General features: G+C 39.1%; 6 protein-coding genes across 15 annotated transcripts; 3 read left to right on the forward strand and 3 right to left on the reverse strand.

Moving 5' to 3' along the window:
• Positions 1 to 1,632: 1,632 nt before the first annotated feature.
• LOC108900297 (palmitoyltransferase ZDHHC18-B) lies at positions 1,633 to 13,218 on the reverse strand. 2 transcript variants are annotated; one of them, XM_018701287.2, is made up of 9 exons: positions 12,364 to 13,218; positions 11,588 to 11,748; positions 9,993 to 10,142; positions 9,632 to 9,769; positions 9,126 to 9,177; positions 8,918 to 9,020; positions 8,378 to 8,487; positions 7,415 to 7,517; positions 1,633 to 4,300 (listed from the first exon to the last, which is right to left on the reverse strand). In XM_018701287.2, the coding sequence occupies exons 1-9, from the start codon at positions 12,612 to 12,614 to the stop codon at positions 3,977 to 3,979; spliced, it is 1,392 nt and encodes a 463-aa protein (XP_018556803.1). In that variant the 5' UTR covers positions 12,615 to 13,218; the 3' UTR covers positions 1,633 to 3,976. The 2 variants fall into 2 exon arrangements, with proteins under 2 accessions (XP_018556803.1, XP_050934910.1); XM_051078953.1 differs by lacking the exon at positions 1,633 to 4,300 and adding an exon at positions 5,695 to 6,417 and having other exon boundaries at positions 12,364 to 13,216.
• Positions 13,219 to 13,762: 544 nt separating this feature from the next.
• On the forward strand, positions 13,763 to 21,252 carry LOC108900261 (keratinocyte differentiation factor 1-like). The gene is made up of 4 exons (XM_018701232.2): positions 13,763 to 13,938; positions 14,937 to 15,883; positions 16,534 to 16,620; positions 18,718 to 21,252. Exons 2-4 carry the CDS (start codon positions 14,956 to 14,958, stop codon positions 18,810 to 18,812), a joined length of 1,110 nt encoding a protein of 369 aa, XP_018556748.2. The 5' UTR covers positions 13,763 to 13,938; positions 14,937 to 14,955; the 3' UTR covers positions 18,813 to 21,252.
• Positions 21,253 to 21,411: 159 nt separating this feature from the next.
• Positions 21,412 to 22,649, reverse strand: LOC108900264 (nuclear receptor subfamily 0 group B member 2-like). The gene is made up of 2 exons (XM_018701234.2): positions 21,839 to 22,649; positions 21,412 to 21,736 (listed from the first exon to the last, which is right to left on the reverse strand). The coding sequence occupies exons 1-2, from the start codon at positions 22,383 to 22,385 to the stop codon at positions 21,498 to 21,500; spliced, it is 786 nt and encodes a 261-aa protein (XP_018556750.1). The 5' UTR covers positions 22,386 to 22,649; the 3' UTR covers positions 21,412 to 21,497.
• A 704-nt stretch (positions 22,650 to 23,353) lies between these two features.
• Positions 23,354 to 35,040, forward strand: LOC108900307 (uncharacterized). Of its 9 annotated transcripts, none has more exons than XM_051078958.1 (15): positions 23,354 to 23,371; positions 23,507 to 23,636; positions 23,804 to 23,965; positions 24,347 to 24,479; positions 25,523 to 25,670; positions 26,153 to 26,298; positions 27,023 to 27,141; positions 28,897 to 29,018; positions 29,159 to 29,256; positions 30,337 to 30,473; positions 30,951 to 31,087; positions 31,176 to 31,321; positions 32,838 to 32,940; positions 33,505 to 33,641; positions 34,532 to 35,040. In XM_051078958.1, the coding sequence occupies exons 5-15, from the start codon at positions 25,662 to 25,664 to the stop codon at positions 34,656 to 34,658; spliced, it is 1,281 nt and encodes a 426-aa protein (XP_050934915.1). In that variant the 5' UTR covers positions 23,354 to 23,371; positions 23,507 to 23,636; positions 23,804 to 23,965; positions 24,347 to 24,479; positions 25,523 to 25,661; the 3' UTR covers positions 34,659 to 35,040. The 9 variants fall into 9 exon arrangements, 8 of the variants coding, with proteins under 8 accessions (XP_050934915.1, XP_050934916.1, XP_050934927.1 ...); XR_007808848.1 differs by having other exon boundaries at positions 23,355 to 23,371; positions 32,838 to 32,939; positions 33,498 to 33,641; positions 34,532 to 34,544; XM_051078970.1 differs by lacking the exon at positions 26,153 to 26,298 and having other exon boundaries at positions 23,356 to 23,371.
• A 1,253-nt stretch (positions 35,041 to 36,293) lies between these two features.
• Positions 36,294 to 42,007, forward strand: LOC108900305 (nuclear migration protein nudC-like). Its single transcript, XM_018701299.2, is given in 10 exon segments — positions 36,294 to 36,502; positions 37,171 to 37,248; positions 37,363 to 37,572; positions 37,664 to 37,744; positions 37,829 to 37,942; positions 38,828 to 38,923; positions 38,925 to 39,023; positions 39,164 to 39,247; positions 39,372 to 39,490; positions 41,689 to 42,007. Coding segments are annotated over 10 exon segments (1,008 nt in total). The 5' UTR covers positions 36,294 to 36,427; the 3' UTR covers positions 41,741 to 42,007.
• Positions 42,008 to 49,970: 7,963 nt separating this feature from the next.
• tbxta (T-box transcription factor Ta) lies at positions 49,971 to 52,481 on the reverse strand. The gene is made up of 8 exons (XM_018701233.2): positions 52,297 to 52,481; positions 51,656 to 51,920; positions 51,219 to 51,353; positions 51,053 to 51,114; positions 50,902 to 50,963; positions 50,560 to 50,733; positions 50,339 to 50,462; positions 49,971 to 50,229 (listed from the first exon to the last, which is right to left on the reverse strand). Exons 1-8 carry the CDS (start codon positions 52,479 to 52,481, stop codon positions 49,971 to 49,973), a joined length of 1,266 nt encoding a protein of 421 aa, XP_018556749.1.
• Between the last annotated feature and the right edge of the window lie 8,467 nt (positions 52,482 to 60,948).

A 60,948-nucleotide genomic window follows, 5' to 3' on the forward strand; every position in this document is an offset into this window, starting at 1 on the left:
GCCACCATTTTTTCCCCCAACAGTGGGTATCAGGAATCCTGATGATAGCTGTTCATAGTTTTTTTTTTTTTTTTTTTTTTTTTTTTTTTTTCCAAACCCTCCTTCTTTCATGCACATGATTGCTACAGGTTTAAAAGAACCTATGAACTAACTTTAATCTGTGTTTCTCTCTGGTGAACACTTAGTGCTTGTCATTACACACAATCTTTTCCTGGTTTGCATGTCATCTCCACAGTAGGAATGTGGAATGGCTAAGACTATGACCTTTAAGCAGTTACATGAACACATATGTGAGCACAACACACATGACTTAAACCATTCCAACAAGATGTTATCATGCAGAGTGTGACATAAACCCCATGTAATACACCCTGACAAAAGACAGGGTGTGTGCCATTTCATAACCAGACACTAACAATGACACTGCTGGCACATTTTCATTCACAATACAGCACACAGCATAGACTCCGAACATTTGGTGGTCAAAGAGAGAGAACACCAAATGACAAGGTCTGCATAAGGTGTGGTATCCCATTGCTATCTGCTACAGTGAGAACAGGTGTGGTTGTTGCTTTGTGATAAGATAGATTGGTGGATTTGTATTTTTGTCTGAGCTTCTCTAACTAGTTTGAAGTGGGCGGGGCTTGTAAAAATCAAAAGATGACATCACAAATTTCTGTGAACCGGCCAGGATTTAGCAACAGAATCAGACTCAGGAGCTATGTCCTGACATGGAAGTTCATTACATTATTATTGTTTTATTCATTTTGTAATTGTATTGGTTATTGTTACCTATTACTTACTTATTATTGATAATAATAAAACACATATTTATTATTATATCACATTGAGAGATAACATTTGTTGGGTTTCCATTGTGTTGTCATGCAGTCAGTCAAGTCTGATCCAACCACACTTACACATTCCTAATGAAGTAAACTGACTCAATGTTTAATAATAATACTTATAAAGATCTCTCTTTTTTTAGGTTTACTTGACCATTGATTACTAATGCCTTACTATAAACAGAAATATACCTAATATTTGAAACCTGAAGATGTAAGGATTTCTAACACTGGAAACACTGACGATGTTAGTCAATGAAGGCTGCTGACGAAGGACAGAACACAATTCACTCACTTTGTCCAACTATAGTTTCACAGTCAGCTGTGGAATTCAGATGAAAAACGGTTGCATGTCCACCTCTCTCTCAAGTTTCAAGAGTACTACCGCACTCCACTTTAAACCACCTGTCTGCTCCCTGAGTTCAGTTCAGCTTTGCATTGTTTCACTGGGTTTCTCTACATGAGAGACTGAGTAAACCCAAGGAGACTTAATGATGATGGCACATAATGTTTGTTTTTTTACGATTACAATTACACAATCAAGAAAAGGATATTATACTGGATTCTCCTATTTTACATACTGTAGTTATAAAGGAGGAGAGGAGGACAAAGAAAGCCAAAGTAATTAGGAGACAGGAGATGTGCCTGGTGCTTAAAAGCACCTGAAACTGAGGATTTAGTGCACTGGTTGGCTGTGAGTAGATTATGTGGCTGCAGCTGCATGTTTATAGATCGTCACTGCCATCTAGTGGTGGATTGCAGAAGAATAAAAACAAATTCACCTCAGTAAGTTTTATTTTCCTTTGCCTTTATTTTGACAGTAGCATTGTCTTAAATAACCATACAATTTGTACAAATACAGTACAACTGTTTCTCCTCAGAAATGCATTGCTTGCATTCACTCTCACTGATATCCAGAAGATGCTGGGATGACTGTTGACACACTGAATACTGCACATGAAGTGACACTTCTCTACTCAGTGTAAACACTCTTTAGGTGAACTACAGACGAACAGTGTGTGTGTGTGTGTGTGCATGCCTACATTTTAGTGCACAGGGATGATTCAGATCATTGCATTTTTGTGCAGCTATTGCCATCAGGTTACAATGTGGATTAACATGGTGTATGTTACATAGAACTTGCATATTGAATACCTAACCCACACAGCTCTCCACCTGAGAACAAACTAACACATCCACCACTCACACACATCTTTTAGATTTGTCAGAGCGCACAAGGCAAAACAATTTTAAGGGGGAGAGAGCAGGTATTGCTGTTGCTGAGACAAAATGTGAGCAGGAAGTGAATTTGAAAGGGGGCTTTAAATTACTGTGTGATAATCGTGATAACACAAGCAGGAATGAATAATACTGCTTTAGTTCAGGTACACAACTATACTCATGAATCCAAAACACAGCTCTCCTCTATGAAGATGGTGGAGGACCTCTGCGGTGTGTGATGTGATGTTTGAATGGATTTAAATAAACAAAAAATACCATAAAGTACATCTGTAGTCGTTATCATGCAGGTTCATTCACTGCCATTTTTACAGCACAGAAATCTGAACAACTGTACACACCAATACAACTACACACTGAATCCACCGTGCTGTTTGTGCAAATTCAAAGGAAAACTCCACACAAAAACAAGATTCACACTGTTTGAAAATCAAGTAAATCATATGCTATGGCCTTTACAGTCACCAGATCTCAAATCAACTGAACATCTATGAGAGATTTTGGAACAAGATGTGAGACAGTGCTCTTCGCCCAGGCCCAGATTAATCTGCTAGAAGTCCAGGGGGCAGAAATTAGCTGTGGTCCTCCCCAGTCCCCTTACTGTCTGTGTTTTGCATGTATGTTGTTTTTAAATGCACTTCAAGTGCTCCAGTGCCAAACTCCTATCTGTCTTCAGATTTGCTGTGTGTTAATTAGTTTACAGTGTTTTGATTTATAAATACTTAATTGCTTGTCAGATTGTTGGTTTTGGAAAGTTGCTGTTACTGTTGGCTGTAACCCCAACCTGATTCCTACGTCAGTAAGGTGCAGGGGAAGTGGGTTTCAGACATGGTTCAACAATCTGACAAGCATTTCGCATAGTGGATCCTACAATGCCCAAATCATGCCTGTTGATATCATGCTCTAGTGCAAACAAAGTTGCAGCTAATCAAATCACCACAAACTAGTTACAATGCAGTAAATAAAGGGTTCCTGGAAGTTAGCGATTCTCCACAAGAATCATCAAAACATTAGATGAGGGAATATCTTTTGGAAGAATGGTGTTCACCACCACAGTAGGGTTCCACAGAGTTGGAGCACCTATATCAAGGAATACTGAACATGTTCTTTTTTTAAAACAATTCATGTTGGTTTTCCTTTAATTTGTCACCCATCTGTACATCAATAGGGGCTGGACTGAACTCCAGAGCATTCAGATATGAAATTAATAAAGGGCCTGAAAATGCTCCATGGCTTCTGTCCGAACCTCATGACTTGTTCCATTATTCACCTCCTCTATATCTCAACATGATATCATCGGTCCTGTCTCTCTGCTGTTTAACTTAAGGAGAAACTGGCTCAAATTCACACCATAAACTGAGCTGCACAATAATGTGGAAATCACATCTGTGAATTCTGTATTTGGGGTGGACTTTCCCTTTAAGAACAACTTTTCTCTTTACAGATACATACAGATTCTGAGCTTTAACCCTCCGTACAAAGCTTTTCAAGCTCCCACAGTTTGTACGCCTGATACATCAAAGCCACTGTTTCACAAAATTTAGTGGGTTTGACATGCTGGTAAAGTTCATGTTTTACATGAGAATCATTTGAAAGACATATGGCTCCATCAGTACACCAGTGCCTCCATCTTGAACATTTCATCTTTTTATGTGCTTTCCATTCTATACTACAGGCTGATTTGCAATCTTTACAGCCAGAGTAATCTCCACTAGATTGATCACACAAAATAACACTTCTTTGTGACTGTCATCCCCTTATTCAAAGACTTTACCAAGGACTTTGAGAGAACAAGCAGACAATAAAAGAAAAAAGTGAATTCATACTTTGTTTTACAGCATGCAAGCTTCAAACAATGTGTTTTCACTTGAGAAAGTCATCACTGAGGTCAGTCAGTGCAAAGGGGCGAAGCTGGCAGCATCTGGAGAGGTAGGGGAAACGGGGATGTCAAAGGCGGTATTAGGAATATGTAAAGCCGCTCGTTTACTTTTCTTTGAGCAGGCCTTGGTGTGACGTGAAGGAGAAGCATCACCTTGGGAGCTGGCGGCATGGCGGGCTCCGCAGCCCATGGAGAGCTCTGGCGAGGGGTCAGAGTTCACAGCGGGGCTGCTGTCAGGGCAGGTATGAGCTGTCTGAGGTTTCCCCTGAGGGCACGAGGTGGACAGGAGTGGAGGGAGAGTGGCTGACTCCAGCAGACCTTTAGTTCCCTGTGTGCACTGGGGAGGCACAAGAAAGGGGAGAGCAGAAAAAAAAATACAAGTACTGATGAGACGAGCCAGTGAAATTAACAGGGCGAATAGCAGGGTGTTGAATCACTTCAGTGAATGCAGCAACAGCTGTGCAAGATGAATAAAAGACAAGCTGGGAGTGAAAGCAGGCCACACGAGTGATCTGAAGCAGCAGTTCCCAAACGTTTCAAGCCATAGATTTGTATATGGATGCACATTAGACCTCAGGGATCATATCTGATAGATTTTTAGCCCAATGAACAGCCAAGAGCATTGTCTAGTAGAGCTTGGTTCAAAGTTGTACACATTTAAAATGTCTTCAGGCCTGGAGCTATAATACACTGTAATGGACGTAATACAGCCCTGGGAGTCCATTTTTATTCAAATTTGAAACAATAGCTTTTAATCAAAGTTAAAGGCTTTGTAACACCTCAGATCAGAGGGCAAATGTGATTTAATTCTAAGTCAAGCTTGCTGTCAGCTTGTGGACATTTCAGCGATGGCTTCCAATCTGTCCCTAAGTAGCTGCCCTCCCTAAACTTAAAAAAAATTAATAAAAAATACATCGATATCATCCTGTATATTAAATTCATTTAATATATGGGAGGTTATCATGAATTAAATGGCTGTAATTTCTGTATCATCTGGCTCTGAAATGAGCTTCCATTTATATTGTTTGTCATTTTTATCTCTCTGACTAAAATAATAATAATAATAATAGTGCAACATATCTAACCCATGTGATTAATTTGCAGGGCTTACAGCTTTTATGTCCCATGATGATCTAATGTTGTTTTAAATGTGTTTGACAAAACCACTCTTGGCAAATCTGTGGCATGAAAATGGTCAAAGATAATACAGACATTGTATGGATATAGTGGAACTGTTTGAGCCATAAACTACACCTACACCTGTACACCTGTGCACTGTAAATTGGTTTTAAAGAAAGTATTCCCTTTTTGTTAAATTATGCACTCTGCAGTGCATTCAACATAAAACAATGCATGAGTACAGAAGCCAGGCAAAAGGACATGCAGGCACAGCGGTGACAGAGACTCTGCTTCCAACTTTCCCTTTCTCTAAACACGCTTACCAAGCTCAAGCCTTGCTTTTCCTGCTCTAAATGTGGCTTATCAGCCAGTACAGGACACAGCAAAGTCCAGACATTTCTCCTCCTAGTGTTGGTGGCAGGACAGGCACAGAGACAGACCACATACAGAACAGGAAGTTAGGACTGGGTGAAAGGACACACAGCAAACATACTGACACTGGGACAGATTGTTCTGAGCTTCTCTCCTCTTGGAAAACAGAATTATACTCACATATAGAAATTGGGAGGGTGGGCAAATAAAACAATGAAAAGTGAACACACACAGATGATGAACTGCATGGACAAATGTGCATATTTTATTACATTTTCACTTTTTCCATTTGTGATACATGAGAAAATAGAAATACGTATAAAATAAAAACAGGATGGACAACCCAAAAAAAAGAAAACAAACATGGTAAAAGCATGGGGGGAAAAAAGTGGAAAATGATGTAGACTGATTTGATTTGTCACAGATAATTTGGCACTTTAACCTTTTAAATGTAGAGAAATATGACTGTTAACATGAGACAGGAGAAGAGGAACCAACACAGAATAAAAACAAGGTACTGCAGGTGCACGAAAAGCTTCCCTTATAGCTTCAGTGTGTCAACTGAACTCAAAGACTATTTTTACATCCTCACCAAACCCCAAAAAACTACTCAAAAACAAAATCAGTTTAAAACTAGAGACACTACAGCTTCAACTGGCTTTCACTTTATTCCATATACTTGAATAAATCTTTTGGTGTAAACAAAAAAGAGCGGTTTGTCATTCTAAATGCCAAACAACAGCTACTCTACTACTTGATATGAGAGTATTGTGGCTCACACTGCAACTCCATCCGAGACACAGTTACGTCTTGTAAACAAAAGTTGCTGTACAACTCTCCAGGTCTCCTTTTATACAACACGAGAGCAGCTCTGTGAGGAGGAGGAGCTCAAAACAGCATCCGAGTCTTCACTCTTTACAACTCCTGCTCTCATCCTCCCAGAGTCAACATACTGCACGGGAACTACAAAATAGATAGCATGAAAAAAACATATGGTGAATATTATTTCTGATCAAAAGAACAACAGCAGTTAACCTGATTTGTTCATTTCCATGAGGTAAACATGACTGAGCTGTTCAGCAGTGCATTAACTGCCTGCAGCAGGTGTCTGAAGTCATTAGGCTGACAAAGCCAACAGCAAACCACACCTTACTGATTCTGCATTTAAAACAACAGTTTTTGTAAAATTTAGTAATAATTAGCTTTTTTCCCCTCTGAGTGAGATGGGAAGATTGATAGCGATCTGATGTCTGTGTACGTTACGGTCCTGTCCGGGATAAAAATATACACCAACCAACACCTCTAAAGTTGGCTTATTTATATGACTTATCTATTTTGTTTAAGCAGTCCCAAACCAGTTTAGGGGGAGATGAAGGTGAAGCTAATTTCTGACAAGTCAAACAAACAAACAAAAAAAAAAGTGGAACAAGAAAGATTGCCAGCTGTATAACAATCAACATAAATTCAGTCATAAGAACAAGACAAAACTTGTTAAAATTCATCACTTGCTGCTAAAGCTGTCACTGTTTAGCGAAAGTCATAAAAAGATGAGCTTTAATGCACAGACATAAGATTTATATTGCTCTTTTTCCTAAATGTTGAACTACTCCTTTAACCTGCAATCATGGAGCTTGGTTAAAACTGGTAAAACTAATAAAGTTATGTCAGCATACACTGCATTGTCAGTATATTTCAAAAATAACCTTAAGTCCTGTTTCCTCTGAGAGAAATAATAAATATTGTGTGTAAACTTCTGACTGTAGTGGAAATACAGTATATGGAGGGATTAGCCCCTACACAGCAGTCAACAACAGGCAGCAGACAGATGCTGGGTTTGGGGCTATGGCAGGCAACAAGGCTTCTGTCAGGCAGAGGAAGAGTTTTGGTGGGAGTTGGGGGGTGCAGGCACAGGAGAGAGGGGTTCCTGCAAGCCAAAAGCCAGCTGGGAAGATCCTCCTACCACATTTATCTCGCTTTTAGTGGCCAGAGTTGGCACCTCGATGTCCGTGCCGCCTGTCTGGGCAGAGTCATCTGTGGGCAGGAAACCTCGTCTGTCGATCAAGCTGTAGCAGGACAGAAACAAGGAAGTCCTCTTTTAGTCTCAATATCTACTTAGTAATGGACACTTGCAAATGATACAGTGCACTGGTGGTTGCAATGGCATTTTGAACAAAATGTGTCTTAATTTTTGTATTTAAAAAACTGCAGAACTACAAATAATTTTTTTTCTTGTAGATCCAATAGTCAAGCACATGCAACTCAGGAACATTAACCTTTCAAAATAAGACAGCATACTGGGGTTTGTTGGTCTTGGTCTTTAAAACAAGCAATACGATCATTAAATGTGTCGCTGATTATGAACCTTGCTTTTGGTTAAACCTTGTCATTTATAGGAGCAAAGAACTGTGGTGCAGGTGGCGATGCTAACAAAAAAAGTTAGTTATACCTTCATTAGAGCACTGTCCAATGCAGCCAGTTATGAATGAGTTATATTTGGAGTCTCAGGAAGTCAACACACGGAACCAATTCTTGCACCACATTAACAGGACATAGTGATTGAACGTGTCATAATATGTACTACAGCCTTATACTCACTGTCTGCCTGATGTATTTTATTCACTCTCACTCTGGGTTGGGGTTTAATAAGTGTTAAATCTGTTAGTCATAACAATAGTCAACAGATCAATAATAAAGTATCGAGACAAACATTATAATGCAACATGCGTGGCATCATGCTCCTGTCAGGGAAAACAGAGGTATATTTACATGCATATCTGAGACATCAGTTAAACCAACCAAACCCAGTCTGTATCTGTATGGATATGCAAATGAAAACTGTTAGGAATGAAGACTTCAGCTCGAGCATATAATCATGCATGGATTCCACCAGTAATTCATTTAGTATCTGAGATGTAAGACTAACCTGGGCGGCATGGGCCCACAGAGCACAGAGCAACAGTTGATAAAGATGTTTTTATGACTGTATGGGTTAGTGACATCTTCTCCACTCTTCCCTGACCAGGAGCCTTTAATCTGGAGATAAACAAAATATACACACTGATTAGAATTTTTAAAATGTTGTTTAGAAGTGTCTGTTCACTCCATGAAAACTGTGAATACTGCAGAGCTTCGTGTTTGTGGTTTTTTTTTTTTTTTTGTTACATTTATGCATTACTGAGTGAAAAGTAATCTTTTATGAATGATAACTGAAAGCATAAACAATAAGCTCCTGCACAATGTTGACAGTAAAAGTCATTATAAAGCTACTGAAACATAGCCACAAAAAAATACAATAAGTGCAAAAATGCAGTATGTTTTATATTCTAAATATTCTGTTATTTCAATGTTACTTTTTTACAGATTGCATTTCTTAAAACTCACATCTGATTGAAAATGACCTGTTTTTGTACGATGAGGCATCAAAACAAGTAAGGACACTTTCCAAACTCAATGCATTACTCACGTCTTCATTAGTGGTCAGGTTGGAAGCGACTAAGTATGTATGGAAGCCTGAGAGGCCCAAGATGGACCAGACTGAGAAGAAACATATCACCAGCTCCACTGCAGTGAAAGGTTGTGTTAAGGAGAACACTGGTAGATATGAAACCTGACCTCCCCGACAGTGTTCCATTACTCAGGAAATCTTAAACACATCTGTGAATAAAGGATATCTGCCCGGACTCTCCTGCAGAGCAAACACCAGGCCTTTCCCACCTTGAGCCCCTGAAAGAGAGGAAAAAATAACGGTGACGTATGGCCCCAAGTGAGTTTCTGAATCGATTAAAAGGTCAAAAATTATGTGTTGGACTTTAATTTTCCTGACTTGGAAGCAGTAATACCAGAGTTAATAAAATGTCTCCATTTTAATCTATTCCTTTAGTGACAGGGACTTTTGGATGAAATAAAACATGAGCACTCTGGCAAATGCTCAAATACAACCAAGTAAAGAAAAAAGGTATTTAGTACAGTCACATTCTGGATATTTTTCTTATCAGATACTTCAGTTGCCCTGGTGTAGTAAATCTCACCCATCTGGCGGTCCGAGTGAGACAAAACAAACACTGAACAGTTTGCTGCCGGCTGCTGTTTGAGGCAGGTGTGTTAGCTGTTACTATCAGTAAGATCCTGCATGTTTTTCAGCCATGAAACACCTGCGCACTAGAGTGCAAACACATACTCAGTGCTAGGTGTGTGGTCACACAGCCAAAAATGAACGCCGTCAGGAAAGAGAGCGACACGATGAAGGTGTAGAAGAAGCGGTAGTTGCGTTTCCCAACGCAGTTCCCCACCCAGGGGCAGTGATGGTCGAATCGCTCTGAAAGAGAAGTGCACCAAAGGAGAATTCACAGTGAACTCAAAGTATAAACCACTGACATTTTACTTTAGAGGAATGGTTCAACAGTTGCGCTGATATGTCATTCAAGTCAGTCCAGCCTGAACCAGAGTATAGAAATGATGTTCGCTGTACCCCTAGGGAGCCTTTATTTATTATTTATCATTGGTAAATGTCATGGTGCTGGTGTGTGTCCACAGCTCACCCACACAGTTGTCACACAGGCTGCAGTGGGAGGTGCGTGGAGGCCGGAACATCTTGCAGGTGAAGCAGTACTTGAGCTTGACCACCTGCTGGTTGATCAGGACTTCCTTTGTGCGTGGCGGAGGCCGATAGCTAGTGTTTCCAGTGTTGTCTACAGAGGAGAAGAAGAGATAGAGGAGGACAAAATTAGCAGTTGAATTGAGCACCTACAGCCTTGCCATTTATACTGAGTACCTGGTTGCAGTGAGTGAAATTCTGGTCTGATCACAACATGAGGGCATAACAACTAACACCTTTACCAATCTTACTGGTGTAGTGTGTGTGGTGACATCACATAATTCCCAACATAGCTCCACGCAATGTCAACCTGAGCATGGGTCTAATCAGCCTGAGTATGTGACAACTCCTTTGCGGTTTTGCAGCAGCCTGTAAGACTTGCTTTGATCTCTCCAGCTTGAAACTGTAACTTCTTCCGAGGGCTGAGATGTACACCTCTGAATATAATGCTGTCATGTGCAACACGACCATGACTTCAGTGTTAAACATATCACTTAATTAACACCTCTGTGACAGCTCATACACACACACACATGCTTTTTAGTGAAATTCATTCAGTCTACGAGACATTAGGAGAGAATACGGAGTTAAACAAAATATCCAAAACATTTCCTTAAAGACAGAGTGGTAGGTAAATATTCAATACTTATGCCAGAGTCTCAGTTTCAAAAATAGCTGGAACAACAGCAGCACAGTTGGGTAATACGAACATCTTACATCACCACTGCCTAAACTTTGGATCGTGAGTAGGAGTTTACAAGGTACAGATGAAGACAGCTTTAAACACTGAGGTCATTATACTGAAGCATGCCATATGGAAAGGAAAGATGATGTTGGCAAGACTTGAAACTGACAGTGAACATAACAGAACCTCGTCAGTGGGGACAGCAAATTTCTCAGTCCTGGAATAGTCCAGACGGAACTGAGAACTTAAGAAGTCAACAGGGCACCTTTCCACCAGGAAAATAGCCTTAATGGCTGCCAATGTAACATTTGTTACACTGAGTCAAAACAAATGAGTCTTTTCAAAATGTCTCCATTGGACCTTTGCTGTGTCAAAGGTTCATCATCATTAAAACTAAAATGGAAACAGTATGAGTGGTGACAGCACCATTAGAATATGGTGATTATGTGGTTATGTTTCAATGTACAGGTAAAATAGCAGAACAATGCCTTCAATTTCAACTGTGAATTGTGCTCTGAAGCCAAACAGACAGATGTGAAAGCTCTCATGACAGTGCTGAGAATAGTATGTCCTTGAAGTTTGACATAATTGAATGCTACTAAACAGACAAAGAAATGAGCTGAGCTTTAGCAGTTTGCGTTTAGGGATCAAATTCTCTTAAAAAGGCCTCGTGGAAAGCTCTGGTGCCAGTAGTGGGCTAAATTCAGCACCATAAACTGGCAGGAATACCACGCTATGGGAAAACAGTGAGCACTTTGACAACTGTAAAATTTTATGATGCTGGAAATCAAAGTCAGAAGCATTTAAGGCATTTATATATTTCTGACCGCACTTGTGCCAGGGTCGGCATTTACCAATCTGTTTCTCAATGTCTGCGGCCTCGTCTGGGGTCGCTCTGGGAAGGATGCCGGGGTCGGTGAAGCTGGTCTGGAGCAGGGTGATGACCACAAATACAAAGAGGACTCCTCCAATAACAGGTATGCAGCTGGTCAGGTGTTTGACCAGGAAGGGACAGCTGTGATTTGGGGGGAGGGGCACAGACAGAGAGGGAGAATTACAAAGACACACATTTCAAAGGATCGGACAAGATCAAAACCAAGTCCTGTCTCATGTAACTGGGTCTGCTTTTTCACCCACCATGGGATCTTGTTTTAATTAATACTCTGCACTTTTAATCACCATCTGAATCCCTAGAGACAGAACACACTTTTACTGCACAGTGATGAAAAGAATGCAGTTATCATATTCAGGCAGTATTCTTTATTACCATGCCACACTGCCAGCTGCAAGAATACAGCTCTGATATGTTCTTTTTTGGACAACCTTGCAAGACTACATTATGAAAGATGATATTTTGCGCTGAATTGGGGATTTAGTCAAGAAATTACAATTGTTTAACAAGAATATGGATTTTTAATAAAATAATTAGGACCTGCTCTACAGTTCGGCGTTCAATTCAATTCAATGAAATATCAATTTATAGAGATAGTGTGCACTTCTCGGCGTAATATGGTGGAGGGTGAGATGATCATATGATATGATCATGTATCATACCCTTACCACCAGCACGGCGACTGGACTCGCTGGTGTTACGTTAGAATAGAAGACCTAACTTGAGAAATGAACTCACTCAAATATAAAGAATAATCCACTTGTGACGAGAATAAGGCCCAGAGTGAGAGGCAGGACCCCACTCTGTCGGGCCACAATGATCCGTCCCTCGCAGTAGAAGCGATTCTTTCCGGGGAAAACTTCCCACTTTCTCCTCGGTCTCTTCGGCTCCTCTTTCTTGTCACTGTCGTTTCCATGATGAGGTGGGGGGGTCGGGGTGGGTGTCGGAAGTGCCTGCGGGTCGATTTGCTGATACTCACAGTTTTTCATGATTTATAATGAAGTTTGGTTGCTGTGTCCCAATTCCGACAATCGGGGCATTTGGCCAGCGACAGATAGCATCACCGACACCCGTGTTGTCTGTGGCAGCTGAACGCAGCAAATGTCGTCATTCCGCGGAGAAAACAAGCTAATCCTCTACTATGGGTATCCGGTTGTAAATAACCCAAAGATCCCGTGCTGGAAATTCCATGCCCGTTACTTCCCATGCCTCTTCATTCATTCATCTTTAAATCTTTCTCGAGAAATACTCATTACAAATTCAAACAATAACCCTATGGCCATCGTTAGCTTGGCTGCTGAGCCATTCAGACTATCCAGCTCAGCCAGATGCGGACTATTTAACATCAGTAAACCAAAATACCGTCACCACCGCTAGCTTGTTAGCTTGTTCTTCTCGCACATTTTAGCTAAACGTTATGCTAATATCCAGTTTTTTGTATGCACAAATTAAAAGGAGCACTAAAAGTTTGTATTATATGATGCATTTTGCTCTCTATCAGGAGTCCTGACACATTCGTGACTAGTATTGGTTATCTGCGTTACCAAAAAAAGCCATCGTCCGGGAAAATTGGTAATTGTCAAACTTAACACAAAGGAAAAGATGATTTTCCGGTTGTTTTTCTTTCGAAATAATGACGTATTAAAACTTAACAGTTTGGGTATGGTGATGACCCTCTTTAAAATATCCGTAGAATGTTTTGGAATATTTTTAGCTCTTTCATTATTATATTCTTCTCTAATGCCATTTGTAGACAAATTGTCAAATCTCAATTTAGTTACCAAATTGTACAGTATCCGGTACATCAACACCTCACTATGGCTAACTTGACAGAGGTTCATCAGTGAGGAGTTGTCAACAATATGACCGGAAATAAATTCAAAATAAAGGTGGGGAAATCATGACTTTTAATTTTGGGGGGTGAGGGAGGGGTTGTTGTGTTATGAAAATCTTGTATTTGATGGTGACCATCTTGACTAATTTATATGTGATTTTAATACGTTTACGCTGTGTTATTCAAATGATAAAGCCGTGAAATACGCAATTCTACGCTAAAATCACGGTGGCAATTTAACTTACATTTTATTTTTGAAGTCACAACCGGAAGTACAGTTTCTTTTTGTAGCTACCTGGTGCACTTCCTCCACCTTGACGGTCAGGTATACGGATTTGATCGAAAACTAATGAAACTGGAATTTCGCAGCGACTTCAAAATAGGGGACGTTCAAATGGACTATAAACAGAAATGTTTAATGTAAGGTGAAGAAGACAGCATTAATTTGGGAGTCAGTTGGTGGACGCACCGTGTATACTGTGAGTAATGTTTACTGAAAAAATAAGTCCTCTAATGGAGGAAAGAGCAGCAATGACAAGTCGCCAGGAAAGTGAAAATAATTTTATACTAGGCAGGGTATTGTCGAATGTCGGCCAAGCTTTAACTTGTCATTGATGTTGGTGGCCAAGTGCGGGAAAAATGCAAAAACAAAAATTCATTTCACTTGTTTGGTTATTAGCTAACTACCTGATATAACCACAGTAAACATTCGTCACCAACACGCAACCCCGTCATGACCCGAAATGCCAGACACTCTTTGAAAATCGTAACCGATCATAAGACAATTCAAGGTTTTTTCTTCACTTCGGCATTTTTGAAACCTACAACTACTACTTGCTTGCTTACTTAATTACAAATTGATGTTTTACACAAGTTTGCTGTATTAGTAGCTGTCAAATAACCACACTTTAAAGAGTTCTAGCTTAGCTATTTGCCTGAATCCATTTTAATTTAATTAAATTTATTTGTTTATTTATTTCTGTTACCCGTTGTTTGGTTCAAAAGGCGAGGAGTCCCAATGAGCACAATAGGACATTAAATTCCAAGAATTTTACATTTACTTTGGTGTGCTTTGACTTAGTGATGCACACACAGGATTTTGTTTTGAATTTGTATAATAGTTATTCACTGTATTTTACAATTAACCTTTAAGTCTAATTGTAAAATTACGTTTTAGAAATCCCCATGACATCGTACTGTGAGGCTGATACGTGAATAGTTAATTGTCTTTGACTGTGTGTTCACACATCCTCCATAGAACCAGTTGGGTCACTTTACCTGCCACCTGGGGATAGAAGTTTCACATTTGTTTAGAAGAGAGATGCCCTCAGGTGGCTTCAAGTGATTTTAGGCTTTGCCTGAAAGATTGGATTGATATCAGGCTTTGATAACAGTTGTTTATTGATGCCATTTCAACACCCTATTGCCATTTACCTACACTTCAATTCAATTATTTTTGTTTCTCATGTTTGTGCAGACCTTGGAGCCAGTAAGTCATGTCTGCCGGCACCGCAGGCAGTCTGAGCCGCAGCTCAGGGCCCGGTAGCTACAGGCATGGGCCAAACCAGAGCAGCAGCCAGAGGTCGTCGTATGAGGAGCGCTGTGTGGACCCAGTGGAAGACAGGCTACCCACACCAGAGCCAAAGACAGTCCACAAAGCTCACCTAAAAGATGCAAATGGTAAGGAGTCTGAGACCATTGGCTTCATTCCTGGCTCAGCTGATGCTCCCTCTGCAGCACAAACTTGCAATCCCTGCGCCTCTTCAAAGAGCTGTAGGACCTTTGTGTGCAGTGTGCTGACCTGTGGCCTGTATAGGGTCTGCCAGCGTTCCATTCTTGCTCCATGCCTGGCACCAAACGAGAGCTCCCCAGATGAGCCAGAGAAGGTGAGCCTCCGAAATATGAACCAAGGAGACAACAAAGAGGAGGAGACAGACTGGCTAGGGGACGTTCACATTGCTGGAGTCAAAGTGGATAGTCCCAGGGAGTATTTAGAGGTCGAAACCAAATCTCCATCATCATATGTGTCTCAGGCTAGTGGTCAGACACAGCCCAGGAATTCCTCCCTTCACGAGTCCATGAGGTTTGATGACTGGGAGGATGGCGAGGAGGATGTGGACTCTCTGATTACTAAGAAGCTGCTGGAGCTCTACTCTGAATATCAGATTGAAGAGCTGGCCAGGTGCACCTCAGACTCAGTGTTTCTGAGGAAGAGCAAGGCCATCAATCAGCTCATCAACTCACTGGCAGAAGAGCACAAAATGGACGAGCAAGAGGCTGAGTGTCGACTGGTGCGCGGCATCATTCGCATAAGCACTCGGAAGAGTAAGAGGAGGCCCCACACCTCGAAGACAGAGAGGACGGTGTCTGACAGCGGGAATGAAACCATGAAGGAGAGCGATTCCTTGTCATTCAGCAACAATAGTAAGCCAGCGCTTCCCTTAATGAAGCTAATTGTGTGTGTCTCTATCAAAATTTCACAAGGGTTATTATTATTCACAAAGCCACCACAGCACTTTTTACACTGCATGCAGCTGACAGAGCTAGTATAAAGCAAAGGGGACCCTACCACACACCCATAAACAAATGCAGTCCAACGCAAGCTGTGCAGGAGTGTGCAAAAGATAAATATAAATCTGAGAGACTGGCTCATTAGGTTTACATTATCTATCTCTATTTACGTTCAATGAAAGTAGTGTAGGTGGTGACCTGATAGCCGAATGGTTAGGGCTCCTGACCCAGCCATACCAATACTGCATGTCATACTCCTGCTCTCTCTCTCTCTGCATTTCCTGTCTCTCTCCACTGTCCTATCTAATAAAGGCAAAAAGACCCCCCCCCCCAAAAAAAAAAAAAATCGATAAACAAAAGTTGTGTAAGTAATTTTATGTATGAGACATTTTATTCTTTGACATTTATTACTACTGCTACCTGGGCCTCCAGAGCCCTTTAAGTGTCAAAAGCTCCTGGTAAATTAACACATACATAACAAGGTGAACATGAATACTCCTTAAGGACCAGTGCTGCCTCTGCTTTCTATTAACCATCAGTCTCATTTTCACTTTTTCCTCAAGATGACTACAAATCCAATCCAAACATCCAAATATCAGAGCTGACCTCCTCTGACAAGTGTGCCAGGGACATGTGGAGAAACAATGGTGGTAAGAAATCAGTCTTTTTCACGTTAGTACATACACACTGTTACATTTATAACATGTACTCTTTGTTTTTAATGAAAATAAGAAGAGTGTGTCAGTCACTTATTTTTTTTCAGAAGTTTGGTTAGTGACTTTGAATCAGATGCATGGTTTATTTTCCATGACGAGTTATTGGGCAGCTATAACAGAGGAAATCCATTATGCACATATTTGCGAACACTGGTTTGACTTCCTGATAAGATCTGTTCCAGCTTTTAACATCAACTTATTCTGGCTAGACAGAGTCTGAATGTTAAGGACAGCAAGATCATGTTTGTTTCTCTAAAGGTTACAGTAAAATCAACTTATTTTTTTTAAGTAAATGCTTTTGTTAACAGATAACATGTTTCTCTGTGTAAGTACTGGGTGTGTACATGTGTGCATAAATTTTTAATTGTATGAGATGAACTTTACCCACCCAGGTTTCTAAACCACCTTTATTTACTAGAATAAATACAGAGGATATGACTTTCTTTTACAGCAGCAAAGCCACTCTACAGGTTTACTAAGACTACCACAGTTACTTTTCCATTTAAATTTATGTGATCATAACTAGCAATTCAGTTACATTTTTTTTACCATAAAGGACAGACAAAATAACAGAAAATAGAAATATGCCATACAGGAGTGACATTTAACATGACGATTAATTGGGCATATTTAAACTAGAGTAAGCATGTATGGTGCACTAAAATCTTAAATTGATTGATTTGGGTTTTTCCCTCTAAGTCTGGTAAGAACAGTGAGACTGTAAGCTAGTTAGTTAGTGAGACCAGCTAGCTATATAAACATGCCTGAAAAATTATTTTAGATCCTGATCTCCTCAAAAAGGACTGTTACATGTGTAGTGGGTCAACCATATGTAGTACAGCCGTAACAACAGAAGGTCCTGTGGGTCAGGTGACAAATATTCATATGTGGACTAACTTCCTAGGAAACGAACACAGAGGCACTGTTTACAAATTTACCCCCAACCTATTCATAGGGCTACACCAAAAACAGACTGAAATGTAAATAGTTTTATCAGCTAAATGAATACTGCAGTGTGTGCGTGCTGATGTTTTGACTGGACATTGTAGTGCCTGTGTTAACTTGTCTAAACTTGCAGAATTACATCGGTGTGCAAGATTTTTAACTGGGAATAATGGAAAGATAGTAATATTAGGTATTGACCTTGATGTGAGAATGTTTTTGTTCTCTTATCCCGAATCTCTCTTACTTTTTTCTGTGAGGTCATACTCGTCAAAGTCAGATTGACTAAACTCTCTTAGCTGCTCAAACTTGTCATCAGTGGCTTGTTTCAACTTGCTGAATTCCACCTGTTCACCTGCTCCTGCAACAAATCAGAGCTGTGACAGAAATAAAGATGGAATTGTGGAACAGGAAGCCAGCTAAAGCAATGTAGCCCATAATGGGAGGCAGTAAAGGGGACATGAGAGCTCCAAAACACTGTAAATCAAGCTTCTTTTGACAGTAAAATGTAACCTTTGTATTCTTGGGGTCTACCAAACTTGCTGAATGCAAATTATTTCCTCATAAAATATTTGCAAAGTGGATTTTCCTTTAAGGTTCGCTGAAATCAAATGTGCACCCTCTGGACTTACAGACTGAGCCCTCACCAGCTTAAATCATGATGTGTTCACTGTCGTCACAACTCTGTGAGGATGTGAGGGGATAAAGTGAACTATGAGTACAGTCAGAATGTGCAGTAAAAATTTTCCCGTTGCATAAGTTGTCACACACTGCTACTAATACAAATTAAACCCTCAACTCAGAAACTTCAGAAAGTATCCAGACTCCTACATGTTTTGCAAACATGTCAGGGTGAAATGGTTAAAACGCTTGTGAAGTTCAGCATTTGAATTCAGCCTTTGAAATCTGTATTGTTCACATCCATATTTACTCACCAGCAGTCTTATTCTTCACTGCCTTTGATAGCATATTGTCACTTTTTCTGGTGCATGATAGAAGTTAATGCTCAGTCTTCAGTCTCCAGACTAATGCTGATGAATTACAGTTTGTTCTATCTGTCTTTTTTCTGTCTTTTTTTTATCCTTATAGGTCATACTTCTACTTCTCCAACAACCTACTCGCCCTCTCACACAGAGACTAACTCTTCAGGTGTCTCACTAATTCGCTCCTCTGTGAGAACATGATTCTTGCACCACACTGGAGGTCTGTACTTAAATTATTTGTCATGCTGTGTCCACAAGGTCACATATGAGACTTTTGAAAGGGGACGCTACTTGCACAGGAGTCTCTGGCTGAGCCAAGCTCTTTGTAGAGACCATGGCTTTGCTGTGGAAAAAGAAAATGTGAAAATTCACATTGTCTGAAGGACGTCAGTGAACTCAGGGCTCTGTGTGTACATATTTATGTTTGATGAATGTTATATGTGTATTCGAAGGATTGTTTGATTTAGAGCTTGTCCTGCAGGCAGATACAACCAGCAGCTCTTAAATATTGTCATACAATTAACCGTCCCCTCATCTTTGAAGGAGATATGTTCATGAAACCTTATTCTTAATTCACTGGTCAGATTATTGTGCTGTTGTTATGCAAAGGACATTGAAATTAGATCTATAAAAGTAAAATATAGAGTTGCATTTTTGGCACATTTCATTTGCATTTTTTGTGTGTGATTTTAAACTGTACTCCATTGAGTGGTTATGTAACACCTATTTACAGTTAGTGATTCTCGATTAATGATCAGAAATTATGTTCTGATGATTTTCATAATTTGACATTTTTCAAAATGATGAGAGCAGAAAATCACTGTTTGAAAGGTTTCAATAATATAAAAGGATGAAGTTAAGAATATTTGGTCAGAAGTAAAAGTAGTGTCAAATGATCCTGTAAATATGATTTTAGTGTGTTTTATGTGTGCCAGGTGGTACATTAGACATGAGAATGGGATTTTATGTTAAAATGTGACATAACAAAATTCTGTCAAAGAAATAATTTGATTTGCTTTATTGTCAAGACTTCAAAGAGAGGACTGGTGCCACTCTCATGTCTGTATACTGTAAATGACAGCCAATGACAGCCAGTTAGCTTATCTTAGCATTAAGAGTGGAAACAGATGGAAAAAGGTAGCCTGTATCTGTCCAGGGTAACAAAATTAGCAGAGGAAGGCTTTATAAGCTCACTGATTAACACATTATATTTTGTTTGAAGTGGGAAAGCAACATGGTTTTACAGGGAGTTATTTACAAGACTGTTTCTTGGCTGAAACTTTTTACTTTATGGTTTTTTTACTTATTAAACCAATGAGATACAATATGTTAATTACTGAGCATAAGAGGTGCTGGGTAGCCATTTTTATTACCTTTGGATACGCCCAGACTAGCTTTTTACCATGATTTCCATTTAAGCTATGCTAACCAACTGTTGGCAGCAGCTCCTTATTTACTGTACAGACATGAGAGGGATACTGTATTGTCTTGGGAAGAAAACAAATATATTTCCCAAAATGTAATATCTGTTTTGTTTTTTACACTGAGGAAAGAGAATTGAAAAAAGTTAAAGCTATGGAAGAAGTAAGTTGACCTTGAATTAGATTTTTTTTATGTCAAAATTCAGTTTCTGTTGTGACTTTAATGTGGCGTATGACTTTTTCTTTTCAAAGCAGATGATTGTTAGTGTCATAACATGAAGTTCATATGAAGCAGATATCTCTCAACCCTGTGGTTAATGCACTCTGGATTTTGTTGTAGGCCATTTGCAGTTCTGTCTGCACCTGAACTCTCCAACAAAAAGATGTTATGAAAGCTGGTGTGAACTGCAGCTATAGTTCAGGTTTTATCATGTACTATAACTTAATAGTGACATTATCCCAGGCTGTGTCATGAAGTAATCATTCCAGTAATCATGTATGCTGTGTTTGCTCCTGGGTCCTGATGGGAATTTGGCCAGCTGATTTAAGTGGATTTTTTTCAGCACTGTGTCTTTCCTATCAGCATTAGCTTATGGTTAACTGTTGGTCATGGACCTTGTTGTAGTGGCTTCAGTTAATACACATGGGTAGATTATAGATATATTCTAAACATATGGTTCAACTGTCCAGATTATGTTTTTTTCTTCTTGGATCTATCCTGTGTTTGAATTATATGTATAAGGAATAAACTACTTTTTTTTGCCTTAAGCTAATATGGTCCCAGATGCTTTAAACAATTTAACACCACAGTGTCTTTTTAGTGAGTCTGGAATTTTCCTGCAACAGCAGTGTCATTAAAATGAAATGGTGCAAAACTGGTTGTTCTGGTTTAGACCAAGACACAGAAAATGTATATTGACTAATTAGAAATGATGAGTATGTCTGTGTCATATAAATGGCTAACTGTAACTATCTTAACATGCTTCTTATTTCAACTTGTTGAAATGTCTGTTAAAACATAGCATTATGTTCTTATTCACACATTAGACCATACTTTGTCAAGTTTCTGGAAACAAAGTATAATGCTTGGGTCTATACCAATAGGAACTTTATATTTTCAGCAAAGTTGTTGTCAGGTCCTGGTTCTTCTTTCAACAGTAATCCATCTTTTAACAGATGTGTTATTATAAAACAATAAAGTAAATGAAGTGAAACAAAAAGATGAGTTGTTTGCTTGTTGTTTGCTACAAATGGCCACATGAGGGAGTCAGAGTGCAATTCTTTTTAAGGTCACACCATGCTGCTTTCTCTGATCCCCCGTGAGCACACTCATTTCTTCACAAGTTGTCATAAGTCATTAAAATCGCAATTTATTTATTTATTTATTTTATTTTATGCATGTTTCACTAAACTAAAATTCAGCATTACAGTACTCATCTATAGAAGTGTTTTTTCTGTAGTCTTATCAGACAAATAACATTTCTGTCAATAAATGGACCATGTTGGTGTTGCCAATAAGTGGCTTGAAGAAGAGCTCTGTGACTAAGCCGTGGCTGACATTCTGAATGGCTGAGGCTGCTAGAAGGATGTGTCTGAAGCGACCAGCGTCCTCTGGGTGCAGGAGGTGGATGACTTCTTGAAGAGCTCTCTGAGCCTCCTGTTGGAGGCCCTCAATGAACAACATGGCACTCAATCCTTGAACAACTGAAATGGGTGAAGAGATTTTTCAGTTTAAGCTCATATCTAGTGAAGTAATTAGCATTACTATTGAAACACAAACAGCAACAAGATTAAGTAAAGGTTTACCTGGGTTGAACAACATGGCACCCTTCAGGTAAGCATATTCCTTTGGACTGAGATCCAGATTCCACAACTGATGCAAGCAGGTTCTCAGTCTATGGACTCCAGTAAGAGTTGGTTGGTCAGCCTGACTTTCAGAAAGTCCTGGTCTGAGCAAAATCTGTCTAAGGATACTTGAATATGGTACATCAGTCACTTCAAACACTATCCTGTCTTGTGCAAGCCCCAGAACAAATAAAGGAACCCAGCAGTGTCGTAACAGTGATGACTGATCTCCCAGTGGAAGCTGGCTGAAGGATGGTAAACTTCTCATGAAGCAGATGGTTTTTACCAGCACACTGGAGGCATCTTGGCAGGTGGCCTTTGGGTCCTTCAGGCAAACTCTCCTCCTCTGCTCACAGTGGCAGTTGTGTGCTAAGGAATTAGAGATCAGTTTGTTGTTGAGGTAGTTGTTGTCCCTCCAACTCAAGATGTTGTAAAGGATAGTCTGAGGATGCTGGTCCCGGTAACCAGAGCAGGGGCTGTTTGTCATCTTCTCTTCAAAAGAAAACATACTGAAGAAGGACACACCATTAAAAGGGCTTTAGAAAAGAAAAGCTCTGGAAAACATCAGCAGCCTCATTCAGTGCTCAAGCTCAGTCCCTATTTAACCAGGATGTCACCTGCTCACGACTAACTCAGCCTTGACCCTCCTTTTTAAGCCCTTTAAAAAGGAAAAAAACAGTGACCATGGACTTCCCATGCAGTGGGATCTAGGTTCCCTCCACGTGGAGGCGATAAGACTAGTTAAACTCAGCAGCTGCACAGGGAAGGGAAATACTGAAGCTGGAAGGGGTGAATGACATTTATCATGTTTACTTCAGTCATTAAGTCAGCCTGTACCAGTCAATCAAGGACTGACAGGGTTCAACGCTCAGGCTGCCAGCTGACCTGTGCCCCAGTTACACATTAGACCTGCACGAAAAGGACACAAGAATTTCTTAAATAGGTTATAGTTATTACAACCCAGACACTTGGTATGTAGGTCATTTAACTTGTTGACAAAGTCTGTCTCTATCAAGTTTATCTGACTGTAATGATGCATCTTTATCATATTAAAATACAGGCAAAACATAGTTTTGGAAAACATAGCATGACTATACAATTACAGACAAAAACTCAGGCAATGTATGAATTACTGTTCTTGTTTCATGAGTGCCTCACAGTCAGACCATGGGCAAAGAGCAGATAATGCCAGCAGTAATGCCTACAAAATTACTATATAAATGTGCACCCACCCAACTGAACCAATTCTAAACAGTTGGGAAGTTTATAAATTGGAAGTGACACAACAACAGTGTAATTAATGTTCCTTAATGTGTGCTAGTGAAGGCTGTAAGGAAAGTCTCTGTCCTCAAAGCACCTGTGTGAGGCTCAGCCTACTTTGTGTGGAAATTCAGTTTCGATTCCAACAAAGCAGCCACACCCCTAGTTTACAGTAATTGCTAGAAATAGAAACCAAAAGGCATTAGTGTCGCACTTCATTTTGAACACATCAAGGTAAGCTTTAGCAACTTAAACAATTGATTGAATACAATTAAACATCTAAAATAAATATAACTACAGATCCCTGGGTTCTTATATTATGGATTGTAATGAATTACATTTGGAGTATTTTGATGTTATTTTTTTTAGATGGATGCGATTTTCAACCTACTTGAGAAGCACAGACTGCAGAGTTATTACAACCAGTTTCTGCAGTTAGGTGTGAAAGATGAAAGAGATTTCCTCGATGGTGTTACAGATGAAGACTTAAACACCCTTGGTAAGACTATTACATACAACTGAAAGTGGTCCATGTCTAAAATTGTATTTTCTGTTTACCATGTAGATGCCTCAAAAATATTTAGTGTAAGAACAGCATTATTTGAAGGCCTGTGTTATTTTTATATGCACTGAGGACAATTAAGATAAACTTATATTTCCAAACAGGATTAAGTCAGGTGGAAAAGAATCGTTTTTCTGCAATGAAAAAAACCATTGGCAGATTCAGAGCTCCAGCCCAGCCAGCTGCAACATCAGTGCAAAAGTCAGCAAGGTCATTCTCTCTGCAGTACACATACCCCAAATGTCCAGAACTGAAATTCATCAGCGGTAAGAAATTCATTTAATTTATACTCTCTTTTTGTTCATGAAGTTTATTTTCACAGAGCCTAAACAAATGTAGCCACAAAACATTAGGATGAGACAAGAGGAAAGCTGAACAATGACAGTTAATTTTCAGGTATTCTAATAACAGACATCCAGAGCTGGATGTTGCTTTAAATACTGCAAATGTTTAATAAATATCCCTGTATTAAACCACTGAGTGTTTGTAGGTTTATATCAGTTAACAGTTGTTATGGTATCTACTGCAGGTTTATGTTTTGCTCAGGGGAGCAAAAAACCCCTTTATATTCCAGCACTTAATATGCAAGTTATCAAAATACCAACACACCAATGTACACTTTTGATTTTATTAATTTGAACACACAGATATGGATCCAGCACAAAACACTATTGAAGATGTTGAGGATTTGTCATCTTGAAAGTATTCCCTCCTCCAACAGTGTCTGTCTCTACACAGTGGATGGAATGCCCCTGACAGATGATCCCTTCTTTAACACATGTAAGCTCAGTTATTTGTAAATTAAATAATGAGATGGTATTTTTCAGTGTGATTACGCACCACAGGGACATTTAAGAAGTAAAAGCCCTTTAAAGAAATGCTAAAAAATATTATATAAGTGTAAAAAATATACCTAAAAGTTTGTCAATTTATAAGGTAACATAAGAAAATGAAATTACATGTAGGCTTATTATTAATCAGTTCAGTTAAATCTGACACGTGTTCATGCACTAATGCACTAATTTGTTTTTGTATTACTGCCTCAAGCAGCCTTTTTACTGTGGCAGTGCAGCAACCCATGAGGGACACACAGGTGGAAAATTATGTTGCTCTTGTTTGTCTGTGCTCTTTATGACACATACAGTGTACTCAGAAGGTATTCAGACCTATTCACTTTTTTTTAAACATTTTATGTTGTAGCCTTTTGTTAAAATAAGGCCCACCCCCCAAATTGCAAATTGCATGGGTAGGGGTAATTTATTAAAATGCAAAAACTGGAATATGGCATGAAGTAGTCAGATGCCTTTCTGTGAAACTTGAAATTAAACTCAGGTCCCTCCCATTTCTCTGGAGTCCACCTGTGGTAAATTCAATTGATTGGACCTGATTTGGAAGGACACACACAGCTCTCATTCATTTGTCAAATTCATGAAGGAACAGCCCTGAGCTCTTGTAGATTTAGTGGAATTGTATGACAAAATTTGTCAGTGCATTTCAGTCTCAGTTTAACAAGCCTTTGCTCAATTCCTCTCTGTACTTTCTCTGAAAACTCAAGTGGACTTTTGTGTATTTGACTTACCAAGGTCCAAGGAAGTGGGTGAACAATAATAGAATCAGTAGTCTAAAGCTACCGAGCATGCATTGAGTGCTAACTCTAACCAGCATCAGTTGATATTAACAAACTTTTAACACATTTTCTTGATATAACAATTTTTTTTTCATCTTGTTTTTACACTGAATCCATGTATCTTGATTGTGACTTCAATAGAAGCACAACATTCTAACAGCAGATATTATTATTTTGATTTTTTTTTTGTCTACAGGGTCTTTACAAGACACATTAAAAATGGAGATGTAATCTATGCTATATTTACACCAAAGGAGAACTTGAATGGAGCTCCTCCAAATTCACTGCCACAGGCAAATTAAACCTACGGGACAGATACAATTCGGTGCCATGTCATGCTCAAGGTGAGTTCACTGTACACTGACCAATCAGTTTTTTTGCTCAACATAGCAGCATAGGAGTCTTCTAGATAAAATAATTCTTACTAAAAAATAAATAATATAAATAATAATAAAATACTATATCCCTCATGACCATCTGAGGCAGTTGTTATGGAAAAGACTCTAATCGGACATAGGAGTCAGAGCTTTGGCAAATTCAAAAAGCTTTATCATTGAAACCACCAAGGAAAAGGCATAGTTGCTGCATTCACTCTAACCCCATTTTATATTATATTATACAGAATAGTGAGCAGAAGGTTTGCAGTGGAGATGGCATGACTAGATTTGTGTTATGACATGAAGATTACTAATCTATTTTCACCTTAATTCAGAAACACTTTTTAAGGTAAAAACAGAACATCACACAACATTAAGTGTCTCGGACTTTGCTTACTTCTGTGCTGTACATCTTAGACTAAGTGAGGATATGGTTTTTTGTTTTTTAGGAACATGTGCGCATTCTTGTGGCAAATGGAAAAACCAAGCTGTATGATGCCCTAAAACATGGAATGCTTGAGCTGGAAAAAGTAAAGAGCAAGTTTCCAGACTGCAGACTTCGCATTCTGTGTCTCACAGATGGACATGATGTCGGGTAAAATTCCTTTGCTATGTTAGTTAGCTATTATACCACAATAACATGAGACAGTTAATCACATATCAGCTCCCCAAACTGATGTTTGATAATAAAGTTACCTGGTGGTAACTGCAGCACCTGGTGGTAAAACATTAAACATTGAAAACTGGATTTGAAATTTACTGTCATGCAAAAGAGGCTCTCTGAATCCAATCCAAACTCTCTGACGCAATAGACCAACAGACCCACAGACAAATTATTATAAAACATGTGAACCAAAACAGCAATAATAATGAAATAAACCTCAGCGACCTGGGGGTGGGGGTTACTGCAGTGCCTTAAGTATCCCTATGTCTTGCAGCTGGCTATGACTGGTGTCTCAGTGGAGAATCTCAGTATCTTACATGCATGGTGCATCAATTAACAGTTAAAAAACACTGAACAATGACAGTGACAATGTTTTTGTCACATATTGCATCACAGGTTGCAGGGGGCACTCTAATTGTTAAACAAATACATGTTTCATTTGAAAATTTATTTTTGGAGGTGAAGTTGTGTGTAACTTGGAGAGCATGTGATGCTCTCTCCCATGCTTTAAAATGAGACAAATAATGATTTTGTTCACCGTGTTTTTCACCAGTTAATCTCGTGAAATGTTGCTCTTTAATATGAGGCATGCAAATGCAAAACACCTGTGTACTATGAAATGTTTCTATGAATATATTTCAATATTTGTGCATAGATCCACTAACAAGCCAGTGCCTGTAGCAGTCAATCTGATACAATCTAACATCATTTTGGATTCAATTCTTCTTGGAGAAGTGCAGAACAATTGTCTCCATGGAATCAGCATTGCAACAGGTACAGTAGAATTTCTATAAAAGCCAGTTTCTTTTCTTGAAAGTTGAGTTTTCTATTTTATTTTTTTTTTTCAACAAACCCCTGCAAGGATTTTATCTTGATGTGGATAAACATTATGATCCATATTTATAAAACTCCATACCAAACCATGCTATTATAATGATAATGTAAGGCCCTCAGAAAGTTGACCCAAATGCAGACTGAGGAGCCTATGATAAATGAAGGCAGTCCAGTTCTCATTCAGGTCTAAAACACATTTACAGTCACAAACTGGGTAATCATGACGAAATGGGGTTACAAGTGAGACACTGAGTTAAAATCAGACAGGATGTAAACCAACAGAAGAGAAAATTGTAATAATGAGTACAAATTATCGCTGTCCAGTAAAAACCATGGATCTTCCAAATTTGCTGATCAAGAAATTTTTACATAAACTACGAGTTCCTAGAGATACAGGGAAAATGTAGTATGTAGCAAATGTAGGATGGTAATAGATCAATCTTCAGGCTCTTGGGAACTAAAAGAACTAGAACTTGAAATAAAATAATGGATACAAGTGTTAAGTCTGAGTTAAAATTTTATTAGGTTTGCATCAGTACTGAAAGAACTGGGTGACAGATATAGCCTTTTAAGACGTAGATTACAATCGGTCAAAAGAATTTGGACACTTGGTTACCAGTGCAGCTGTGTTTTTTTTAATGTTGGTTCAGTCATAAAATATATCACATGAGGCCCAGAGATGATGGAGAGATGACGGCTGCCATTTAGATTGAGGTGGAGTTGTCAGTCAATGTGAGGAGTAATAGGGTGACCAGAAAAAGCAAAAAACCATCAGAGATATCAAAGCTGATTTGCTAAAATCAGCAGTTGGGATCATTCTAGAACAGCAGCTGAACACTGGAAAAATAGAAAACGGGAAATGACCTGGTAGACAGGAGGTGTCTTGTGGACACCTGGAAAATCATTTGCCTAGTGAAGAAAAAACCCTGTGTCGAGCAAATCAGTAATTCTTGGTTTTCAGTTTTAGCCAAATACATCAAAATTCATTGGATAACCATGCCTTCCATGTTTCTATACATTGCAACAGCAAAAATATTTACTGGGAGAGAAAATTGCTAGCTGTGTTATGTTCAGTGGCAACATATTCTATGAATGAATGAAGCACAACATTTATTAATAGCAGCGGAGTCACCAGGAGGAGAGTGGGAAGGATGACAGCTATACAAGGTGATCGACTGTCGCATCAGAAACCATGTTTTGCATGCAGAATCCTGTCTGTGGCTTGGTTTAGGTTTGCATTGGATGACATAACATCATTCAGCAAGAAAATTATCCTTAATTATGATGATTTTGTTTGGCTTCATGTCCAACACCATTCTTTCTATACTGACGTAAACCTACTCAAATTAAACCTGAAACTTGGCACTTATATTATTTTATTTCATTTATTTGAATGTGCTGAGGCAGAGAGTCTGAAGAATATAAAAGAATGTGTTACTCAAATACATACTGTCTGGACTATAAGCATAGAAGATATGAGAAGGCAACACTCTGAAAGTGATGATTAAAAGTAGAGGAGCAAGAGTGATCAATGACAAAGAGAAAAAGATTTCCACAGAAAAATGAAACTACATTTATCTAGATAACTATAATTAATTCTGATCAGATCCTAGAGCTCGTCATGAACGTAATAAAACAAATAACATGGACAGTTTGCAGATTATCTTCTCTTTTCAATATTAATTTTACTTTTAGGCGGTTGCTGTTTCAAACCAAAGACAAGCAAAGACGGTCTCAAGCTTTTTGAGATCGAGACTGTTCTTTCTTTGGCAATAAGGAAACCCAAGAAGAAAGCTGACCCATCATCTATCACTGAAGTTAGTACACTGATTATTGTCCAGATTCAGTTTGAAGTGCTATAAAAATTAGATTACATCACAGTAATCCATTTACAACTATTGTCAGCTTTACATATTACGGTGATGTGCTGGTTTATGTCCATTTGTTATTTTTCCAGAGGCTTTTAACAGGGTTCTTTGCTACTCATGGGTACGATGAATTTCCAGAGGCCATCTTACCAAGCCAGATGAACAGTAAAGTGACAGTGACAGAGAAGTAAGTGACAGAATAAACTTCTTTCATAGTTAGTTGGAATATGCTTCATCTGCTGAGTTACTTTGTTGGATGGTTATGCTTTCATCTGAATTGTCAAGCACAGAGGTTGTAAGAACAAAGGTCAAACAGAGATCCCTTGTGTAATATATATTCAGGAACACCTGTACACCTGCTTTTTAATGTGGTTTTCCAATCAGCTAATCATGTGGCAGCAGTGCAATGCATAAAATACATACAGGCCTGTGGATGGAAACAATGAGAGACCAGAGGAGAATGGTTAGACTGGTTAGAGCTCACAGAAAGGCTACAGTAACTCAGATAACCATTTTTACAACTGTGGAGTGCAGAAAAGCAGAATGAACAACATATTGAACCTTGATGCAGATGGCCAGAGCCCATGTCAAGTTCCACTCCTGTCAAAATCTGAGGCTACAGTGGAAACAGGATCACCAAAACGGGACAGTTGAAGACAGGAAGAATGTAGCCTGATCTTATGAATCTTAGTTTCTGAGGCAGCAAACAGTGTCAGAATTTGATGTCAGCAGCATGAATGCATGGATCCAACCTGCCTTGTGTCAACAGTGTCAACAGGCTGGTAATGATGGTTTAATAGCGTGGGAAATGTTTTCTTGGCACCCTTAATACAAATCGTATGGTTCATTGATCAATGTGCCACAGTGCCACAGCCTGAATATTATTGCTGATCATCCCTTCATGGCCACAATTTACCATCATCTAATGACTACTTCCAGAATGATAATGCCCCATGTCACAAAGAAAAAGTTATCTTAGCCTGTGTCCAAATATCATGCTACACTACACACCTCTTGCTGTGCAGTCCTGATGTTCTATTAGTATGTTAGTCCAGTGGAGTGACTGGCCAGTGTACTCAGCATTAGTATGGATTGCTTTTAAAAAGTGCTCAGTGAGTACATGTCTCTCCTAGAGAGAAAATTGTAATACCTAGCCTACCTACCTAGTTTCTCTTGCTACAAGTAAAGGTACATCACGCTTAGCAGTCTATAATGTAAACTGTTAGAAGATTTGTGTTAATTCTAAAGCCCTAATCTGTCAAACTAGTGCTCTGAAAAAGAAGATAATGGAGGCCAAAGATGGACGTTTCATGGAGAAGGACAGACGTATCCTGGAGGAGCTGAAGAGCCTGCACTGTAACCCACATCCTTACTTTACTATCTTTCCATCTGAGTCCGACTTCAGTAAGTACATTGTTTTCCGGGAAAATAGTTTTATCCAAATATGATTTTACTAACTTAGAATTTGATTGTAGTTTTATATTAACTGTTTATATTTAATATTTTTGTATGACTTGGCATGGCTAGTCTTCACGTACTGAAACACATACTCTATAGACAGGTCTTTCTTTTACAAATACTCAAAATTGTATGCAGCCCAAGTGCAGACATACAGACAACACATATAGTATACTGTAATAATATCTGTAGATATTTTCATATAAATAATAACAATGACAATAATAATAATAATCATCATCATCATCATTTTTTCACTAAGTTCAAGGTGCAAACAATCTTCTTAAATATTATATAAAAATATTATAGAAATATATAAACTTCTCAAATATGTAAACACTCATTTTCTTTGAAACAATATTTGATGAAGAGTAAACCTAAGGCTGCACAAGTCAAGTGAAGTATCTTATGTTAAACTTTCAGCATTCTGGAAGATTCTCATGGAGGGTCCTCCTGACACACCATATGAGAAAGGAGTCTTCGAGTTGTTTTGCCAGTTTGGTTCTGACTACCCAGTGAAGCCTCCTACTGTTCGCTTTGTCACACGAGTATCCTGTCAAGTAATATAAATATATATAAAGCTATAATATAAACAGTAATTGTAATAATGCATGCACTTTAATTGTACTTTTCTTAACATGAAAAAAGATATACCACTGCAATATAAACAGTGTGGGGAGGATCTGCCACAACATTTTTGACCGGAGCTACAATGCCCAAATCACCATGAGAGATATTCTTGATGCTGTGTATGGACTGCTGATTGTCCCTGAGCCTCAAGATCCACTGGACAGGTACAATTGCAGCTTCTTAATACCCATGGTACCCTGAAGCATCAATGACTTTAGTTATTCAGGCAGATTAGATTTCATTCTAAGACTGTATGGGCATAAACAGATCATACTTGATACATTAAACATTGGCAGGGACTGCTGCGTCACAGTTTTGACATACATCAGATGGATATGCTTTTATTGCTGAACAATCAATATTTTTCTAATAGATAATCAGATCATGAGGCACAATGCCAAGACAATGTATGACAAAATCTCACATTTGCATTAACCCACATCACCTCACTGGGCGTGTTGAGCCAGATTTTGGTGTAATATGATCATTCTGCCTTCTCTTTCATTATTATCAAGACAGCCTCTAGATAAGACACTCAGACATTCCTTATAATATGTAATATGAAGAAAATGTCATAAATGCACTGCTGAATAGTTACAACAGAACATACAGTATGTCACTGTATAATATGACAAATTAAGCTGGCTAAAGTCACAAGGTATAGAGAAATTATATTACTAATGACAGAGAAATCAAAAAGGCAGAATAAATTACTGTTATATAATATTTCAGAACATTGTAGAAACCTTAGAAATGACATAAAAATGTACAATGAAGTACGGTTACGACAGTTCAGGGGCTTTATTTTAAACCAAAAAACAACAAAAAACTTGCAGCAACTCAGGCACAAGTATGACTCCAAGAAACACAAGATAACTACAAAGTCAAAGCTGAAGAAAATCCAAAGAAGACACACAGGGATCCACACTGAATGGCTAGGCGCAGGGATGAAACACACGACAGATCACAGTACAGAAAACACAATACAAGAGGGGAGAGACAGGACTGTATATTTAGGGGGATAAAGACACAGGTGGGACTGAAAAAAGGAGGGAGACGAGACAAAGACCAAAAGTAAAAACACCATAGACAATACAGGACAATTAATTATAAAATGAAACAGGAAGTAAAAGACAAGGAACACAGGGGAAAGGCATACCAAAAATAAAACCAAGAAATGAACAACCAGCAGAGAAAAGCCATTTCTAATTAAAAACCAAGAACTAAAAATCATATCAGGGATAGGTCATCTCATTAAGCTTATGTAGTGAGTGCCTCTCCTTATCTTTCTTTCTGCAGTTGTAGGTAAATAATTGTTTGTCAGTGATGTTCTGAAATATTATACATTTCAAATAAAATTTTATTGAAGATATTTTCAGGGTCTTATCCATTTATTTGTCCAAGCACTTAAATTTTATGCATGATGTTTGGTGCCCTGGCATTGCCAGATTTTGAATGCAAAATAAAAGTAATCTGCATTTTTCAGGTTGACCTGCATGTAGAATCAAAATTTCATAAACATAGTCATACATAGAAATGTACAAACAAATATGTGAAATGTGAAAACAACATATTCATTTGTTGTTATGTTAATGAAGCATTTGAGTAAAATATGTTGGTAATGCTCTATTTATTTATGTATTCATTTATTCATTCATTTGTTATTCATATTTTTGGAAGCATCCTGGCTGAGGAGTTCCTGACCAGCCATGAGATATATGAACAAGAGGCCAAAAAACATACTGAAGAAACTGCCGGGCAATCACTGGATGATATGGAAAAGGTAAGTGAATGATAGTGTTTTGAAAAGTTCTATAGGATAAAGGAGGAACTTGTCAATAAATAACACAAACACCTGTCAGTAGGGTTGGAGTTTAACAGCATTATATTGAATATGAATCCAATCCGTTCATCAAATCCTTTTGAACCCCATGTTGAATGAAGCAAAGTTTGTACTATAGCTTTGTATACTTGTTGTCAATTGAGATATTAAAAGGCTAAAATTCAAAGATTCAAATTAGATCTTGAGTTTTATTATGAATGTCCACTATGTCATAATCATGACATCCTGGGTTAATACCATGCGATACTGAATTGTGATTATAAGATAATAAGTTGTAATTATGAGTTACTCATAATTATGAGATGAAGAGTTTGGATGTTCACAAAGAGTGAGCTCTATTTATTTATATATCTATTTATTTATGTTTTCCATTTTATGCTTTTATCAGATACTGCCAATAGACAGATGATAGGAAACAAGGGACAGAGATATATATGCATCTAATTGATCACATTTACAGAATAATGACATGTTAATACTTACTCTCTTCTTCTGACGTGAAAGAAATTGGTGGATCCTGTGAATCACTTCATACCCCAGCATCTCATCTGCCCACTCACCAGGAAGTTATTTGTGGATCCTGTGAAAACAAAACATGGAACAGTGTACGAACGAAAGGCCATTGAAAAACACCTGAAAAGGTAAGTGTACATATATTCCTAATAAAGTTCCCAGTGAATGTGTATACTCTGCACTGCATTTAAACTGTAAATGCAATAGGATTTGTATGTCCAAATAGAGAGTATGGTAGTAGAATGTAAGAGTTAATTGCAGTAGCTGTAGGAGAATCCCTCAGCTGCTCTTTCCAGCAGCTTGTTGCTTCCTGTCAGGTAGGCTAACTCCTCTCATGGGATTTATTCTACTACTGTGTCTCCTCAGAGATAATCAGACTCATCACAATACTGATTCAGTCAACCACAGGTCAATGTGTCAGTATTATGAGTCCACCCTTTCATTAAAGGCCCTTTTAAAAGTATATGTCAGGCCTGAAGTTCTTGAAAACAAGGGTTTAGCTCCCTCACTACATGGGGTGCTCCTGCCAAACCTTAAAGGTACACTGTCCCTGTCTGTGACATGTCCGTAGGCCTGTCTCTAGCTCCTCTCACACAGAGATCACACAATATTTGCATTAAGAATTCAGAGCTGTTACTTATAACAGAGTAGCCTCCGTCTGTCCCTTGTCCCTACCTTTTTTATTGAGTGGTGAGGCGGAAAAACAGCAATATTCCTGCCTTGAAAAGGCTGTATGAAAGGGGCCAGTGTCAGACACACAACAGTCTCCTATTCACATCATACTCTGCATTACACAATTCACAACATAACCTTGTCTACAATGCACTTGGGATCCCCAGAGGTTTTCATTTTGAGATAAACAGAGTAATCTGATGTGGTGTTGAGAAAACTTGAATTTAAGACATCATGATTCTAGTAGTGACTCTAAAACCTCATCATCTAAAAAAAGAAAATCAGCAAGGGTCAAAATATGCTCTTGTCCTCTTGTATTTTGATTGACTGAAACTATCTTTTACAGATGGAGACATGATCCATCAGCTGGCCTAGGGACCTTGCTCAGAAGAACTGATCTCAAGTTAGACCGTGAAATGAAAAGAATGGTGACAGAGTACCGTTCCAGTCAAATTCAGGAAACCAGTTTGTAACAAAAAGCTGGAGCTACCACTGTGCCACATACAACTGTGCCACATACAACAGTTCCACATACAGTAAATACAGTATGTCAGTGTGAATAATGGAAATAATGGGGGAAAAATCAGCTATTGAACTGAGTAGAAGCTCATGTTCTTCATTTATCACATTATGAAATAGAGAGATTTTAGTGTAATCCTTTCCTTATTTTACAAATACTTAATTATTGTACTTTGAGTTTATATATAAAAATGATATACTTGTGACAAACTTGTTTCACCTGAATGACTTACACCAATTTGACATATTTTCTAAACTAGTAGGCATTGTAGCTGAACTATTTATATAAGATTTTATTCAACACTGCCATTTATTGACAATGTCTAGTTCAACATCTTCCACACAATAAACTGTAATCAAAGAACTGTTCTGTATCACCATTCATTTACTAGTAGTTTTAGAAATGATTTATTCTTTCATCTGATCAATTAACCACTTGTATTATGTTTAAAATTTGTAACTGATGTGCTGATACATGATCCACTTTTGTCAGTAATAGCACCATCATGTTTCATATGTCATCTTGTTAAATATTTAATCAGTCATGGTGGGGGGAGAATATGGGACTTGAGGTCAACAGAGCTCAGGTAGACTAAAACACTTTATTACTTGCTCATGTTGATGCTCAGATGAGAATTGAATTTCCTAGTAATATGGTCATGCAATACACAGCCTAAAAATATTCACTTCCACGATATCACATTACTTACTTTACCAGCTATTAGTGAACATCTTTACATCTTTATTTTGTTATTTGTCATTCCATTTATGTTTTGTCAGTGGGCAACAGTTAATAAATCTACTTTATTTGGACCTAGCTGTTGTTTGTGTATTTCTTTTGGAATAGAGAACAATGATCTCTTGAATCTGAAGTCACAGTTTTAGGTATTAAGACTGATTTAATTTACTGTTATTAATATTAATCATTCTTATCATCTTCCTCTTATAATTATTTCCATTTAATTATAATCAAAGGTGTAAAAAGTATAGTATGTTATCAACAAACGGGGAAATGTTTTATTCTATACTGTTGCATGTCTATACACTGGGTTGAATATTGCAAAAGATTCTCTAGTACACTGAAGAATAAGAGAGGACTGTGTTCCAAATAAGGTGTGTATACGAGGTATGGCTATTAAATAACGAGCAGTGTGGGCTGGCGCACAGAAGTTTTGGGACAACTTTGGCACACATTTTTGTCATGTTCAAAGTTTCATGCAAACTTGCCGAATTGTCTCTTATGACCACTTGTGCTATCATTCTTATACTGAGTCGTCGATCATCAAACGATTTGTTCCATTTGTTGAATGTTTTCAAAATTTTTTGATGTGCATGGGAGCCCAGAACGTTCATCGTCTTGGACATCCTCTCTGCCCCGATTTTAAAAATATTATTATATACAATAATATATTGCATATAATTATATTTTATATTTATCATCATTAGTGGTAGTAGCAGTATTATTAATTGCAGTGCACTTATCTAGAAAATTCCCATTCTTAGTGGGCGCCTCAGTCCCTCCCTGAACCAATATTCTCACTTAATTGGGTATCTAAGCTGTCATTTAGAACCTATTGCTCCAATTGGCCGAAACAAGAGAAGGCAGGGCTTGTTTCCAGGAAGTGTGTGGCGTGACTACGGCCCTCACATTGTCGCTAACTCAACTTTTGCTTTGTCATTCGCACAGCTAACATTTTATTAAACCTTTTCTTATTCTACAAACATGGGTGACGATGAAGAAAAGTATGACGGGATGTTGCTTGTTATGGCGCAACAACACGAAGGAGGCGTACAAGAGGTAATTTACTCTGTCGCTAACGTGCTAAAGCTACTATTGAAGCTAATGTAGTTAGCCTGTAAGCTACTCGGCACACCTCACCTGTCAGCATCCAAATAACGACAAAGCGAATGTTTTCCGCTGTTTCACGTGTTTCAGCTAATGTTGTTATCATTCTCAAGGCTCTCTCTAGCTGAACAGACCATAACCTCACGTCTATAATCAGCGGGCTGATGTGGTGAATTCAGTTCACGTGTGAATATCAAGGCAGCACAGTGTATTTCAGTACAATCTTTCTTTTACTTGTTCTTAAACTCATTTTCTAGATGGTCTGTTTTTCTGGAAAGGGTGTTATGGATTTCTTTCTACAACAAGTATTTTATACAGCACTAAGTTACTGGGTCTTAGCTAAGGGGTGTCAAATGAAGGTTACCAGAACAATCATCATTTCCTCTATTAACATAACCAATACTTGGGCAATAATAAAGGAAATGTTTGTTGCTTGACAAGTCGAGGGTCAGTGGAAGGATGGAGATAATCTAGCTCAGTAGTTTGAAGTAGCACATTTTATCCGAGGCTTTAAAAAAAGATTGAACAGTAAATAGCTTAGAACTCATAATGTAACATTTAACTGAATATAGTTTTATGTAAATTAACCAATTTGTGATGGTCTGTTTTTCTCTCAACAGTTAGTAAACACATTTTTTAGCTTCCTCCGCCGCAAAACTGATTTCTTCACTGGTGGCGACACAGGTGCTGCAGAGAAGGTGAGTGATGTTACTGTAAATGCAGCCTCTGTGACATTTGAGGTTATGCTGTACAATTAAGTAACAGAGGCACATCTTTATATGAACTCATTTATTGCCATCTCTTTTTTTCAGTTAGTGAAGGATGCTTTTGCCCACCACAGTAACCTGGCACTGAAAGACCGTAAAGAAAAGCAGATGAAACAGGAGAAGCAAAAGAAAGAGAAAGCCGAAAGAGCTGCCAAGCTAGCAGAGGAAGAGAAGAAAAAGAAAAATGATGATGGTCCCAGAATTCAGGAACTGACCGATGAAGAAGCAGAGAAACTTCAGTCCGAGCTTGACAAGGTGAAATATAGGCCCTGATGCTGTCACATGAATAACTGCAGTTGTTCTATTAGTACTTTGTTAAAATTTGTTTGTGTGATTTGTGTTTTAGAAAAAGAAAGAAGAGGAGAAAAAAGAGAACAAAACAACAAATGTAGAAAAGTCATCTGACACAACAGAAAAAGAGAAGGGGGTGAGTGAAATGTGGGTTAAACGATTTGGTGTGGATGTGCAGTAAAATGTGGTCCTGCTGACTTACTTGTCTTCTTGTCCACAGTCTGACTCAGAAGGAGAGGAAGATGAGAAGGACAAAGATAAACTGAAGCCTAACACAGGAAACGGAGCTGATCTGCCCAACTACAAGTGGACACAGACCCTGTCTGAAGTTGATGTGAGTTCAGGATAATGCTTTCACTTATCAACTTTAACTTTCTGTGGAATCCTACTGTATTACAAGCTTGTGTTTACTAAGCCTTGTTATGAATGGATTGCATGGTCTAATGTATATGGAATCCATTCTCTATATTTTACACTGCATGAATAAGCACTGAGCAGCACTGAGGAAATGTTGCTCCATGCCTCATTATCTGAGGGTAGGGTGTGTCTGTGAAGTATCTGTGAAACAGTTCACTCTTACGGGTAACACACTAGCAGCATACAATGTGTGACAAAACACCTTGATCCATTCTGTTGTGCCCACTAGGCTCTATCCCTTAAATTAAACTTTTATGGTGTTTTATATTTTTGGGGGCTTTTTTAATGTTTTTTTTTTATTATTATTATTTCAAGGCCAAATTCAGTACAGCCACCATGTTGATAATTTTACTCTGTTATGTTTGCAGCTGTCAAACAATATCACACTTGATACAATAATAATTCTTTGTAATTTACTACCACAACCTTTGTAATCCTCCTGTGAAATAGTCTTTGCATAGCTTGAATGGTTTCCCATTAACAAGTGGTTTTATTTTACATGGGTTGTCACCACACACTGATTTCTGTAGATCTATAGATACTTTTCTAATCATCCAATCATTAAGTAACACATATATAGATTTTTTTATTAAATCATTCTTTAAGCTACTTTTAGTAATACATAAATGAACCAAATTAAAAAGAGAATAGTTGTCATCTGTCAGCTTGCTGTAAGTGTGCTGACGTTGATAAAGTTGTTAGCCAGTGACACCAGTAATCCCACCCTCTGTGTCTCCTCTTGCATGTTCTGATACCTGTGAGTTAAACAGAATCTAATACCATTTTAAACACCCTCTTACAGCTGGCAGTGCCTTTTGATGTGAAGTTCCGCATTAAGGGGAGAGATGTGGTAGTGGACATCCAGCGACGCTCCATCAAGGTCGGCCTGAAAGGACACCCCTGCTGTTATTGAAGGCCAGCTCTACAACGAGGTGAAGGTAGAGGAAAGCTCCTGGCTCATCGACGATGGCAAGGTGGTCACAGTGCACCTGGAGAAGGTAAGAAAAGAGTTAGTGTGGATCTTTGTAGACAGATTCCAGCCTATAATGTGTGTCTCCTCAGCAGTAATGAAGTGAATTAAAGCATTCTGAGTTGTTGAGATTAATAATAACCAGTAAGTTTGATTCTTTATCTTCAGATTAATAAAATGGAGTGGTGGAGCAAGATCGTTACCACAGATCCAGAAATCAACACCAAGAAAATCTGTCCAGAGAACTCAAAGGTAAAGGATGCCGAGCTCAGGCCTCTTGCAGTAACTGTTTTATTAAAAATGAGAAAAGGATTACTGACAAACACTCCTTCATCTTCCTGCCTTATCCCACCTGTGTGTATTTCCCGCTGAGCAGCTGTCAGATCTGGACGGAGAGACGCGTGGTATGGTAGAGAAGATGATGTATGACCAAAGGCAGAAATCGATGGGTCTGCCTACATCTGAAGAGCAGAAGAAACAAGACATTCTTAAAAAGTATGTTTTCACTGTTACATCGCAGCCGAATAATACACCTGCTCAGTTTACCTCAGGTTTTATAAACATGAAACTGTACAAATCTTTTTATTTTGTCAGCTGACAGTTGGTGTTTTATTAGGTAACTCTTCAAAGCAGACAGTGTGTTCAGAGTCAGTTTGACAGAAGCTTTATGGTGTGTAAGAACAGTGAATTTGAAAGATGTCTGTGTAGTTTTGCCCTCAGTGTTACTTCTCTCTGCTCAAAGCCAGGCTTACATGTAACTGTAGGCAGTAAAAGATAGTGTGGAGTGTGTACCAGCTTCTGCCATGCACAGACAGTGACCTGGTTTAAGGAGACACATGGCACATAGTTGTAATCTTTAACTCTGCACCATGAGTTACTGTCTCTGTCTGAGTAACAGTTAGCATTGTATTTTCATGGTTTTTAAATTTCCCTTCATGGTGGTGGAACATGCCACAGTGAACATGAAGCTTTTTCTTTCAACATGTTCTCTATAATTAATGTACAATAACTGATAGAAACTTTAGTCTTACACCACAGATCCTGGTATAAGAGTATTTTATGTAAAAAGTGGTCTGGTGCACTTCAAAGGTATTATTGTGATTTACATTTCAGACCATTAACTTACAAATTAAGGATATGTTACTCTCAACCATATTTAATTCCCTGCTTTAATGTTTTACATTGACTTCCTACCCTGCAGTCCTCTATTGGTTTCAATTCATTTCATCTTGAGTCTCTGGGATTTTCACAGTGTAAATGCTGAGTTATGTAATTCCATCACAGTAAACAAGTTTAGTTTAACTGGTGGTTATACAGTTATACCACAGAGCCTTTTAAAGTTACTCTTGTTGGTACATTTAAAGGGGAACTCGCATCAAAATATGTTTACAGCTCTTACCTGGAGTAATGAAAGAAAATGTGTAAAGCTTTTTGTGGCTCCAGAGGGAGCGCTGATTAAGTCTGATAAGTGTCCTCAGGCAATGTCACTGAGTCTGAAAAGTCAGAAAACTTTTTTAATGATGACAATAAAAAAAATGGGGTGTGCAGTTAGAAACTACTACTAGCATGACACACCCCAGTCTCCAGTTTAACTGTTGTAGAGTGGTCAGGTTGTATTGTATTTGTGGGTAATGTAGGAATCAGGTTTTGATGAGGAGTTCGATATCTCTTGTGTTGTTTAACTGTCCATTGTGAGTCACAGGATGGTATAGGAGTGTGATGTCTGATTAAAACGTCGCACTGATGAACAATGTAAATTTCTTATTTATTTTAGAACCCAAATGTCAAATATCGGAATATCTTTGAATGTACCAACAGAAGAGTATCAACAGCTGTTACCATAACAGAAAAACAGAAGCAGCATGTTGTTCTCTGTGCTGAATATCCTTGGTCAAACAAGTTTCAAGTCTCTGAAAACAATGGCTATCTCAAGAATAAAATAGCATGTATACTTAAAGAAAATGATCAGCTATAAAGTTAAGTATATCCCATTTGTAGTAAAAGGGCAAAACCATAAAACTACCAGCATGCTGCTTTCATTTGCATTTTAGGGGAGAATCTCTTCAAACTGCTACAACTCCTTGATGCTTAAAAACGGCGAGCTGGATTATTGTCAGTCAGTATTTGAGAAAGTCAGTGGTCCATGTCAGAGGTCATGTCAAATATTACACAGAGCAGTAGCTAACTAAGATAAGACTTAATGTGGGCAAACGTCACAGCTGAGACAGATGTGTAGGACCCCTCTTCCTCCTCTGCTGCTCACAGTTGAGGCCAGAGACAGTATCTCTGCTGTTGCATTGTTGAAACTCACTTCCTCTTTAAGCTTGTTAAAGCTGCCTGTAAAGGTTTTGTATGGTTTTATAAGAGTTAAAGAAAACCTCTGTGGTGACAGTTGTGGAGATAACTGGTCTCAGAGCTTCTTTATTGACGCAAAGTTCACAATGTGTCTGTCCAATCAAATGTGTCGTCTGATGGTCTCATCTCAGATCATGCATTTTTTCACTGTTAAAAAAAATGTACTCATCAGCCACATGGGGGTGCTATAGTTAAACCAGAGCGATCAAATCAGCTGTGTCAGTGAATACTGTAAAGATATGGAGCACGATAATGAAGTTATATTGTATTAAAAATCAAAAGTATGATTGTGTCTTGCTTTGGTGACAACCTGTGAAACTGTGTTCATCTGTCTGCAGGTTCATGGCTCAGCACCCAGAGATGGATTTCTCTAAAGCCAAGTTCAGCTGAGACTTGCTGCTGTCAGCCTCACCTGTAGAATCCACAGTATGATTCATGTGAATCATATCAGAGCCAACGTCAGGCACCATTCAACCTCCCCTTCATGTGTTCTCTTCATACTGGACATGGTTTTAGTTCATTAACATGTCTTAACATGTGTTTTTTTTTCCTATGAGAACAGGTTTGATGACTGTAATGTCCACATCCTCCCTTTGCATGTCGTCCAAATATTTAAAGATGTGTCTGCATTTTTTAATAAATGAATTTAAAATCAAAGTGATGTGAAATGAGTGTTCACATGTACTACCTGTCACCTCACCTGATTCCAGCTGAGTTAAACATCAGTTCCCTGAACAAGTAGAACTGCATGGAAAATAACTAAGCAGTAAAGTTTAATTTTCCTGCTCACTTTTGTCTCTTTACTAGCTATGAATTTTAGAGGTCACATCCTTGAAGAGTTCAAGGCCAAGACCAATGATTTTACCAGCCCCTGAGTTCACTGAACTCAGGCTGTTGGCCTACAATGAGAACAAGTTTTCCTTGGAAGTCACCAGCCAGGTCAGGTGAATGATAGTGAGTCCTGATGTGGACCCTGTGTGGATGCCACAGATTTGTCAGCTTCTTTGATTAAGTTTAAATGAAAGATAGTCAAATGCTGTCAAATATTTGTCATCATTTTATGTCACTCGTGTACCAACTAAGTGTGTAGGCATCAAAGAGACATCATGCACAGACTGGAGAGATTTTTAGGTTTGAACCACAAGAGAGCAGTGTTTTCCTTAAAGTGTGAAAAGGCTGAGTGCTTTTTTTTAAGCGTTACCTTGTATAGCTGAGTACCTGCACCAGTTATATGAATCTGCTGAAACGCTGTATTAGATTATCTGTAAGTGGAGAAATGACCAAGTCAAGGGAGGCAGTTCAGTTTTTTTTATCTTTATTTTATTTTTGGCTCCTATTTATCAAATTTAAAGGAGACTTGCACTTGAGACTAAAAGAAGTTCCCAACTAAAATGAGGAAGATGCCTTTTAGTGAGTTTATCCTAGTGTAGGAGTAACTTTAAAGAGCAGCTCTCAAGTGATCACATAAGTGACCACATGTCCACAGGACAGTTACTGCCAGTCAGATACAAGAATTTACCATTACCATCACTACCACCCCATCCCCCAAACACTCACACACATAATCCAACATCTTAAAAAATGATTTGCAGTTTCTTCATGAGATTTTCTTCCACACACATTTTTAAAAAGTTATTTTTTCAAATGAAATCTTTAATACCACCAGTAGCTTTTTAACATGTTAAGATAACAGTATTATATTTAGAATCGTAAGATAATACTATTTAGAAGTTACAATAATGTAAACACAGACAAAACAATAGGAATTTTTGTTAATTCACAAGTAAGAGCAGGAAGGAGAGTTTCTTGTTTGCACTCATTGCCAGTTTTGAGCTAACAGCTATTCTATTGATTTAGCATCACATTCCTATATGTCACAATGTACAGTTTTTAACAAGTGATAAAAAAAATAGATGCAGCTGAACTGGCACCTACTTTACCCACAATGCAACTTGACTCAGCAGTCCAATTAGTTAAAATTTGCAAGTTAAAGTAAAACCACTATTTTTCAAGTGTTTTTGAATTTTGATAAATGGACCAAAATTTCCACATTTGCATCCTTCACATCACTGACAGGCTACACAGAAAAAACATCACTTCACTGTGGTCATCATTCATAATTTACTCTTTTTAAAAGCTACAGTCATGTTGTGTGTGAATGCAGTGACTGCCATGTCGTCCACACACTGAGGATGATCGCCATACAGCTACCACTGAGTGAAGGACATGGTTTCTCACTCAGACCACACTGGATATCATGCACCTCTGCTAAATGTTACTTCACTGAGGACCAGTTTGCTTACAAGTCTTTTCTGCTTGTGTGACTATCCACTAGCTAACTGGACTGGGCCTGTCAGGATAGTGAGAGGCTGTCACCATCACTGTGGTGACTGGAGGAAACATACATTAGCTTATGCTGGCTAGCAAGTCCTCCTAATGTGTGAAATTGCTCATGTAGTTCAAAAACAACTCTTGGGACATCTGTCTCATAGGACTGTAGTGTTTTTGCAACGGCTACAGAACTCAGGTCACCATGTCTGAGCTTTGATTGTGAGGCTGTGAGGTATTTTACCACACAGGGAATATTACAGGGCATTCATTTGTAAAATTCTGTGTCATGGACATCGAGTAGTTGTCAGATGTTACAGTAACAAACATTAAAGGCTCAGTTTGATTTACAGTCCAGAGGGAAATCTGGCTCCTTAACAGCTAAATGCTCCACTATGTTTGTCTGTCTGACCAAGCAGCTTATAATGTGCTCATCAGAGTGTTTTTGCTAAAACAGTTGTAGCTTTAGACAATGCTGATGAGAGTTGAGAGAGTGATCCAAAACAGTAAAGTTGTGGGCTGCAAAACAAGCAGACTTCTTCAGATATCATTTTCAGTTTTTTATTCTTGCGTGGAGTTTGTGTCCAAAGCTAATGATAGTACAACCTTCACTACCTGCTGTAGCAGCAGGTGGGAGCGAGCATCCTGAAAACTCAACCCGAGTCCTTTACATAGAAATGAGTCTACAGGGTGTTATAGGCAATAGAGAAAGTCGGAGAATGGCTCATTTTTTATGTCACCTTACAATCTTTTCACACATTAGGTAATAAAAAGCAATTACCACATGTAAATTGCTTCCAGATTCTTCCACACAGGTACCTTTAAGAGCAGCTTTAAATACATTTTTGCTGTGGGCAAACATGTCTCCACTCTCTCTGTTAGTTCAGTTATTATTTCACAATAATGTAGTTGTTAGGTGCAGATTGTCTGTACATCACCATACATCTTTTTGACAAAAATGTAAAAACAGACAGAGTCTCTGTATATAAGCTAACTAAGCAAGAGTTGTTTTGTTTTTTTTACACTGTACAAAAATGATAGCAGTGATATTCAAATCTTAAACATTGTGGTACATTCAAAAGTTCTGATATCAGACACTGACCTTACACATCCGGGTTTGAGGTTGGGTGGAGGCAATATTTTTCAGACTCCAGTCAGATTTGGGTTTGGTTATTTTCAGTTTGAATGTATTGGGAAATCAATCTCTTTCTCTGTCTGACAGTGCCAGTGGTTTTTGATGGGGTCAGGTCTTAACAAAGTGAGTATAGGCTGAGTTTTGGTCTCAGTTTTAGTCCCATGCAGAACCCCAGTATGTGCACATGTGGTACACCAAAACTCTGGTATGGCCCTTTAAGGTGTTTAGTGGCCATAACCTGAAGCAATGTGAGTTGAAAAATAACTTACCCAGTCCGTCAATATTAACTAGAAACTTCAACCATTTAAATATAGAGTTGCCTCTAAACCTTATGGCAACCTACACTACCACTAATACTATTAACAGTAAAGAAGATCTCGTCAGCCATCAGTCATTGCTCTGCTTTGTTTTCCCAGATTCCCAAAATCAACAAACTAAAAATGTGTTCGCAAAAGATATGAAATGCTAGAATTCTGTATTTGTTGTAATGGTTCCTTTAACTGGTTCAGCAACAGAGGCCTGATGGGATTGCGGTTGGGTGGGGCGGCTGCATGACTGTGCAGGGGTTGAGGGCACAGAGGAGGCAGAGTCTGCTCAGCTGAGAGCAATGTCTCACCAAGGTACCAGAATTTCTTCATTAACGAAGACACACAGACATCAGAGGGACGGGGTTGGGGTTTAGGGGCGGACGAGGGGGCGGTCTGCAAACACACCTCCCCGCCATCGAGCTGACTCGCCGTTCCAGACTTGACGACTTGTTTTTTGGCAGCGGCCCCTCATAAATCACCTGCAAGGCCCTGCACAATGTGACTCACCATCATAATTGCGGTGTTTGCGGAGGCCGCGTCACCCTCCTCTCTTCTTCCATGAGGCTGCTCGACGGCTTGTTCCTGGAAGTGGAGGAGGGATACGTGAGGGGACACCAGGACAAAGATGGGACAGGAGGCTGGCATTCTCTTCATCTGTCAGATTTAGATTGTCATGGTGCCTCAGTGGATGAAAACACAAGTCTGACTTCACTCCCTGTCTGTATCCCATCTCTTTCTGTCAAAGCCTGATGTGTTTTAAGTTGATGTCATTTTTCTGTCATTACAACAGACATAAACCTCAGTTACGACTACTAAAACATACAGGTACAGTACAACCACAATAAAGCAGCACTGGCCCAAGCCAGCATCTGCATCTGTTGTTTAGAGTACTGCATCCTCCACACCTGGGTGCTGGGCACACTCTGTAAAGCGTATTTGGAACACACACTTCCAGGGGTGGAGAGGAGGCCAGTGTGCAAAGTCAAACTCCAATTGTCAATTAGCGAAGGCCAACACAGGCTGCAGGCTGGGGTGTACAGAGCAGATCAGCCATCTTGGAGGACAAAGGCTTCAGTCAGCTCAGGGTCCTCAGATCAACACACACAAACACACACACACCATAACTGAGAGGGGCAGAGATGGCCCTAAGCCCAGCAGGACCTGTTTACCGCTCCAGACTGAGCAAAGACCATCAGCAAACATCCTCCCCAGCAAGTCTGGATAACTGCTCATAAACAGCCCATCTCACACACACACACACACACACACACACAATAAAGATGATACACAAGGGCTCAATAACTTTTATTTTTGGCTGTTGTTGTTTACTGAACAGAATTATGTCATAACATCAAACTCCAATCCTATGATGCTAATGAAAAGTGCCTCAGTATTATACTATACCTGTACTATATCTAGATTGTAGACCTACTAGTGTTATATACTAGGAATTAACCAATGCAATTCCCAAGTACAGGCTAATCACAAAATAATGTCATTGGTTGTCAGTCCAGTTGAAATTGTATATACTTGAATATCAGATATATCATATGAAAAATGACACATGAACTTGAATGAAAGAATAAGATGTTGAAGGGTGGTGAAAAAATGCTTATGTGTAATATGAAATGAGTCACTTACATTGATGGACACAGCATTACCATCCCACCTCTGCAGTTGTACAGAGCCTTTTAACCTCTGTTAGCTCGTTGTTTTGGTTTTCTGATCCACAACTCTACTTTGGTGGTAAATACTGGAACATATAGCAGACAATGAGCAAGGTATTTTTAGATCTATAATGTGGTCAAAAACAGGGGAAAAAAATCAAGTTCAAATCATCAAATCAAAGTTAGCAAATACTCAGTTGCCCAGAAACCCTCTATATATATATATATATATATATATTGAGGGTTTCTGGGCAACTTCAACTGGTAGGAGACCCCAGGGCAGACTGGAGAGATTACATATGTCATCCAGCCTGGAAATGCCCCGGGATCCCCCAGAAGGAGCTGGATAATGTTGGCAGGGAGAAGGAAGTCCAGGCTGCTTTGCTTAACTTGCCGCCACGTAATCGCAGATAAGGGACAAAAAAATGGATGGATGACAGGATGGATGTTTTACAGGTCAAAATTTTACATGCAAAAAATAGCATCAATTTAAAAATGATGCATATAGCTTGTAAGCAAACAGTAAATTTGGTTCCTTTACACATCCAGCAGTTATGAATTCACTTGGAGTTGTGTTTGTGGCAACTTGATAAATATACTAGCTCTGACTGTCTGTCGTATTGAGCAGGTAGTATACTTTTTACTGTTAGCAGTGAGAGTGAACCAAAATGGTAAAGTTGCAAGCTGTAAAACCAAAACACTGAGCTAAAAGATAATAAATCGCTCCAAAGAGTTGAGGAAAACTGCAAACTCTGCTCATATTTCTCTGTACATTCACTATGAATAGCCTACAGTAATTTAATCCAGTATAATATGAAATTAGCCACCTCTCTGTATCTCATCATTCTTGAACAAAAACAGCTACTGTATTTTCTTCAAGCTAACACAGGTACATTCCTGTGTACAGAGTAAAGTAGAGGACTGGGAGATGTCAGCATTTCATGAGGGGACCTTTGGTCTGGCCCCACCAGCTGCAGGTCACATTGTTGCTTCATTACTATTTGCCTGTGGCCCTGTGACCCTCCAGTCTTCATTTGCACCTCGGTGATGACCACTCCATCACTTTTCAGGGGCCGAACCTCTGTGGGCCTGACACACACATCACACCACTGACATCATGAGCACACGGCCAAGCCACTGGCCTCAGGTGTGATCCGGGGTTAAAGCTGAAGCAGCCAAAATACATTTATATTTTAGCTAGTTTCCCTTTTCAGCAGAGCTTGATACTGCAAGTGCTGACTTGTATAAACACTGTCATCTTCTGTAAATAGCAAAAACATTTACCTATGACAGTGTTTAAAATGAACTCCCTGATTAGTATAAGTTTGATGTTACTTGTGTACATGGACTTTTACACTAACGTGTACTGTTGTACATTTTTTAAAAATACTAGAGAGTTGTCTATTTACATCTAACAAGTTTAATAGTATTAGATATAAAGCTGTGTAAGCTGCAATGTCAAGTCAGTTATGATAAAAATGTAAAATTAAAAAACACTTCCCATTATAAAAAATACAATCTGTTGCTTTGTATGAATTATTTTACATTTCTTACATTTAATATGTTCTTTAAAAGATCCTCTCTTCATCTAATGTATCCACATCTTGTGGCTTGAGTGATAATAATATAGACAATGACTTCTCACATTGCTGTCATTAAAACATGGTTAATTAAGACAACAAGGTACAAAAAGGTTTACTTAACAAGCAAATCAAAAGGTTGGTAAAATGTGCTGAGTTTGGTTTGTGTCCACAATGTTCCAGCTAAAAATGCAAAGCTGAATTTGAAAAATAACAGTATTCATTTTATTTTTTTAATCTCAGGTGTTAGTATTTTGGATCCATATTCAGTACCTTTGACTTTCATCACACGCAGATCTGAATGTGTTAGCCGTATGTCGCACCATAACGCAGATTGTAACAAAAGGGTGCCAGTGATGGGAAAGTACCCTGATGGATTTCTCAAACTGGACACTTCTCCGTCACCTTGCCATTTCAATTACATGTCAAAGAAGCCACATTCACTTAGAGAGGCCGTGAGGACGCTGTTATTTAAAGAAAGCTCATATCGTGGGGCCAAAAATGTGATGGTTGAGGTTCGATGCACGAGGGCAAAGGAAGAGTTACACCATTGAGACTAATGCACGAGTTTCAAAAATGAGAAATCTGAACATTTAGACGTCTGTTTCTTGACCCCTGATGTTTGTCTTATTAATTAAACCACTTGGCCTTTGTTTGTCCTTTGATCTTAGCGATGATGGGACATTATTATATAGAGTTTTATGCTTGACTTTGTTAACATTTTGAGCTCCCTGCGCTAAAAGCTTTGTTTCATGAAAACAATGTACATGTAGTCATGGTTACAGCTGAGAAAAAGTACATTAGTGGAGTTAAAATCATATATATATATAAGATACCATGTACCCACAAAACAGACAAAATGAACCCCAGTTTGAGAAAACAAACATATTTAATTTATTATTAAATGACATAAATAAAACTCACAGTGAGTTCAAATACAAATACATAGTTTATGTACATGTGTTTGTGCAGGGTGGAGTCTTTTTGTCCGACAAAGTCCTGCCAGGATACAGAAGGCACTTGTGACTCTCAGTCCAATTGTGGAACATTTGTATTGCAACCAGAAAAAGGCACATTTATATGGAAAACACTGGACGTTAATTTATTCTATATACACACATATACACTTTTATGTTAGCAGAACCTTTTATCTTATATAATAAAACAAAAATTGTGTCAGTGATTGATTGATGTGGGGTGGTTGTGTGGAGCTGTGAGAGTAAGAAAGTGTAATAAACATGTTATAAATGTGTAATAAGCATGTTGGGAACTACTAAGAGCAAAGAGAGAGTTGTGACCATGCAGCTATTCTATTCTACTGTGATATCGTCCAACATGGAAGGAGATGATTGTCTTTCAAGTTCTGTCTCTGCACATCAACATCAGTCAAGTATGACTCCAGCCTAACGTTGCACTTTTTTAAAATGAGAGGCTCTGGAATGAATGAATCTACGCTCTTTCACAAACAGGAGCCAGAATGGATCCTCACAGGTCTTGTGGCATTTCCACGTCTTCCCCAGGACCTCTGTTTATGTCTGTAGTCCTGCTCCTAAAGCCTTCAGAGATGAACAGCCAAGCGACAGAGCTGAATTTTTCAGCTGCTTAGTAACTCTGAGCCACGGGCGCCCAGGACGCGGTCAGCCTGGCGATGGAGCTCTCGAACTGGGCCTCCCCGACCCCGACCTCGCTCAAGCTGGGGTCATACATGGAGGAAGGCGAGGAGACAGGCAGCGAGGAGGTCAGGCCCGTGTAGGAGGAGCCCCTCAGGAACTGGGAGGTCAGGCCTCCGGGTATGGAGCCAGAGGCTGAGCCTGAAGGGGTGAGGGTGGTGCCAGCTACTGACCATAGACTGGGGTACTGACTGTGGATGAGAGAGAGACAAGAGAGTTGATGATTTGATTATTTTTGGGTCATCCCTGCCCATGACATGAACCTAGTAATGTTGAACTATATGTGGTTAAGGGGCTCACCTGGAGTTAGATGTGGAGTTGGTGGTGTGGGACAGAGTGCCCATGCCTGTGGAGTTGGGGATCTGAAGAGCAGACCAGCTGTCATGAGCAGGCAGAGTGCCTGAAGTGTTGTCCATGTAGTTGTCTGAAAATGAGGTAAAGGCAAAGGTAAATTTTCCAATTCTTTTTATTTAGCATCTTAACATGAAATGTTTAATATAAGATATGAGCAGGGGCCTTACTTGTGCTGGAGGTGCGGTGGGGGTAGTGGCTGGGGTACGGGGCGGTTCTGTGGCTCCTCAGGCTGGAGTAGCGCTCACAGTAGGAGCCAGAGGAGTGGCCTGCTGTGCCACTGAACTGAGGAGGGCTGCTGCTGGGGCAGATAGGACTCTGACCTGGGAGGAACCAACCTCCAACTGTGGAATTAAACAGACACAAACAAGTCATACAGTGTAACTCAGAAGCTATGACATTTCAGATTTTAACTTGAACATTGTCCTCTTCAGCTCAGGAGAAGCATTTTGCTGTCGTCTTTGAACAATCGTTTTGGAACAGGCAGAAATGTAGAAGTAAAAGAAACTCACGCTGAGAGTAGCCAGACTGTTGACTGTCTGCACTGTGATCAGGGACGTCCTTATGGTCGCTCCTGCAAATAAAACAATAATATTAGACGCTGTACTATAAGTGTAAACTAGCTTGATAACTGAAGCATAGATTTGAGATTTAATCTCGTACCTTTCTTTAGCATCCAGGAAGGCTTTAGCAAAGGGATTGTGCTTTATCTTCAGAGCAGTGATCTGTGAGCAGAATGTGACAGCTGTTAGCATTTCATTCAGTATTTCATTTTTTTTTAAAAAGTCAGATTTAATACGATTTTATGTCAAGGATATAGACAACTGACCTCTTCGTTCTGGTAGGCAGTGACAGCAATGAACTGAGTTTCGGGGAAAGACTGGCTGCTGATCATCTTCTGGATCCCTCCAACCTTCACGATGTGTATCCTTGGCTCGTATTTGTGCAGAGAATTCAACATGATCTAAGAGGGGAAAAAATACACATGAATATCTCTATTTGTCATTATTTCTGATCTCTGTTTTAGTAGCTTTAGTCTTTCTCTGATCAAGTGAAAATATAGCAGGAAAATGAAAATCACAGCACTGATACAAATGATCCACATTATTTTTTCTGGGGAAGTTCTATAGTTCCTGTGTTATATTCTATCACAGAAAAACTTGTTAAACTCCTTGAGGCGTAATGTAGCACATCAGGAATAATATAAAGTGCCTCAAAAGCCACACCATGATTACTGAATCTCTATGAAGGAATTTGAAATCTCACCTGTCCGCCCCCGTTGAGTTTATTGGAGAGTTTGACTTTGCTGAAGGAAACGGGCGCTTTCATCCAGTGCGCTCCGAAGTTCGGGGAGTCTGGGTGGATGTAGACGCAGCTGGGGCTCTGGGGTTCCGGTTTGCCGCCGGGGACCCACTCCCCGTTCACGTACTTCCACCGGTTGTTGTCCGCGGCGACGAAGTCCAGCAGCACCGAGTACATGGCGTTCGGGTCCAGTCCGGTGACGCTGGCCCTGAGCACCGGAAACATCCTCCTGGAAAGAAGAAATGACATTTGTGAGAATTTGTTGTGTGACTGCGTTTTGTCAAGATTGTTTTTAAACGTATGATTTGACTGATCAATCACAATCACAATCACACACAAGTTTTCTTGGTATTTTCTATAAACCTCCTGAGGCCTTAGAGAGGCCTCATGAGCTGCACTTTGACAGAGCACTTACTGTGTGTGAACCTGTTTGCTATCAAATACAAAAACTGCAACACACCCTCAAAAACTAACATTTATTTCAACTTAAATGTTACAACTAATTTATTAACTCACGATAGAAAAAAAACGGGCGTAAAATGTGCCGGGATTGTGCGCAAAATCCACGACCACGGCCTCCCAACAGGTCGACTTATTGAACCTACCTTCCAGTTTTGGTGACAATCATCTCGTTGGTTAACTCTTTGAACTTGTTCCATAAGTCTGCATCCTCCAGCGTCAGTTTAATATCCCTCTCGGACGCGTCTCCCTTCTCGCTGCCCTTCTGGAACTCGCTCTCCACGGCGCTGAGGAGATGCTCCAGGCGCTGGTCGGGGTTGGAGGAAGTCATATTTCCAAGAGAAGAAGTAGTTCGACCTAAAATCCAAGACGTTTAGTGCAGAGGGCTCACTGACTCAGGACGCAGAGAGATGAAGGCCCAAGTGATACTGGTTTCTAAGCCCCGAGGCCTCATCATTTAAGGGCCCCCAGGGACCTCATGGGGATTCGGGGCGTGGTTTGCGCGCACACATCTCGCCTCTCTGACCGGGTTCAACGTCTCCAAACGCCGCCCACTCACCAGACTGACCCTCTCTCTAAAATGTAACAATTTTAACAATTTAAAATCAACTTTTCACTTTTAAACTGAAACTTGTTTTTCTCAACCAAACTCCATTCAAAAAATCCACTATTTTAGACAGATTTTCTAGATGGTTTATAGAAGAATTACTTTGCTACTGAAAATGCTGCTGGTGTTAAGTTTGAGATTTGTAGTTTAATACCTAAAAATCTGTTACAGTCTGTAGCATTTGATGCCCTAACACATTCAAAGCTGTGCGTTCAAACAAAAGAAGGGAAGCGAGGGAAGAGAGCTGTGCCTTTGAACTCAGCTGTATATTTGCAAATAGTGCTAATCTTTTGTTGTCTCTAATCCACATGGGAGAGGGCTTGTGTTTACTGAGTATGGGCCATTAGGGCAGACTCTGTGTTCCTGTTGTGCCAAAGTGTGGACAGCCCACAAGTGATGCCCAGATTTGCATAATGGGTCTGCGTGTCTCCCTCTGAGGCTCTAATATTACATATTTCAGCCAGTTGGAGGCTGAGTTTTCAGCAGAGGCTCATTCTGCTACTTACAGAAAAAAACTGTTTACTAAAACCAAAGTCTCTGTCTAATGTCAGTCACCAGTAAAGAAAAGAAAATTCAGTCAATGTGAGCTTAATCTGTGCATAGTGGGAACACAGGCACTGAATCCTCAGATGATCATAACTATAGTGGGAATAATGTCAATATTTTCAAATGATTTTTACTTGATTTTTACAAATAGATACTTTTTCTCCATTTAGTGACAGTTCAATAAGTAAGAATATTATTAAGTATTAAACATGAAACCTTTTTTCTTAGTTAATGCACCACAGTTCATTCAAAATATGCAAGGTATTATATAAAAATTAAAAACACAAATGTCAGATTAAAAAAAAAAAAAACCCATGATGAATTGGTAAAATACACACTGGTAGAGACAATTAAGTACATTTACTCAAGTACTTTACTGCAGTTCAGATTTGTAGTTGTATGTTGTATTTGTAGTTTCCATTTTATGCTTCAGTTCCACAACATTTCAAAGGCAAACTTTTTACTCCATTACACCGCTTCATACTTTTCAGGTTAAGATTTTATACAGAAGACCATATTTAGATTTGAAATATTATACATTAAGAATTAAACTCTGTAAAAGCACATTAAGTAGATGGCATTAGCTCTCGTTTGACTGTTCCATGTATCAGCAATAATGACCTGAAAACATGATATATGATTCTGATCTGCAGTGGTGGAAAGTAACTCAATAAATTCAGTCCAGTACTGACCTTCATGCTGTTACTGCACTGCATGTCAGAGAGAAACATTATGCTTCTTACTCCACTACTTTTATTTGACACCTACAGTTCTTGGTTGTTTTCAGATTAAGATTATTTTAGAAAATATGATTGTTGCAGATTAAAGCAGCCAACAGTTTATAAAGTAACTAAACTTGTAAGTTCAATTGAAATGCTGCTTATACATTAATGCTTCCATAATACTGATCCAAGAATGTAGTCATACAACACAGAATAACTTCTGTCATTCACCACCGGAATATCGACCTGTTTCAGTTTCAGTTTATCTGAAACCTGGAGATAGTTCAATCTGACGGTGACAAAATGTAATTATATGTCATTTATAGCATTTTCACATGACATTATTATTATAGGTAAAAGATCTGAACACTTCTTCAACCTCTGCTGTCCACTATAGTTTTGTCTTCACTCTCCATTACACTGTCAAGATTCAGTTTGCACTGTTAAATTACCAACCATCCATCATGAAAACATTCAGTCGTCCTTTCTACTGAGATGTCTGCTTACTGTCAGGACTTTGTTTGAAAGATTAAAATGATATTCTTGTAAATGAATTCATTTCTACTGGTTAATATTGAGTCACCAGCTCCTGAGCCGTCACTGTACTGACAGTACTCAGTGTTTTAAATGGCCCCACTGATCCTGCCAGAGGTTTTGTGTTTCAGATCTGAGCCTTCCCTTCTTGTTTTTTTTTTTTTTTTTTTTTTTTCCCGTCGCCTCTGATTCCACTGTCTGTGATGTACTTGGAATTGAGTGAGGGCTTTGGAGCGTGACTCCACTTTACTACACCACTTCCTCCAGCTCTATGGAGGCCATAAATGTAAAGGGGCTCTCTCACACCTTTCCATCCCATATCATTCAGTAGTTCATTCATTCCTCTTCCTTTTCCCCCTGTGTGTGTGTGTGTGTGTGTTGTTTTGTTTTTTATTTTAGAGGCTGAGAGAAAGAGATAGAGAGTGTTAAAAAAAAAAAGTGGCTGCATACTGGACATTACCCCCACAGACCAGTCCTGCAGGCCCTACTGTCACACACACACACACACACACACACACAGGAAGCTGCTTCATACTTCCAAATTAAGATTTAATTCAGTGATCATGCCTGGTTGGTAAGTCAGGGGTGAGACGTCTGTAGCTGCAGCAACAAAACACTCTCTTGGCTGAACTTCAGCTGTGTGTTGTGGTTGTCAGGTGTTGCCTGGCAAGAATTATTAAAGCTGCAAAACAAACACAAAACATCTTCACAGTTTGACTGACAGCGAGGTAGAGGAGGAGCCTCTCCGTCCCACGCAGTGAGCGAACGTCTGCTCTGAAATATAAAGTTTGCTTGAAAAGCCACCTGAGGTTTCCCACCGCTCTCCTCTTCGTACACACACACGCTGTCCAGGGAGCTGAGGGTTAACTGATGCAGGCCTCGCTCTGGCATCGGCACACACACACCTAGGTGAGAAATATTGCAGAGGTCTGGTGCTTCACAAAGGGACAGTTATAACGATGCATATTTTCCAGAGGACTTCGCTGGCCTAAATAAGTAAACACAAGGAGGTGGATGAGTCAGCTCTGGGAAGAAAAAACACACACATACAAACACACTCACAAAGTTATTTTTTCATGAATTATGACATAAGTTGGTTAATGGACAAAACAACACAGTAACTCAAGCTCCAGGCTTACTGATACAGACAAAAAATAAGAAAGTCTCAGGTTAGAGACAGCCTCATGTGACTTAATTATCAAATAATGTGTGTGATATTAGAGGTAACACGGCTGTGTGATGGATCACATGGAGAAAATGTGATATGGGAAATGTGAAGGACGTTAAAGTGGGAATTTGTGGAATACAGTTTTGTAAATGATGTTTACCGGCAGTTTTATTCATAATCTGATTCTGATTCACTTTTATTGTTTAATGTATCTGTTTTATTTTATGTAACTGAGTAGCTCATTAACTAACTGTATTGTTTCAGGGCTGTAGCCAGGGTCAATCCTTACCTGATATTTCTCCTAATTTTTATATATATTTTTTTATATTTAATTATACATATAACTCCTGTGTAAAAATGTCTGGTGAATAGGATAGTGATTCTGTCTTTATTATTGGCCTGAAATGTCTTATTTATTCATATACCATCATTATTAGACTGGGGAGATGGCAAATACTTGGCTTCAAGCAGCAATTATAAGCACTTTGCTTTAAAGGCGTCATCATTAGATGACCTGACTGAGGTAAAAATGTTGTGTAACAGCAGCACAAATAGAGAAAGTCCAACAAATAGATCCAGAAATTACAGCCACACAGTAATATCTACATGATGTCAGCTTTATACCAGATCAAATAAGGCTGTAGCAGCAAAACTGGTTAGTGTGTTGAATTGTGTGTGAATTAAGCTTTTCATTTGTGACTTTCTTTGTGACAAAAATGACACAGGCTCGCTTTAAGTAGTTGTAACACCACAGTGTAAAAGCACGCCATCACAAGTAAAAGTCCTCTCAGCAGGTTCATATAATACTGCTTTGTATTCTGTTAAATGATCATGTGTTTTGCTTGTAACATATTATCTGTAAATAAAGGACTGCAGCTGTCAGATAAATGCAGTCTAGTAAATAGTGCAGTATTTGCCTCTGAAATGTTGTTAAGTATAAAGTAAACTGTTAGTGCCTCGAGATAACTGCTGTAAAAAGAGAGATTTACATTCAGTTCTTTCATTGTATTTTAATGTTGTTCTATTATTTTGACTGTAGCATTGTGTGTATGTGAGGACAGAAAGAAGAAGCAGCCACTTCCTCTCATCCCGTAGAAAGCCTACTAGTAAAGACTGAAGAACCCCCCAACACACACACACACACAGACACACACACACACACACACACACACACACACACAACGCACTCAGCCCTCCCTGATGTGGATTGAGCCCTGAGCTTCGTCTGTCACTTTTGCGTTTCCACTTCAAGTTCAGGAAATCTAAACTTTCCTCTTCTAATCACCCGTCCCTTTGAAAGGGATAAAAAGAATTAGTGGGGACAGTAATTGCCCTCCCCCTCCCCCTCCTTCAGCCTCCACCAGCCCCTCATCTAGGTGCCCTACAGTAGACCTTGGGATCTTTGGCATGCTAATGATAGGAGGACTCAGCTTTGACACTACAGAGACTGACCCAGCCAGATCTGGAGAAGAAGCTGTGCTGAGCACATCACATGGAGGACGGCATCGAGATTTCATCAAATCAGCTATAAACATAAAAACACAGCTCCTGTGTGGGAGACTGTCTGGCGATACTGACATGAATTAATAAAGGTTGAAATATCAGGGTTGTATAACCAACTTTAAAACATTTCGAAATGATGAAAATAATGAGAAAACTTTGAAAATATCTCCATTAAAATCCTCTCCACTGGCCAAGTAAGGAAGACGCTAGACATCTTGGCTTGGCTTCATTTGGATTAAGTTATATTGGATCAGATTAGATGAACGTTTTACTGAAGGAGAAATAGCAGAGCTACATTATTGTTTAATAATTTGTATAACACTATTTGTGATGTAATCTATGAATTTCAAGTTCATTGCAAGAAGTCTGTTTCTAAAACAAGTGAACAAATGTATAACTACACTAAAAGTACTCAACTGTATATAAATATATATTATCAGATGAACTAAGCGTCACTGTACTAGAATTATGAAAGATGAAACAACATTTTTGAAAATACTTTTGAGATAATAAGAGGTTGGCATTAAATTATAGACTAAAATTCAGGAATGAATGTGTTCTAATGTAAAAGGTGATGATATGTTTTGTGACTACAGCTGTCATAAATGCAGAGGAGTGAAAATATTTACTACAATATATAAGAATTTATTCAGAAATAGAGTGGAATATAAAGTAACGACAAGAGGAAATAAAGTTTAATGCTTCAGTTTGATGTATAACATCTTGTTGGAATCACATGCTATATATAGTTTGTATCATTTCATTTCACTGTACTTTTATTCTTTCATTTATTTAATGTCGGCCTGTATTTGTTTAATCAGAAACAGATTCAGAATCAGTTTACTGGCCATGTTTGCTAACACATATACTTTGACATATAGTTAATAGATATACAGAGCAACAACAACCTGACCGGATTGTTATGTACTGTTGGCACAGAGTGAACTGTAATGGTACACACAGTGCCAGAGAGTGTAGCAGTGCAAAGAATGCTTGAATAAATACTGTATGGATGTGAGTTACTGTACTTACAGAGGTGGTTAATGTGCAGCTGCTGAGAGTACACTGCATGTACAGTATCCATGAGCTCTGTTATGTATATTGTCTGTATTTGGACAAATGTATTATGTGCATATTATAAAGAAAAATAAGACAAATGATGAATTTGACAACATCCTGCTGTGGTGGTGGTGTTACATGAAAGTTTTCCTGTTTGTTTTTTTTTTTCTTTAGCATTTTTAAAGCTCTCTCTCTCTCTGATAAGTAATATGGTAAAATCTAATACTTTTAATTAATAATCATTTTCAAAGGGGCATTTTTATTTAGTCATATTATTATTTATTATATTTATTCAAAACACCTTCACCTTTTTAATAGCTTGAGAGACAGTGCCTGTAATATATTTGCTCATACATGGTTTACTTCCAGTAATACAGTGTATGTGTTCCGTTTGTCCTTACAGGTTTTATTTATGGACATAACATTGCTTTTAAATTTTTGATTTATATAGAATATCATCAATACTGTGCTATCATACAGACATACAACAACAGAAACAAAACAACATCCTCATTAATTTATGGCTTTCCACCCCAGCAGATAGTGAACTTGTATTTCACACACATTTTCTTCTTTGCAGGTTTGTTTTTGCCTGTTTCCACCTCTTCTTTTTTTTTTTCCACTGCGATCGGTGTTGCCTGATGTAAATATGAGCAGCTGAGGTCAGCAGACACCAGTGTGTGAGAAAACACAGTTAAATCTCCCCGCTGCAGCCTCCTCCAGCTGCGTGCACATGCACCCACCCACACACACACACACACACACACACATACACACATGTATTAACAGTGGACCCTGCGGAGTGAGATCACACTTCAGCCTATCTCCCTCTGACGCGAAGAGGGATCGACTTCGGCTGTGCTGGGAAGCCGTGAAAGACATTAGCAAATATTAGCAGATATTAATCATGACTTTGGGGAGGATCGTCATAACTGGGCCTCGCTGTCTGCTCAGGAAGACTTTTTATAACCTCAGGACAGTCTCTCTCTCTCTGTCTCTCCCTCTCTCTGCTCTGACCTGGGTGGTGGGTGAGTTTTTTAGTGGGAGGGTTGAATGGGCAGGAGGGGAGATCAAAAGGAGCGAGACCAGTTTCCACTGACAAACAGTAAGTGTTAAAGACAGAGGATTAATGATAGGTGCAGCCAGGAACATTATTTACCCAGAGTCAGAGGACGTGTGACTTCAGAGCTCATCACCCTCTTCCTCTGCCGGCACTTCCTCTCTCTATAAATGCACAATTAAAATGAGATGTTCACACAACACGGCGTCACCTTCAGATGCATGACCAATGAGCTATCAGCATCCTATCATGCTCATCACCTTACCAAGCAGTAATATGGAGGACTAATAATAGCATCATACAGGATGTGGGGACCATTGGCAACCGTGTACACTGTAAAGACAGATTTTAAAAAGAAACACAAAAGAAAAAAACTCTAGTTTATGCCATTCATTAGAGGCGCCACTGTCATCATACCAACCAAGGGCTTAAGGCCACCACAAGTATCACAATCTGATGTTACAAGATGATAATCAGGGAGCGGCAAGAAGGAAAAGCAAACGTATGCTTCACAAAAATAACTGTTAAAGCAGCGTTCCAAACACGAGCTAAGAGGAGGTTTATTCCTTTGGGATGGTATCCTGTTCTCTACCTGTTAAAGGCCCCATTATTACTGCCACGGTGGCTCCTCCTGTATCAGGACCACGCACACAAAATAAAACGGTAAATGAAAAGCAACAAATTAATTTGAAAAATAGATCCCTGACACAATATCTAATCCATCATTTGGCACAATATCCCTTACCAAATTTTAAGGTTACATTTCTGAGGTCTCTGCTACCATCTTATTATGATGGAACTGTGTTTTGTTTATTCTAAAATACATTTGAAAGACCTTACAGCAAAGTGACTTGAAGCAAGTTAATGTCACAGTTATTGAAGATAATGTACTGTCAACATTTTATAGGCACTATTTCTCCAGTACAAAGTAGATGCAGCAAAAACTGTTTATAGAAATTAAATTCCTTTAACCTTTACTCTATTTTGCCAAGTGGCAGAAACCTCATTAAAGTTAAAGAATCTGCAGATACCACAAGAGGTAAATGGACAGTTATTGTATGTCTGTAATTTGGGTGATCTGACCCTTTAATCTGGGTGCCCTATCTATATCAATGCTGCTGTCAGCTGCTGCTCCATCTTTCCTTATGTATCAGTTGTATTGATGTCTCACTGCTTCCTCTCATACATGTCCTGGTTACCAGCAGCTGTAAGGTAACACTCATTTCCTGCTCTACTGGAAGGAAGTATCATTGCCTGAGAGACCTGGCAGGCAGCTATACCTCTACGGGTGTCCGAGGGCCCTTAGAGAGGCAGCCAGCGTCTGCCTGCAGAGTCTGGAGGCCAGGCAGGACTGTAGGAAGAGAGTGGGGGTGGGGGGCACCCGTTGCACCGTAAACTGGAGGGGGGTAAACAAAGGGGGCTGGGTTGCTTTTACTGCCTTCCCACGCCAGGCAGCAGCAGCAGCTGACTGGAAAGTGTTACCTGGAATATGCCGAGTCGCCCCCTCCACCAGCAGACAGCCAATCTGAATGCAGGCGCAGTGACCCAGGTGTACAAACAGCAAACAGTGGGGCCACATCAAAGGCTCTCATTAAAAGA

This window comes from Lates calcarifer, linkage group LG3 (genome assembly GCF_001640805.2).
Source record: "Lates calcarifer isolate ASB-BC8 linkage group LG3, TLL_Latcal_v3, whole genome shotgun sequence".
In the NCBI taxonomy this organism is placed as follows: domain Eukaryota; kingdom Metazoa; phylum Chordata; class Actinopteri; family Centropomidae; genus Lates; species Lates calcarifer.

Bases quoted from the DNA above. Each gene is read 5' to 3' on its own strand.
- LOC108900297 (XM_018701287.2), bottom strand. From the start codon at position 12,614: ATGAAAAACTGTGAGTATCAGCAAATCGACCCGCAGGCACTTCCGACA. The intron at 8,488-8,917 runs GTGAGTAATGCA...GTTTATCTCCAG, and splicing joins ACCTGACCACTAATGAAGAC to ATTAAAGGCTCCTGGTCAGG. The intron at 4,301-7,414 runs GTAGGAGGATCT...GTGCCTCCCCAG, and splicing joins CTAAAAGCGAGATAAATGTG to TGCACACAGGGAACTAAAGG.
- LOC108900261 (XM_018701232.2), top strand. From the start codon at position 14,956: ATGTCTGCCGGCACCGCAGGCAGTCTGAGCCGCAGCTCAGGGCCCGGT. The intron at 15,884-16,533 runs GTAAGCCAGCGC...TTTTTCCTCAAG, and splicing joins CTTGTCATTCAGCAACAATA to ATGACTACAAATCCAATCCA. The intron at 16,621-18,717 runs GTAAGAAATCAG...TTATCCTTATAG, and splicing joins CATGTGGAGAAACAATGGTG to GTCATACTTCTACTTCTCCA.
- LOC108900264 (XM_018701234.2), bottom strand. From the start codon at position 22,385: ATGTTTTCTTTTGAAGAGAAGATGACAAACAGCCCCTGCTCTGGTTAC. The intron at 21,737-21,838 runs GTAAACCTTTAC...CACCCATTTCAG, and splicing joins TGCCATGTTGTTCAACCCAG to TTGTTCAAGGATTGAGTGCC.
- LOC108900307 (XM_051078958.1), top strand. The intron at 26,299-27,022 runs GTAAAATTCCTT...ATTTGTGCATAG, and splicing joins ACAGATGGACATGATGTCGG to ATCCACTAACAAGCCAGTGC. The intron at 30,474-30,950 runs GTAAGTACATTG...TTAAACTTTCAG, and splicing joins TCCATCTGAGTCCGACTTCA to CATTCTGGAAGATTCTCATG.
- tbxta (XM_018701233.2), bottom strand. From the start codon at position 52,481: ATGACTTCCTCCAACCCCGACCAGCGCCTGGAGCATCTCCTCAGCGCC. The intron at 51,354-51,655 runs GTGAGATTTCAA...TTCCCCTCTTAG, and splicing joins AACTCAACGGGGGCGGACAG to ATCATGTTGAATTCTCTGCA. The intron at 50,463-50,559 runs GTAAGGCCCCTG...CCTCATTTTCAG, and splicing joins CCACCGCACCTCCAGCACAA to ACAACTACATGGACAACACT.